Source organism: Aquarana catesbeiana, linkage group LG03, assembly GCF_042186555.1.
Source record: "Aquarana catesbeiana isolate 2022-GZ linkage group LG03, ASM4218655v1, whole genome shotgun sequence".
NCBI classification, from domain to species: Eukaryota; Metazoa; Chordata; class Amphibia; order Anura; family Ranidae; genus Aquarana; species Aquarana catesbeiana.
This window is the reverse complement of record NC_133326.1, coordinates 71,082,810-71,154,898: the sequence shown is the minus strand read 5'-3', so window position 1 is coordinate 71,154,898 and position 72,089 is coordinate 71,082,810.

Here is a 72,089-nt window from a genome sequence, read left to right as displayed (position 1 = left end):
TTAAGGATTCAGATTTCTCTGCTCAAAGAATTTTGGAAAATTGGTTTCAATGAGTCTATTTTAAACTTATATTTCATCCTGATTGAGGTTAATAATGGCAATGGAATCATTGAAGTGACATGCATGGCAATTACATTCAGCCGATTGGGTGCTTTAAGAGCTTCTTATAATTTACAAGACAGCTAAATACAGTCATGTCAGTCAGAAAAAGTCATTTTAATGTTGATTTATAAATAGGTACTTCTTACAGTTTATACGTATAACACAGAGCATGCATTGCTTCTGTATTTTAGCCTGTAGTAATTTCCTTATTTAAGATATGGTTTTAGCACAAACCTCAGTTTTATTGGTGGTCATGGTGATGAAGTTTCAGAGTTCAGAAGATCTTTCCATCCACTCATCTATATCCACCAAAATACTGCATATTATATCTTGTCTCTGCGCTAACACATTTGTTATGAACTCCACTACAAACTGCTGGTATAGTGTTGAGTGTTATATAAACCCCCACCATGTGCTATGGTGTCCCTTTAGCCAGTAGGCTGGATTTTGAGTAGATGTCCTAGTGGCAAACTTCATAGGCAAGCAGTGAAGACTCCAAATTAACCTTCTGCCCACTACTATGCACTCACGTATGTCCAACTAAGTTTTGGATAAAAACAGATTTTTGGCTCACATACATGGCAATACATGTTCAAGCTGCTGAACTGCATCAAAGTGATCCCTCTTTGGCCAGCCACTACTCTACTGTGCAAAATGACAAATACTTACTTGCTTATAGCCTACATTAAGGAGGAGCTGGAAGTGACAGACTGGACCAGGCCATGGCACCGGGGGTGTTCCGGCTGAAAAAAAAAATCCAAAGGGAGCAGCCAGGGCTCTCGCAGCTCTCAGGATGGTGTCACCTCTGGCGGGTGTCATTCGACCTGGGTGTGGACCGCACCCCCATAGTGATGCCACTGATACCCCCATGTTTTGGCACCCGGGGTGGACCGCCCCCCCTTTGCTCCCCCTTGGTACGGCCCTGCCAGGATGCACCTTACATCTTGTCCGGAGGGGGGGTTGGTCAGTATTTCCCAAGTTTTTTTGGGGGGAAAAGTACGTCTTATGGAGCGCAAAATATGGTAGATCCAATATTCCAATTAAGTTGAAGGGAATCCTTCCAGTGATATTCACACCATCCAATCTATTTTGGATGGTGTGGATATCACTGGAAGGATTTTCTTCAACATAATTGGAATATTGGATCTATTTCGTTTTCACTATCCCTGCAATGGTGGTTTAGCGTAGCCCTTTATTATTGTCCATTAGGGACGGCAGTAGTGTATTTAAGTTTTGTGCTGCCCTAGGCCTGACTGAACTCGTGCACCTCCTAATTTAAATATGACCCACCCCTTCCTGTCAAGGCCACACCCCTTGCTGTTTAAGACCCGCCCTGAAATTTTCAAGTGGGGACACTAGTTCTGGGGGCCTGGGGGGGGCAAAGATTTCCCTTAATTTGCATGGATTTCCTCTCACTTCCTGTTTGGCTATGGGGCAGGAAGTGAAGGGAAATCTCTGCAATGGGACAGGGATGGTAAAAAATAAACTGACAGGGATTATAACCCTCCATTACTTTATACAAAATGAAAAAATATATATATAGTTCTACTTTAAGCACAAATTTCTGATAATTTTATGGAGAGGACTAAGAAGATATAACCATGTCAATGGTGCAGCAGAAAACATATAGCACAGCGAGGAAGGTTTGTGGTCCAGGATGAGAAGACAGTCAAAATTAGAATGTAGCACCCACCCCCCACCCACCCACAGTTGCGGAATGCCAGCCGCCCGCATACTGGAAGCAGTGAGGCCGCTTTATGAGGAAGCTAGACTAATTTGCCTCTCAGCCCAGTCCGCCCCATAAGACTGGTGCTACACTTACAGTGTAGCACAAGCCGGCAGGGCTATTTCCGTGCTGCCCCCTGCAAAGTGCTGCCCTAGGCCTGGGCCTTGTCAGCCTAGGCCAGGATACAGCATTGAGGGACGGTTATATTATACAGCAAGACTTTGATCTTTCTTCACAATTTGGAGTATATATTTGATTTGTTTTATTTTTATTTTTCAATGTTTTTCACTAAATTTTAGCGCAGCTCTATATATGATTGAGAAATTGAGATGTGCCTGTGTCTAAATCCAAAAACCTTACATAGATATAACACATCAGGTGTTAAAGGGATGTGATCATATGTTAACACTGAAGGTGCTGCTTTACATATTTCAAGTAAACTTTTACATAAAAACAATTATTGGTTCCCATGTAGAGCCAATTGTCTAGTAATATGCAATCTGACCAACTGTGTCAAAGTGATAATTTTATTTGGTTTTCAAAATGTACATCAAACAGCTTACATGGCTATGAACATGTACCTAATAGGTATTTTGAAAATGATCACAGAAGTAGGTAATTCCAATCAAATTACTATGACTTGTGCCCTCTCAAGCATCATTACCACAAAAAAATTTTCTGGTGCAGGCAGAAACACTATAAGAGGTACCTCATTTCTGTCATTATCCAGAAAAATAACCAATACATTGGATACCAACCTAATCAGTTTGGTCTATGTCAGCAGCAGTCAACATTAGGTAGGTAATATTGGGAACAAGGGAATAACTGCTTCTGTAAGTATGAATCGGTGGACAATGAGCACTGGAATGTGAGAGATGTAGGGGAGGGGATACAATGATAATGATTCTGCTTTATTAGAGCTCAGATTGACTGCTTGTCCATTGACTTGCATTTGAGTTTGGATGGAATGAGGATGGGGAAGATGAAAGAATGTTGGGTTGGCTAGTGGCTGAGAATGGGTCTGGCTGATGAAACATCATAGTACAATGGTAGTAATAGATGTCCTAATGAGGACAAGAAGGCAGTGTTCCTATTAAAGTCAACACAGGATTAATCAACTAAAATGGTGGAGGTGGGAAGGAAGGGGAGGAGGTGATGCTTGTGAATGAAGAGGAATTGTTTACAGGATCATAGGCATGTAGAATGAGAAATCTTGTGATACCTTTGGTCACTAAAAAGGCTAAACTGGTAAATTCTCTTCTACATATAGGCAAAATGAAGACAGAAAAGATGCAACAATATATTTCTGCCTTTGTTATCTAAGTCATGAGTCATTTAAGCCAATGTGTCCCCAGTAGGGACACATACAGCAAAAAAAGTTCTAACCCTTTCCCCTTAACTTCAAAGATTTCTGTTTGTTGTCGGGAAATGTATTTTTTTAATAGGTTCCAAGTACAAATGACTGTAACTCAAACCAAAGCGCTTTGCCTCTGGGCAGCACTCTGGACACCTGATGTTTTAAAAATACTCTTTTATTTATTTTATTTCTAGTTACACATTTGTAGAACTTCAAAGTAAACTAGGAATCATGCATCATGAGTATAATTAAAGAAAGCTGATGCTCTTGGCCATAAAAGAGGAATGGTTTTAACAAGAATTAGTTATAGCAAATTTAAATAAATCATTTTGTAAAAATGTATGATATAGTGCAGGGATCTTCAAACTATGGCCCTCCAGCAGTTGCAGAACTACACATCCCATGAGGCATTGTAAAACTCTGACAATTGTAGTTTCTGAACAACTGGAGGGCCATAGTTTGAAGACCCCTGATGTAGTGTATATATAGTGCAGCAGGAGAGTGTCTCAGAGGGAGCTTGGAAAAGTCCTGTTCCTGGTTTACACAAATCCCAGGCTCCTCTCATACACTTTAAGGGATCGCTGATCCTTGGTCCAGCTCGGGTTTTTTTCCCCTCCCCATGGGCAATTTATACTCACCTGAGACATGCAGGCTGTGTTCTCATACCTGGGGACCAGACAAGTCCTGTCTGGCAGAGCTGCAAGGTTTGTAAAAAGCAAACAAGCTGTGTATTTGGTGGATGACAAGTGTTAGGCTTGCTCTGCCTGATATTAAGGACTCGTAGTTTGTGTAGTTTGTGCCGGGACACAGCTAGGATTTCCTTTTGTAGTTTTTGCCATGTTTATTTTCTGGAACGCTGTACAGCACCTGTAAATAGGCATGAAAATAGCATGAATAAACACTGCACTGTTTGTCACTACCTCACGGGACTGGTATCTGTGCCGAAAAGTGTTGTTACCCCAGGGAGCTGTTATACCTACTACTTATCCCCAGCTCACTATATATATATATATATATATATATATATATGTATATGTATATGTATATTATATATATATATATATATATATATATATATATATATATATATATATATGTGTGTGTGTATATATATATATATATATATATATATATATATATATATATATATATATATATATATATATATATATATATATATATATACAGCTCACAATTAAATAATAAGTCACTAATTGCATACTGTACACATTTTTATGTAATTTATCTTCTACAAAGCAAATAAAACATCCTATATTTTATTGCAGAGTGTTATGCTTTGGGTGTTGTGACTTGCAAATCTGAAACATGATAAATGAGTAAACTGCTACATTTATGTTGCTATGCATTTTATATATTTAAAACTATGAATGGTGCATTCAGGTGTTGTCAGTTTTATGACATGAGCATGAGATAATAAATAATGTGTTTTTCCTTCACAATAGCATATATAACATAACCTAACATATATAACCTTTTGTGTTTATGTTTCTCCAGAGACCATAAAAGATGTTGTAAATGTGCAAAGTAACTGGAGACAGTGGGAAAGAAAATAATTGTACTCCCCCCCTCCAAAATTGTTCTTTATGAAAAAAACTGGGAGGGTTGTAAATGTATGACTCACTCTAGATATTATAGCAATCAATACAGAGCCTACTTTTCTGAGTAGGTAAAAGTTAAATCCTTTGTCAGTAGCTTTCTGAATCCCCACTGGGAAATAGAGGTGAGGCTGAGGATCATCGTGAACATGGATTTATGATGAATCCCAAATTTTTGGCTGAAAACTTAACATGCTCACCACCAGAAACAGGAAATAACCTATAAAGTTGTACATAACCTCGGCCGATGGTCAGCTGAGTCACTGAGCCAATAATTTGAAAAAGCGTATAGCCCATTCCTCTTACTGTGAAAGGTTAAGCCTAACAGCAGCCATATTGTATGTGTTTAGGAGTCACTAGGTAGAACTAACAATTCAGCGTAAGGAGAGATACTGAGTTTTCTTTTCCATTGCTGAATGTCTCCCAAGGCAGTTGCCAAACATTGGCAAAGTCCACAGACTTTGAGCGTGATTCACAAACCTGTTCAAACCTGGGCAAGTTTGCCCATGCTTACTGAGGAGAGTCCCTATTTCTATTTGCCCTTGTGCCCACTGTAGTCAGGACATAATGTGATGGAATATTCTAAATGTTACAGGTGAGGAAAAATCTTCCACCGGGGACACCTGTTTTAGTCGCAAGAATGTTTTTTCTACCAAGATTTCTTTTCATTTGATATTGTGTCTCAGGGACAGGAAATAAATAGAAATCTCTGCCACAGGATGCAGGAAGTAAAACATACTAACAGTTCTTTCCTGAGTCTAACAAAGAACAAAAATAGTGTTGTAAATATTAATAATAATAATTTGAATTCTATCCCAGAAACACATTTTTGGTGGAAACATATTCTGGAATAAATGAAATAGGATTGTGACCTGTCCACACCAATAATTGCATTGACATGTCTCCATTCCAGTAATTTATGGCAAAAAAAGGGGGGGGATGGTGGTGGGACTTTAGTTGAGACATGTGAATGGATACGAAGACTAGTTGTTCCAGATCAAAGGAGGTTGATCTCAAACAAGTGTTACATCTATAGTTGGTAAAATGTTGTAATAACCATAAATGTACATATAACCTGGGATACCATAATCTCCAAAGATATTCAAAGTATAAAATGATACAAAATATTTTAATAGGGTTTGCGTAAAACATACTTCATGGAATGCATTGTACAACATGGTTAGACATATACAGGCAGTAAGGCAAAAGGTATAATTCATGTAATTGAGGCAGTTACAGAAAGAAAGAGGATATTGTTATTCTTATATAATAAAACAGTATGTGCATCCATAAGTTGGTAACTCTACGCGTTTCTTGGCTTTCTACCAATCATCAGGAGTCAGATGCAAATTAACTAAAAATTAAAACAATAGAAACATCTATTAATATATAATCAGTCAAGGATAGATGGAAAGTAAGTACAGAAGAAACATATGTTTCAGTAATACTTACAATACAATTCATTGGTCAATGACAACCAATGGGCCGGGATATGTAAGTGGTCTGGGTCGACAAAGTCTCACCCGGGGCTGAGGCCAAGCACATGCCCCCTGAGGTCCTTCCCCAGCCATGGCAATGCCTGGAGTGAGACGGTCCAGGACAGCCGCTATATGCCGCAGGCCGGGGGCGTGCTCACGCCAACGTCATGTGAGGGCATAATGACGACATCGAAGGGGGAGGGAGCACTCCCTCCACGATGCAAGTATCGCGGTGACCTCCCGCCCCCATGCCGCCAAAGCCTGTGTGGAAACTCCTACTGGCTCCCGCACTGCGGTGTCACAGGGCATCGCGTGCAGGACATGGAAACATGATGTCGATGCGCCAAGGTCGTGGCCCGCCCCATCAAAGCGTGGGATGGGTCACAGGTCCAGCACTGGGTGCATCGCAACCCCGGAAGTGAGACAAAGAAGGACACCAGCACCACCTACCGGCAACAAAATAATGCAGATAACGCAGTAAAATGGTCATGTTGGTAGTATAAGGAAGGGGGATGAGAATGGAAAAGTGCACTGAATTAAATCAATATGCACTGGGGAAGGGGTATTTGCACTGAATTAAAACAATATGCAATCGGGAAAGGGGTGTTTGCACTGAATTAAATCAATATGCAACAAGGGTAAGGATTTAATGCACTGAATTAAATCAATATGCCTATAGGCTATAATAAATATATAATTGTATAATTAACCACTTAACAACCGGCCCATAGCCGAATGACGGCTGCAGGGCGGTTGCTTAACTCTGGGAGGACGTCATATGACGTCCTCTCAGAATTCCCCTCTCGTGCGCCCCCTGGGGCGCGCACCCGAACACATCCGTGACCGCCGGGTCCTCAGGACCCGGCGCATCACGGATCCCGGTAAATGGCCGCTGATCGCGGCCATTTACCATGTGATCGCGCCGTCAAATGACGGCGCGATCACATGTAAACAGACCGGCGGCGTCTGATGACGCCGGTTCCTCTCCTCCCCTCCTGTGTACCGATCGGTACACTGTGGAGGAGAGGGAGATGGATGGATGGCTGCAGCGCTGTGGGCTGGTTGTGTAGTGCCCACAGCGCTGCACAGAGACATCCAACCATCCATTCATCCATGCTCAGCCATCCCCACTACTCTGCAATACTCTGCTATGCCCCACCTTACTCTGCAATACCCCAATATTACTCTGCAATACCCCCACATTACTCTGCAATACCCCCACATTACTCTGCAATACCCCACAATACTCTGCAATACCCCGCAATACTCTGCAATACCCCGCAATACTCTGCAATACCCCGCAATACCCCACAATACTCTGCAATACCCCACAATACTCTGCAATACCCCACAGTACTCTGCAATACCCCACAGTACTCTGCAATACCCCGCAGTACTCTGCAATACCCCGCAGTACTCTGCAATACCCCGCAATACTCTGCAATACTCTACAATACCCCGCAATACTCTGCAATACCCCGCAGTACTCTGCAATACCCCGCAGTACTCTGCAATACACTGCAGTACTCTGCAATACCCCGCAATACTCTGCAATACCCCGCAGTACTCTGCAATACCCCGCAGTACTCTGCAATACCCCGCAGTACTCTGCAATACCCTGCAGTACTCTGCAATACCCTGCAGTACTCTGCAATACCCCGCAATACCCCGCAGTACACTGCAATACCCGGCAATACTCTGCAATACCCCGCAATACCCCGCAATACTCTGCAATACCCCGCAATACCCCGCAATACTCCGCAATACCCCGCAATACTCCGCAATACCCCGCAATACTCTGCAATACCCCCCATACTCTGCAATACCCCGCCATACTCTGCAATACCCCGCCATACTCTGCAATACCCCGCCATACTCTGCAATACCCCGCCATACCCTGCCATGCTGAGCCACGCTCGGCTGTACTCGGCCTCTGTATGTGGCCAGGCTGTGGAAGTCTCACACATGTGGTATCGCCGTACTCAGGAGGAGCAGGAGAATCTATTTTGGGGTGTCATTTTTGGTATGTACATGCTATGTGTTAGAAATATTGTATAAATGGACAACTTTGTGTTAAAAAAAAAAAATACGTTTTAACCACTTCCCGCCCGCCGACTGTCATACAACGTCCTTGACTTTGTGCGGGGATATCTGAATAAAGCCTGCAGCTACAGGCATCATTCAGATATCAGCTTTTTCAGCCGGCGATTCCCTACACCATAAGAATGATCATAGCGGCTGTTCCACTGCTTGATCGTTCTTACGGGAGGCGAGAGGGGATGTCCCCCCTCCCGCCGCACTCCGCTGCTTCTACCGACTCACCGCTACGATCGAAGCCAGGATCGTTTTTTTTTTTTTTTTTTTTTTTTTATTTCAGGCTTCCTAGCCTAGAGGTGAGATGTGGGGTCTTATTGACCCCATATCTCATTGTAAAGAGGACCTGTCATGCCATATTCCAATTACAAGGGATGTTTACATTCCTTGTAATAGGAATAAAAGTGGTCAAAATTTTTTTTTTGTAAAAAAGCATCAAACAAAAATAAATAAAGTAAAATGAACAATAAAAAAAAAAAAAAAAAATTTAAAGCACCCATGTCCCTGTGTGCTTGCATGCAGAAGCGAACGCATATGTAAGTCCCGCCCACATATGAAAACGGTGTTCAAACCACACATGTGAGGTATCACTGCGATCGGTAGAGCGAGCGCAAAAATTTTGACCCTAGACCTCCTCTGTAACTCAAAACATGTAACCAGTAAAAAATGTTAAAGCGTCGCCTATGGGGATTTTTGAGTAGCAAAGTTTGGCGCCATTCCACAAGCGCGTGCAATTTTGAAAGGTGACATGTTGGGTATCTATTTACTCGGCGTAACTTCATCTTTCACATTATGCAAAAACATTGGGCTAAATTTACTGTTTTGGTTTTTGTAAAGCACAAAACTGTTTTTTTTTCCAAAAAAAAGCATTAAAAAAATTGCTGCGCAAATACCGTGTGAGATAAAAAGTTGCAACGACCGCCATTGTATTCTCTAGGGTCTTTGCTAAAAAAAACATATATATAATGTTTTGGGGTTCTATGTAATTTTCTAGCTAATAAATGATGATTTTTACATGTAGGAGAGAAATGTCAGAATTGGCCTGGGCACTCCAGAATGCCTGAAGGTGCTCCCCTGCATGTTGGGCCTCTGTATGTGGCCACGCTGTGTAAAAGTCTCACACATGTGGTATAGTCGTACTCGGGAGTAATAGCAGAATGTGTTTTGGGGTGTAATTTGTGGTATGCATATGTGGAGTGTAAGAAATAACCTGCTAATATGACAATTTTGTGAAAAAAAAAAAAGTAAAAAAAAAAAACTTGATTTGCAAAGAATTGTGGGAAAAAATGACAACTTCAAAAAACTCACCATGCATCTTTCTAAATACCTTGGAATGTCTTCTTTCCAAAAAGGGGTCATTTGGGGGGTATTTGTACTTTTCTGGCATGTTAGGGTCTCAAGAAATTAGATAGGCCGTCAGTACTTCAGGTGTGATCAATTTTCAGATATTCGCACCATAGCTTGTGGACGCTATAACTTTCACAAAGACCAAATAATATCCACCGATTTGGGTTATTTTTACCAAAGATATGTAGCGGTATAAATTTTGGCCAAAATATATGAAGAAAAATTACTAATTTGCAAAATTTTATAACAGAAATGAAGAAAAATTTATTTTTTTACAGAATTTTCGGTCTTTTTTCTTTTATAGCGCAAAAAATAAAGAACCCAGTGGTGATTAAATACCACCAAAATAAAGCTCTATTTGTGTGAAAAAAAGGACAAAAATTTCATATGGGTACAGTGTTGCATGACTGAGTAATTGTCATTCAAAATGTGAGAGCACCAAAAGCTGAAAATTGGTCTGGTTAGGAAGGGGGTTTAAGTGCCCAGTGGTCAAGTGGTTAATGTAAGGGAAAAAATATGAAAAAAGGAAAGGGGTATGCAATATAAATAGGTGGAAGTGAGTAAATCAGGTCACGGAAGGCGGGTGTCTTCCACCCAATATAACACAAATGAAATAGGATTGTGACCTGTCCAATTACATGAATGCTGCGGTTCCTCGACAGCTGTGGTCCGTGGCTCAGGGGGCATGTGCTCGGCCTCAGCCCCGGGTGAGACTTTGTCGACCCAGACCACTTACATATCCCGGCCCATTGGTTGTCATTGACCAATGAATTGTATTGTAAGTATTACTGAAACATATGTTTCTTCTGTACTTACTTTCCATCTATCCTTGACTGATTATATATTAATAGATGTTTCTATTGTTTTAATTTTTAGTTAATTTGCATCTGACTCCTGATGATTGGTAGAAAGCCAAGAAACGCGTAGAGTTACCAACTTATGGATGCACATATTGTTTTATTATATAAGAATAACAATATCCTCTTTCTTTCTGTAACTGCCTCAATTACATGAATTATACCTTTTGCCTTACTTCCTGTATATGTCTAACCATGTTGTACAATGCATTCCATGAAGTATGTTTTACGCAAACCCTATTAAAATATTTTGTATCATTTTATACTTTGAATACCTTTGGAGATTATGGTATCCCAGGTTATATGTACATTTATTACAACATTTTACCAACTATAGATATAGCACTTGTTTCAGATCAACCCCCTTTGATCTGGAACAACTAGTCTTTGTATCCATTGACATGTCTCAACTAAAGTCCCGCCACCATCCCCCCCTCCCTTTTTTTGCCATATCCTGGAATAAGATGTCCATTGTACATGCCAAAGACAGGGAAGATTTCAAGTATAAGAGTAGAACCAAAAAAGAACAACTTTGTAGATGGCTTTGGAAAACTTACAGTTGGAGTAAGGATAAACAAATCAATCAGTCAATCAATAGAAGCTATGGGCAGCTACAAATATATGCAAATCTGAACTTCTGTATAAACCATGCTTGATTGTAACACTCCTTGCCTCCTGAGCCCTCTTATAGTCCTTTATTGCATTGACTTCTCTATCAGTCCTTTAATGTAATGGGCTTGTTCACTGATTAATAAGGTAGGTTTGCAGGTGGGTAATCTCAGGAGATTTGAGATTTGCAGAGGACTTCAGCAACCTATACCTGTATCTCTGGATCTACCAATCACTTCACATGAAGTGTTTGCCCCATGCCCCATGATATCTCACTCCAATAACATTCTGCTGCTGTAGCCTTCATTCTATTGACTAGCTAAAGCTGTGAAAAGCCACTTCCTAGGTTTGACTGGATGCTAGACCTCAGCTGCATTTGCTGCAACACATTGCTGAAGAATTGTAAGAATTGTAAACAATTAGAGGTTAGTTTATAAAGAAGCAGTATGGCCATAAGCTGAAAAGCCTGGTCATGTGACCTGTCAAAGTCATGTGACCAGTTCTCCTCTAATTACATGGTGCTCACTGATGTGTAAAGAGTTCCATGGGATACTGCATTTTCCACATAATAGCTTGTATTTTATGAATGGACTGCAAAATGCAGCCAGTAATAAAGAATAACACTGTGGGGTATAACAAAGAACAGTTAGCTATATCCACTTTACATTATAAATGAATATTCATCATGGCAAATATGTTTGCTTACCCCACACGTTTAGCTACATAGGTATGGGAGAAAGGGATAGTTCCAAACAAACAAGGAAATGGAAGTCATGCACATACATTGTGTGCACAATTATTAAGAAAGTGAGTATTTTAACCAAATCATCATTTTTTATGCATTTTGTGCAACTCAAAGCTATATTAATGTGAATGCTTATGGGATTAGAGCATATTAGTTAATGTGCATTTGTGTAATGAGGGAGGGGTTTTTACATACTGTCCCTGGTTTTACTGAGGCTGGCAACCCTGATAGGGCCCCCTAGTGGCCCGGGCCCTCGGCAGTGCCCGAGTGGCTGAATGGTCAGTCCACCCCTGAGCACCACTAAACTCTGCAATACTTACCTCCACTCTGATGATCTGACGTCTGCAAGTCCTACATTGGCATCCTCTCCCAGGCTTCTTTTGTGTGCCAGTTCTGCAGCTGTCGCTCATGAAGGGCTGGCTTCGGATGATGTAACTCCCATGCACGCACAGGAGTTCATTCACACCTGCACCAAAATAATTTTGCTGTGAATGTGCCCTGAGCTGTGCATGTGCAGCTCATTGTATATGCTACAGGAGACTGGAAACGGGCAAGTACATTTCATTTATTGCCGAAGAGACATATTATATTTCTTCTGCAATAATAAAAGCCTCACCAATGCTGCAGACCAGCAGGTTTGTAAAAAAATCTGAAATTCACTGATATATATTTTTTTTAAGCTGTAGGGGATAGCATGTAGATCAAATGAAAAAAAAAGAAAATGTACATATCTCAATTATAGGACCCAAGGGAGGATTGTTTTCTATAAATTGTCAGGGACACTATTGAGAGCCATCTTTTATGGACCATTCTTGACAGCAGCCACATACTATATATAGACTGAAGGACTGTACCTGAATGCAAGCATGCAGTAAAAGTGTTTGTATAGGATTTTATAATTAGTGTAGCAGGGGGACCCCGTGCTACTCTGTAAAAGGGTGGTTTACACCAGATTTTGGGAGAAGCAAGCAAACTGATTGCTCAGGTGTGTACTGGCTTCATAATAGAGTTAGAGCTCAGGGCCTCACCCTCCTAGAGGAGGTCAGTGTGTCTGACCTTAATGATAATGATAACTTCAAGCGCATATACAGTATACAATATTCAGTATTAATCAGATTGGCCAGGCATATAGTCCATGGCTAAAGAGTTAGCAGCCCAGGGGTTAATGAGGGTCTGGCAGTTAGAAGCATATGGATATGGGATTACATGATTAAAAAGGGTTTGGCAGTCCAAGGGTTAAAAAGGTGTAGCAGTTCACAATGTGTGAAGTAGGTTGATGAAGCAATGGATCTAGAAGGCGGCTGCTATCCCCAGAGATGCTGGCTCTGTGATATGTAAGAGAGGGTAAAGAAGGGAAGCGCCACCTGAGTGCAGTATTAGTGAATACTTTTAATGACACAAAGTTTAAAAACACTTACAAAAGACATAATTAAAAAGGGCTCATCTGTAGATGGATGATCCTGGTGGGTTCCTGGTGGGGATGGTCCTGGTGAGTTCCTCGAGCTCCAGTCTGGGTGTTGTATCAGTGATGTAAGGCTGTTAGAGAAGCTTTTCAGCAGATGGTTCGTCCTGTGGCCATCAGGGGGAGGCTGGGGCCGGCGTGGAGCGCACAGAAGGTGTGCGTGACGTCACGGGCTGTTCAGCGGCTTCCGGCTTCTGGGTACATTCCAAGGGGAGGGCTCGCATGGAGGGAGGATACTAGCTGTGAGGGAGTCTGTGGATAGGCTACGCGCTCGGAGCAGCTGCTCCTTCAAGAGGCCTATTGTGTGTCATTAAAAGTATTCACTAATACTGCACTCAGGTGGCGCTTCCCTTCTTTACCCTGTCTGACCTTAATGCTGTTGTGCATTAAGGTCAGATTGGGACAGAGGAAGGTCCAAGGCTGAGAGGAAGGCTATTTTTTTTATTCTACACATTCTATTTTTATTCTACACACCCAAATATCTCTAAAACATTTTCTTGGCTGTATTTCTACATTTAAGTCTGGGATATGGTGAGACGTATATGTGATATTTCCTCCAAGCTCATTGGTTTCATTTTTATTGTAAAAAGATAATTTAGACATGACCAAGATCCCCCCTGTGTTTATACTCATTACAAGGGTCATTAAAAATATGTACCACTCCTAAGTGGGCTGTGTAGCACCCTTCTACCATGGGTTGCTAAGCAAATTTAGCTCCTTTTGTAGTCAAGGGAGCAGTGATTGTTTATTCTGTCTTTTCAGGGATTCACAGGCTGGAAGTTTGATAGCTTCCCCCTGCCTATGGAAGAAATTTCCAGAATATGGGTGGGGGGGTACTCTGACAACCAGTCTGCATATTTTTTTATAGCCTGGCCAATCCCTGAAGAGATTATTAGATTATTCTCTCTCCCCAGAAGGGTTCCAAGCCTTGGTTTAGAGGTAGTCTGTGGATTGTGTAGCTGTTCTTAAGGTCTCAGCGATTTCAAGGCTGAGGCATGGAGTGAACTACTGGCTGTGGGACTTCACCATAGGAAATGAGTCTGGAGAAGGATTGTCTCCCTTATTGTACAATGCCCGAAGGAAGCTGGAGTGTGTGCAGCTGTCCTTGGGACTTGTGAGTACTGACACTTGTTGTAGATTCCTGGTGAATGTCTGAATTTTTGGGATATAAGTGCCAGAGGTAGCTTTGACTCAGACAGCTCTCTCAGGGTCTCTAAGTACTGGCCAGTCCCCTGGAATCCTGAAGTGGGAGCCTAGAGAAGAGTGTCCTCCTGTTTACTGTGCAATCTTTTGGAGTATCTCATGCACTAACCCTTCTCCTGTTTAAAGTTATTCAAGCAATACAATTCAAAAAGATATCCCCTAAACCAGGGGGGTCAAACTCAATTTCATTGTGGACCACATCAGCATTATGGTTGTCCTCCAAGGGCTGATTGTACCTGTAAGAGGGGAAGAAACTGGGGGCAGAGCTGGGAAGTGGAAAGTGCCAGGTCTGGAGGAGGACCAGAGGAGAGTGGGAGTCAGCTGCCAGAGTCTGCTGAATGCTGAGACCAGGGAAGGTGGATACGAGGGGGTGCTGCTGCTGCACTGAGAGGCACAAGATCTGTAGGGGGGGCAAAGACGTGCCTCTCTGTGGCATGCACAGAGAAGCACATGATTTTGTGAAGGAGTTCTATCCTCCTGTCTGCTGCCAACTGCTGAGACAAGGTGGGGGCTGAGACAAGGGGGTTGCCATAGCTGCGAGGGCCACGTGAAATGACCTGGCGGGCCGAATTCAGCTTGCTGGCTTTCTGTTTGACACATGTGCCCTATATAGAGTCATGGGAGCCAGATTGTATGGAATTGTGTTTGTGGTGGTGGGCAGCCTCTATGCTATTTGAGAAGAATCAATTATTACCAGAGGTCCCTCCAGGGGTGAAGCTAAAGCTGTAATATGCTCCCAGTCCCGCATGCATGTAAAAAATTGTAAGTAGAGATTGGGATTTTATTGGAAAAGACATCTACTAGCTTCATGAGGCTTTCCTGGTGTAATCATTGATTCTCAGAGACAACACTAATATTGTTGCTACCATCAGAATTCATAACTTGCATATTCAAGACCTGTACAAATGTGTTTGTCTAAATGTGTTGATCTCATCCATCAAAAACTTATCCTGTGGTCAAATCATGCTTACTGGGTATGTCAAGCTATCATCCAATGTCTAAGGTCAGGTTTAACTATGACATACAAAATGTACATAGTTTCTGGAAGGCTGTCTCAACATATATATATATATATATATATATATATATATATATATATATATCACTGGTAATTTGATTGATCTCACTCCTGCCATGGCACTTTTAGGAATAAACCTTGACACTTACCCTTTTGTCATGGCCGAGATACATTAAAATATTATATTTTTCATGGAGCTTTCAGTTTAGGAGTCATTACTCCAGGAGAACGTTTCCCCCTCCCAACAGAAATGGCTGATTAAGTTATACCAGGAGTCTTCAAACTAGGGACCTCCAGTTGTTCAGGAACTACAATTCCCATCATGCCTAGTCATGTCTGTGAATGTCAGAGTTTTACAATGCCTCATGGGATGTGTAGTTCCGCAACAACTGGAGGGCGGTAGTTTGAAGATTCCTGAGTTATACGATCCATTGGAGGCTAAAGCCAGGAGACAAAACTTATGGTGAAACTGAGTAAACATGAACGATAGTGCCATCTTACACAAAACCAGCTGACAATGGTCAAATTTGTGTTTTCAGACCCAAATTACAAAGCCTATAATTAAAGGAAAAGCTTGGGTAAATACCGGTAACCCCATTGTTTCAAAGGATGAGATCGACTCCAGCGTAAGAGCCTCATGTTGACTCAGCTTCCCCTCAGACAATGAATGAGATACGAGGTTAATGATACCTCAAAATGTCAAACAGGCACAAAAATCTGAACAGTTAATAATCAATATGTATTTAAATTGTCCAAAAGGAGAGATTGCTTGGACAGCTAAAACCCTGATTTAAATCTTCATTGAGCCTGTCCAAGATTCATTTCAAATGCTCTAGGAGGACATTTAAAACCTGTTTACATGTGATATTGTAAATATATGTGATAATAAGTAAATCAAATGCCATTTTAGACTCCAGGTCACAGTTACGACAATACTTTTAATATCCAATGACCACATGAGTAATCTTCCATAACGTAGAAATACAAATTTTATATAGAACAAATTAAGATTTGTGTTTAGATACCCATCATTGTTGTAAAGACATAGAAACCGTGACCGCATCTACATAAAAATATCCATATAATATGTGTTGTCCCAAGACAAATAGGTTCATAGGATATGCAGGAGTCATGCATTTATCCATATAAACATCCATTTTGTGTGATAGTGATTAATCAGATTTATACTAAGTATATTGTATTTTGTACCAGTTTCCGGGGTCCCTGAACAATATAGATATATATTCATAAGCCCCAATATATTGGTAGATGCCAATTATGAAAGAAAACTTATTTTCTTTTAACAAATAGTTTAGAATACATTTTCTGTCCTCAGACACACCTAGTGGATGAAGATGATATTACCTGAATTTACCAGGTAAATCATTAGAGTTCTCCAACCAATAGAGAATAAGTCAAACCTTCTGGGCTGAGCTTATGATATTTTTATGAGCTTGTTGTCCCAGACCCACACACCGGATACACCCCTAGATGATCAAGAAGCCTGCTGATATTTGATATATCTTCCCCTTTGAAACTGTTGGTAAGATACAGATCAGACGAATATTAATTATCTTAATTATCACCCGGTGACCCCGCCCTCCGTTATTTAAGAACCGTCAGAAGACGAGAAGCGTCACACAGCGGTACCCTCCCATCATGGATGCGGAGCGACCCGAGGAGATGAAGGGAAGAAGACGTCGCGGAGGAAGATGCCGGACGAGAACACTGGAGGAAGAACCAGAAGAAGATGGATTAAGAAAGCGAAGGAAAATAGAAGATAGAAGAAAGAAGAAGCATTTAAATAAAGGAATTGTCAAAAACTGTCTCTTGTAATTTTTAACATTTTTGACACTTTTTTTGTGAAATGGTAGGGGTACCTTTGTACCCCCTTACCATTTCACATGGGGGGGCGGGATCTGGGGGTCCCCTTGTTAAAGGGGGCTTCCAGATTCCAATAAGGCCCCCGCCCGCAGACCCCCACAACCACCGGGCAAGGGTTGTGGGGATGAGGCCCTTGTCCCCATCAACATGGGGACAAGGTGTTTTGGGGGGCTACCCTAAAGCACCCTCCCAATGTTGAGGGCATGTGGCCTGGTATGGTTCAGGAGGGGGGGTGCTCTCTCGTCCCCCCTCTTTTCCTGCGGCCTGCCAGGTTGCGTGCTCGGATAAGGGTCTGGTATGGATTTTTGGGGGGACCCCATGCCATTTTTTGTTTAATTTTGGCGCGGGGTTCCCCTTAAAATCCATACCAGACCTGAAGGGTCTGGTATAGATTTTGAGGGGGACCCCATGCCATTTTTTTTTTTTTGGCTGGGGGTCCCCCCAAATTCCATACCAGGTCCTTCAGGTCTGGTATGGATATAAGGGGAACCCCCGCATTTTTTTTTTATTTTGGTTTGGGGTTCCCTTTAAATATTCATACCAGACCCAAAGGGCCAGATAATGGACTGTGGGTGAATCCCGGGCCATTTTTATCAATGACCTTTTATGTGTATTGTCAGGACTGACAATTCATTAATAGCCAGTGTCTTGCCGAGAAAGTTCCCCAGGCGGATAAGGACCCCCCTGTACTGCGCATGCCCTGCGCTTGCACAGTATGAACGACTACGGAGCCGCCTAAAGTCTCTGAAGTTGAACAGCTGATCATCAGCTCTACACGGCGCCTGCGCACTACATTCTGCCTTGAGTCCAGGTTCAAGCCCCACCATCCAAGTGGACATAGTGTTAGACTAAAAATATGCCGAACGAAGTGAGGCCGTGCCCGAAACGTGGCGAGCGAAGTGAGCCTGCGAGGGGCCCTGTTACAGGCACCCTGTACAGCTGACTCACAGGTGTTCAGCTTCGGCTATTTTCGGCGGCTCGTACTGCGCAAGCGCTGCGCCTGCGCAGTACAGGGGAGTCCTTATCTGCCGGGGGGAACTTTCTTTGAAGAACACCAACACTAGCGCTAGCACTTTTAAATGACTTTTTTCTTCCTTTAGAAATGTAATTTTGCTGTCAGACTGTTCTAAACATGGGAAAAAAGTGCCACTTTACAGACATACTATAGACACCCCCCCAGGTACGAAATTTAAAGGAATATTACACTTTTATTGTTTCACTTTAAGCATTATTAAAATCACTGCTCCCAAAAAAACAGCCATTTTTAAAACTTTTTTGCCATTGATACATGTCCCCTGGGGCGGGACCCGGGTCCCCAAACACTTTTTATGACAATAACTTGCATATTAACCTTTAAAATTAGCACTTTTGATTATTCATGTTCGTGTCCCATGGACTTTAACCGTGTTCACACAAATTTTTTGTCTGTTCGCATGTTCTGCTTGGAACCGAACAGGGGGGATGTTCGGCCCATTCCTAGTTATCATTGAGAATCATGGGGTACAACATGTCAAGCAACTCAGAGGTCCAAAGTCGCCCAACTGTGAAACAAGTCATATATATTTTAATAGAAAGGAGCTCTCATTTACATCAGCAGAACAAATGCAGGAAGTGATGTGAGCACATGGGCCAGAAGCAAATGTGTGGGGATGCCAAACAAATCAATTAACCCCGCCCACACCAAATCTAACTACCACATCCACCCCACATTGATTAAGCACAAGTACATATCATACCCTTATCCGGAAAATGAGCAGCACCTCCTCTTTGCTAAAGAGGGACCTCGCCATGTCCATCAAGATGGAGATCCTGACCAGCACAGGAACTTCCGGGTGATTACAATGACTTATTTCTGGGTCAGAATGCAAAACCACACTCTTTTGATCGCTGCTGCGAATATTTGATCGCAACCACTATTAGAATTTTATTATTTTTGTTTATTGCAGATATGCAAATTTGTATTTCTACTTATGATATTTAAAGGCATTCGATAAGAAATGGTGTCCCTGGGTTAGCAGCAAGTGAATGACAAAAACAAAAGGCCCAGTTTGAGCCCTGGTTCACACTGACAGAGGGAGGAAATCGTTCAGCTGAAATCACACACTTTCATTCCCGCATGTCAGTCCCGACTGCAGGGGGAATTTCAGAGACATCTGTGCAGGTTTCTGCACTGATATCAATACAAATTGCACCCCAAAGTCGCACCAATTAAAACAGTGCAATTGTCACCGCTTTGACATGTCAAATCGCACCAATGTGAACTAAAGCTGACACATACAACACTGCCTATCCACCAGCTGAATTCATTACCTGCAATTCTCCACAGCTGTTATATATAAAGATTCCACCTTTATCATTAACTTGCAGGTGTGCAGAAGCCTAGGTTTACATTGGAGTGATTTGTCATGCGATTTGAGAGATCAATTTGCATGACTACTGGCAGCAATGGCACTGTTCCAATCGATGCTACAAATTTTTTTTGTGGCACCGCACCAATTTGTTAAAGTAGTTCTTACTTTTGCCAATTTCAGGTGCAACTTCAATAGAAATTTGTGTATGAAGCCACACGGATGTCTATCAAGTAGCACCTGAAATCACGCTGACCTTGCTACTTTGAAATCGTGCTACTTCAAGTGAAGTAGCACGATTTCAATGTAGCATCAATGTGAACCAGGGCAAAGAGATTAGTTTTTTGGTGCACAAATACATATTGAAATAAAATATAAGAGATATTGCACTTTCCCAAAACCACCACCCACAAAGACTAAAGAGAAAGAAAAGTAGAAGAAAAAAAAAAACCCACCACAACAAAGCTCAATAATGTACTATTATTTTACCAGCAGAAAAAAAAATGTACATTCATTTACTAGCTTCAAAAAAATTTGGACAGGATATATGGTGCCACATTTAGGAATGGAATTTTAAGGGCCCTGCTCATAGGAGCTTACAATCTAAAATTTGACAAAACCTTAAAGTGGACACAGCTTTAATTTCAGTGTATAATGGGCAACACATCACATTTTTACCTGCAAGATTATAGAAACATACTTAACAGTCATTCTTACAAAGCATTCCAACATAATATTACAAAAAAGACTTATTCGAAACACCCACCACCAGCCCACAATCCACACATACATACATTGGTGGCCATGTTCTGCTGGAAGCTGCATTTCGGTGTACACGATTAAACAACGAGATCAAAAATAGTAGGTCAGCAGATGCTTCTAAACAATGTTTGCATGATCAGACAGGAACAATACAAACACAACATTGACAGCATGGCCACATAAACCCACTTTTGATTGAAAAAATGCACAAGAATTTCATCAAATCTCCCTAGTTGGGCATTTGCCAATATGCACAATACCATTGCTTCTCCCCCACAAATCACTGCAAAAAACCTGCCCTTCTCAGGCTAAACGAACCCCACTACTGCAGGCCTTTATATAAGAGAGATTGTATTGTTAGCACACTGACACACTCAATAGAAGTACACGCCCACCAGTATCTTTCAATCTGTCTCTTCATGTATGTCTAAAGTGATTGCACATGATGAGCAGGAACACATAATACTATTCGCAACTGTGTTAGCCCTTGGCTATGTGTATCACATCTCCAACTACAGGACAAAGATCAAAGTCCATTTGCATCCACATAAACAAAGCAACAGTTTTCTAAGCATATGTACCCGTGCAGTGTAAACCCTAAAATTTGAAATGTCCAAGTCCCTGGGCATGATTAGTGCTAATAAACATTAACATCAGTCCCTGGCTGCAATGAGCTTCCAATATAAAGTCCCAAATTAACTTTCTTACATTAGAACCTATTTCGACAGGAGACAAATAAAATGCCAGCATGTCTTTGGATTGTGGTGAGAACATATAAACTTCAACACAAGGATTAGCATGTTGGGGAATTGAACCACCATCCCAGGTGCTGCTAGACAGAACTGCTACCCACTTAGTCACCAGGCAGCCCCACACATGTTTTCTGCATCTCTGTGGTGTGAACCAGCCCTAAGTCCATAGCCATGCTCAGTGTCACAAGCAATATACAATATATTGGCCTAAGTATTGGGACGCCTGCCTTTAAACGCACATGAACTGTAATGGCATCCCAGTATTAGTATTGGGTTCAAAACTCATTTGGCCCACCCTTTGCAGCTACAACAGCTTTAACTCTTCTGGGAAGGCTGTCCACAAGGTTTAGGAGTGTGTCTATGGGAATGTCTGAATAAATTATAATATTTGAAGCGCTTCACAGTGTGATAAAAAGATAAATACAAATATATGCTCAAATAAATCCAACAGTGAGTAAGAAATCTTAAAAAAAGTCCAGCAATAAAAATATGTGAAATAAAGAATAAGTGACACCAAATGTGTAAAAAGTCCACATAAAAATAAATAGGAATATATTCAAAAAGTTCAAACTATAAAATGTATGATGCGATTGACATAGAGCTTTGATCAGGTTCCACTAGCAAAGCTGTTTAGAAAAACACACTTTCTTAATTAAGGTGCTCATTGAAACTTCTGGCAACAATGTTTCTGTTGCTTCTGTTCACATCAGATGTGATAATCACAAACCGATCTCATTAACACAGCAGATAAGAGAAAAAAAAAAGATCAATGTACAATAGTTAAGATACCAAGGTACACAGGCAAACTTCAGTCCACTCACGTGTGCCTTATAATGATAAGGCATATGCAGGTTTCACTATAGCAGTCAGCCGCCTCAGACAGGAGCAGAATCGCTGCAGTATACTGTGTAACACTGCCTCTGTGCAGACAGGCAGTGTTACACAGTATATTGCAGCGATTCTGCTCCTGTCTGAGGCGGCTGACTGCTATAGTGAAACCTGCATATGCCTTATCATTATAAGGCACACGTGAGTGGACTGAAGTTTGCCTGTGTACCTTGGTATCTTAACTTTTAACTTTTAAGGCATTATAAGGCACACGTGAGTGGACTGAAGTTTGCCTGTGTACCTTGGTATCTTAACTATTGTACAGTACATTGATCGTTTTTTGTTTTTTTTCTCTTATCTGCTGTGTTAATGAGATCGGTTTGTGATTATCACATCTGATGTGAACAGAAGCAACAGAAACATTGTTGCCAGAAGTTTCAATGAGCACCTTAATTAAGAAAGTGTGTTTTTCTAAACAGCTTTGCTAGTGGAACCTGATCAAAGCTCTATGTCAATCGCATCATACATTTTATAGTTTGAACTTTTTGAATATATTCCTATTTATTTTTATGTGGACTTTTTACACATTTGGTGTCACTTATTCTTTATTTCACATATTTTTATTGATGGACTTTTTTTAAGATTTCTTACTCACTGTTGGATTTATTTGAGCATATATTTGTATTTATCTTTTTATCACACTGTGAAGCGCTTCAAATATTATAATTTATTCCTTTTTTAGTGATTCTGAAAACACTCCCTTTTGATAGCAGCCTCACTTGGTTTTATGTGTAATTATCAGTTATTTAGCATCACAGCGCTTTGTGTTTTATATATACTATGGGAATGTCTGACCATTCTTCAAAGTGCATTTGTGAGGTCAGGCACTGATGTTGGACAAGAAGGCCTGACCTACAGTCTCCTCTCTAATTCATCCCAAAGGTGTTCTGTTGTGTTGAGGTCAGGACTCTGTCCAGGCCAGTCAAGTTCCTCCACCCCAAAATCACTCATCCATGTTTTTATGGACCTTGTTTTGTGCACTGGTCCAAATGATTTGGTGGAGGGGGGATTATGATGTGGGGTGATGTGGGGTATGATGTGGGGTATGACACCCTGAATTAGATTAGAGACTGCAAGCCAGGCCTTCTCATCCAACATCAATACCTGGCCTCACAAATGCACTTCTGGAAGAATGATCAAACATTCCCATAGGCACACTAAACCTTGTGGACAGCCTTCCCAGAAGCTGTTCTAGCTGCAAAGGGTGGGCCAAATCAAATTTTAACCCTACGGACTAAGACTGAGCTGCCATTAAAGTTCATGTGTGTGTAAAGGCAGGCGTCCCAATACTTTTGGCTAAATAGTGTATCTGGAAAAGACTTACAATGGTGGTGGAACCCTCCTACACATAAATACTACATTTAGACATAGTTATAGCACCTGGGAGATGAGACAACTTCTCTACATGAAGCAACATGGTTGGGATTTGAACCCAGACCCTCAGGGATACTAAGCAGAAGTTCTAACCTTTAAGCCACAGAGCTGCCACATGTGACAGCCTCCTACACATAACTACACATAAATACACATAAATACTGCATTTCTTTGGACATACAAGTGATGGAATTACATTACTCAAGAGTTATTCTTCTTGATTTATTCTGTGATACTTGGTGTTTTTTTTGTGGGTGAGAGTAGAATATTACCCTCAAATTTTTGGGAATTACATTTTGCTTTCTGATGTTGGTACACATATCACATTTTTTGGGCTCAAATTATGAATATTTGGAAATAATAAAAAGCACAAAAAATTGTGATTCATTTTAAATTTGCATCAGCAATGGTATTGTTTGTGGATTGTAAAGACACCTGTGTGAGTTTGGGGTAAAGATGGTTGTGAGATGGAGAGTAACAAGTGAAAGTGATAGAGAAAAATATATTTTACCAAAACATCAAAACATTCCACATTTCATCTCAACATTAAAAGGTTTTTTTGTGAAAGTTAGAATTGTTCCATTAGAATCAATGTCTGAAACTTGATTTGGACTAAAATAGAGCAGATTTTCACTTCAAAAAAATGCTCTCTAATTACCTCTCATTTTGGTATTTACTATAGCACTGGCTAAAAAGGACACTTGAGTTAAAATGAGAGTTATTTTCAGGTCTGAGCATGCTCAGTTGTGTTGGCACCTAGTTGTCCAAAACGGGGAATTTTTCACTTCTCAGACTTTTAAAGATATTTCAGTGTAGAAATGACTTTTTCACACAGTTTAAAAGCAGATAATCTTTAAATAATATACTGCATATTTCAGTACCATTTAGGTAATTATATCATGCTCTAAACATTATTTCCATGTGCAATTCTCCAGGTTTTAGCAGAGTAAGGGTTTGGGCGCTATTTGGTTTCAGGGAACTATAGTAAATTCGATTTTGGGAGTATTTTCTCACCAGTGCTATAGTGAATACCGGTTTGGTGCTAATTAGCCCTAATTAGCACTAATTAGCTCTAATTAGTGCTAATTGGCGGGAATTAGCGCAAATTAGCGCCACAGCTCTATAGTAAATGACCCCCATTATGTTCTTGAATGCAAAGCGCATTTACCGCACATATTTTTCTAACAGAACAATTTGGGCTCCCCTGAGTTATTTGTAATATATTAAGAAATATCATTTGATTGCCGTGTTGATGTTTTGATAATGTGTGTGTGAAATAGCAATCACCAGAAATTCCAGGTCTGTATGAAATTGTATAAATATTCTTGTTAATTAATAAAGTCAAATTATTTACTTATTAATTTTGTTGGGAGATATTTATACATTGGTAAGAAATCCCCATAAATTAACAAACTCAGGAAAGTATTTTGGTATTTACTGATTATCTGAACCAAGTTCACAAATTTACTGTAAGGTTGGAGGCACTGAAAAACAAAACACTGAGATCTTAATTAAGATTCCATACCACACTCACAACACTTTAATATTTAGAACGATAGTAGCCCATATACTCATATCAGCTAGAATTACAATATCTAGTTTATGGAAATCCTCTGAGGTTCCGAACTTATCCAATGTTATTATTAGATTGAATATTCAAGCACAATATGAGCTGATGTTGGCATATAAAAAATTACTCTATGTCTAACTTTTTAAAAAAAATGGCAAGCTTGGATGGACCACCCTAGAGCTTCTAACTACCTAAAAAACTGTAACTTGTAGTTTTTTAGTTAATTACCTCTAATTAAAGATTAAGAAGAAACTATATCCTCCATAATGAATATAACAGCGAGATAACTGATCTACGCTTACAGCTTGAACCCAATTGGGGTAGGCGAGACCTGCTATCTTGAACTTGATATCAACTTGTTAATTTGTTACCTTTATACTTTTGTTAATTACCTATGGATATACGTATTTCTATAACGTATGATAATAAGGAACTAAGTGATGTATGGATTACTGTCATGGGCGGATGCTCCTGTTGTTGAAGAAATATATAAATAAAAAAGTTTTAAAAATTATGATATACAAATATCAGTTTTCGCAAATCTCACTTTTTGGTATTTCTTACTATGCTACACTTTTCAGTTTTACTATTAAACTTGACATAATTTGCACCTGGTCATTAAACTGAAGACTCTTCCTTTCTACTTTGTCTCACTGGTCTGTTTGAAATGACTGTCTAACCTCTGTACTTTAAAAAGGTGCAATTTATCAGAAGATTAGACTATTATTTACCATCCTACCATGCTTGTAGACACTTTGTTCAAAACTTGATCTTTCTCATGTGAACTTCAAGCAACCTAATGTACTTCATGCTATAATTATTACGGATAATTTCATCACCTTTGCTGAAAAAGCTACAGTACTTAATAAACGGATTCAAAGGCAATTAGATACAGTATATGTGAATCATTAAAGCATTTTCAGATTTCTGAAATCTCTAAAGATCACTGCAGTTGAAAAATAACGTTTAGTAAAAGTACATTATGCTACCTGTTTTCAGTGGATTTTTATTGCATTAGTGGTGTCCCTAATAAAATACTGGTAAAATAGTACAGCATAGTAAAGCGAAAAGAAACTTGCTGCTGCAATTAGGTTTTACTATAACTTCTTAGGCAGAGACCAACATCAAAGAAATTGCCTTCAAAGTAACTCTGAAGTAAGTACAAATGGTATCAACGAAATATACTTTAACATCTTAATTCAGCAGACAAAGTGTAACAAGAACAAAACAGAAAAAGCACAAAAAACAATTTCATTGAACCAGAGCAACACAGGACGGGATGTAATGATAGATCTCTCTGACAAACCAAAGATTTTACTCACAGCTTTAATGTTTAGCGAAAGTCATATTTTCATGTGTACCAAGGCCCTAGAATAAAAGAACACCAAAAGACTTATTTCACAACATAATGCAAAGGGCAATGGTGTGCTGTAACCCACAGGGAATAGAAATCAACTTTTAGAATTTAGACTACAGAAATATGATCAGTAGCTAGCTAGCTGCACTAGGTTGCTGCCTGGCGTTGCACGTTGTACATGTTAAATATAGAGTTACACAAGTTGATATAAAAAGGTAAATAATGGCAGAGTATGAAATTGCTCCTTTCACAGTCTGGCAATGCACCTAATTATAACTAGGATAATTACAGTTAAAGTACATTTAAGTCTTAACTCGATGACATTCAATTTGCTAGAACACAGTGTTTTTTCTTTAGATCATATATTTTTTTAAGCTTTTAGGGTTCATTCACAACATGTGCAACAACTTGTTTTTCCACTCCAGATCAACATAGGTCACTGCAAGGGCCCATAGAAAACAATGATTTACTGAATGGTATATACATGCATTCCTTGACCAATAAAAAATCAGTTCTTGATGTGAAAGATACTCTCACGCATTCTCTCACAGATATCTTTTATTGAGATCCAACTGCCTTCCTGGGTGGATCATCTGGAAAGTCACACAGACAGGCTTCCAGAGAGACAGACTTGTAGCTATGTAGGGAAGGGAAATAAGTGCAGGACCTACATGACTGGATGGAAGAAGAGCCAGAGAACGTGGATTTAATTGGTTTATTTAAAAAAAAAGAAATTGTAAAGCATTTACTCTTACTGGAATGGTCAGAAGAAGCTGGCTGATGGGGAAAAGATCGGAATGGTAGGCTGTGGGGAAGAGTAGGGAAGCTCTTGTTGAAGATCTGCAGTCACCAAGTGGGCTTCCAACAATCCTGCCCTATTTATTGATTCTGGGCAGTTTAGATTTATCAGATGGTGGCGGTTTGGGGTCCTTTACAGCGGTGTAAATCTGTTGTTTTTTAGGAATATTTTATGGAAACCATCTGCAGTGTGGTGTCCTTTAGTAGGTCTTGTCAGCTTATAGTGAACAGGTATTTGTAGACCTAAGAATTAGGAAATAATGGCGCAACTGGTACCCTAGGGAAAAAAAAATTAAGTCATGCAGAATGAAGGCAACACCTCCCCTAGTTAGGTCCTGAAATAACCTAATACACTTATGCAAAGAAAAGAAAGGGGAGGGGGCTCACCATCTATGTGTAACCTGTATTAATAATTGGATTAGATCAGGATAAATGCATTCACTTTTAAGTCAGGATCAGCGTGTGAATGTAGTCTGGAATATGCAGAGATCAGCAGGTAAGCAGCTGGTGAATGCAGAGGTCAGCAGGTAAGCGGCTGTATTGGCCGAGCTTGGCTAAGAAGCAGCTGGATGGTAGATGGAAAGGATGCTACTGTATTTAGAGCGCAAGCTGTCACACAGTGCTTCCAGCTTCCTGAGGTCCTCGGCTGGCTCGGTTTGGAAAGGCTTATCGAGCATATTGCTTGATTAAACTTTAGAAGATACTAAAATGACTGGTGCCCAACTGTTTGTTTTACCCTACAATCGGCCAAGAACCCAGCCTCAGATGTTAAATGCTTGCCTGCCTCGCCATCTTGGGGGTCATCTTACACTGTCCATGTGGGAGGAGAGCTACATTTTTTATGTTCACCCTTATTCCCTTTGTTGCAAAAGCTCACATTAAAGTCAAGCTGTCCATACATGGATCATAATGGTTCAGCGAGGACCAGATGAATTTCAATCCATGTATGGCCACTGTGGTTGAACAGAAGTCAATCTACCAATTGACTTCTGTTCAACTTCCCTTTTGGAAAAAAGCCACTAAATCAGTGCTGCAGGCTATAGTCTGCAGTGCTGAGCTGTGTATTCTGACAGCAAGGAAGTCCCCCCCACTGTCAGAAGACAGCAACACAGCGGGGAGGATTCCTCCATCCACCTTGAATGTGTTGATGGGGGAATTGGGTCATTTTTTTTGTTCAACCAACTGGGTGAATGAACAAAAATTGACCAAACTGACCCATGTATGGCCAGGGAGAGGCAGAAGTTCTACACATGGAAGTAGTAGGTGGGTAGTAAGTCCTACATCACAATGCTTTGGTTAGGCTGGCCCTGGAGAGGTAGGACAGGAGTGGACTTGCTGTTAATATTGAGCCAAAGATACCTAGGTTTGGTTAGGGGAAGGTTTAGCAAACACAACTAAAGTGTGAGTGCCAAATCTGAACCTCATTGTAGTCAATGGCATTGAAACCAATTGCATGGGGGCTGGGCACTGCTGAACATGTATCAAAGCAAAAAAAAATGTTTGTAAATTCTGTTTGTTGGGAAACAATAGAACACTTAAATAATGCCCCCTATGTGAATGAGTAAGGGGTACAGAGAAAGTTTTTGACATGTCCTGTAAATAAAAAAGACATGCCCCACAATGTACATCTATTATCAATTAAGTTGTTTTGTGGTGTCAATCCAGGTCAGTCACTATACTGACATCTGCTGAAGGTAAAAAAAAGCCTCCTGAAAACACACTCCTGTTTTGCTTGCTTCAATCCCACCAAATGACAGATCCGGTGTATGACAGCTGTTACAAACAAAGGAGATGGATCTCCCAGATGATGTAAATAATTATAAATGGACATGACTATATATGATCAATAACATCACTGGGATCCAGTGATTTTAATGACCAAATATGGTCATGCCCATATATATTCAAAATGGTCAATGATGTCACCAGGAGACCCTGCCCTTTGTCTATAACAGCAATCACCACCTGGGAAGGTGAGAGTTTTTTTTTCAAGCATATAAACTAAAAAAATAAAAAAAATGAGAAAGAAGAGATGGTTCACTTTTCTTGGACTATAAAGAGTTTTTGGACACCACTCACAATCACCTGCATCTTTTTTCCCAACAGTTCTCTTGTTAAATTTAGCCAAAAATGTCCAAAGGTCGCAAGAAAGGGAACACAAAACAAGGAATGACGAATTGTATATTTACTCAAGTACCCATGCTGTCCCTTTATTTCTGCTTTGTATTTGAAAAGACCTTACAGGTGACAAGTACCCATGGAGTATGGGCTGGTCAAGGCAGTGAAGACATGCAGAGGTCTTGAGAGGAATATTTCTCTATTAAAAATTACAGAAACAAATCCCACATAAATAAACATATATTTAGAAATTAAAACTGTATTCACTCCTGATGAAAATAAATGGATGGCATTTGGTGGAACAGGAGCCCTGTAATGGCTTTGCTTTGAGTTCCAAATGCTGGCACTTACACCCTTGAACAGACCACTTATTGAGCTCATTATGTTTTACTTTTTGTGCCAGTTATGATCAACAATATCTGTCAGGGTGTGAATGGCTTAAAGTGGAACTAAAACCATCAATTTAACAGTTTCCAAAAGAAAGTAAAAAATGATCAACAAATTGTATTAAATCCTTAAAACTGAACTTAGGCCAAAAAAAATTGCATTGTAAAAATAAATGAACATTAATCACTGGTAAGGGCATGCAATGTGTGGCCACTGCTTTTTATGTATAACTTATACTTGCATTTCCTCATACACTACAGTCAGCACAAAATGTCCGACACTGAAACTTTCAGTTTCGGCTACAATCCACAGATTACAGTAGATTGCTTGCTCTGCAGATTGTCCATTTTGTAAACCTTTTGCACGCTTTTTAACCACTTCACCTCCGGAATATTTACCCCCTTCCTAACCATGCCATTTTTTTGCGATATGGCACTGTTACTTTAACTGACAATTGCATGGTCGTGCGACGCTGTACCCAAATAAAATGTATGTTCTTTTTTCCCCACAAATAGAGCTTTCTTTTGGTAGTATTTTATGAACTCTGCTCTTTTTATTTTTTGTGCTATAAAAAAAAAAATTACCAAAAATTTTGAAAAAAAAAAAAAAAAAAAAATATATATATATATATATATATATATATATATATATATATATATATATATATATATATATATATATATATATATTTTTTTTTTTTTTTTTTTTTCAAAATTTTTGGTAATTTTTTGTTTTGTGTATATATATATATATATATATATATATATTTTACTTATTGCTCTAAAACACATCCAATATTTTTTTTTTTAAATCTAGTTTCTTCATCAATTAAGGCCAACATGTATTCTGCTACATATTTTTGGTAAAAAAAATCCCAATAAGCGTATATTGATTTGGTTGCGCAAAAGTTACAGCATCTACAAACTATGGGATATATTTATAGAATTGTTATTTTTTTATTTATTTTACTAGTAATGGCAGCGATCAGCGACACCTGAGTGACAAATTTGACACTTTTTTGGGGATCAGTGACATTATTACAGTGATCAGTGCTAAAAATATGCACAGTCAGTGTACTAATGACACTGGCAGGAAAGGGGTTAACATCAGGGGCGATCAAAGGGTTAAATGTGTGCATAGCTGGTGATTCAGTGTAGTGGGGGAGGTGCTTTTACCAGTGGAAGGCATGGATCTGTGTTCTTGCTTTACAGAAACACAGAATCCATGCCTTCTGTACTGACAGAATGGCAATCTGCCTTGTTTACAAAGGCAGACTGTCGTTATGCCTGTGTACCGAGTGATCAGTGGGTGCTGGTGGAAATCTGGTCTGCAGGACCCAATGATCAGCTTCCGCTGTGTAAAATGCACCCAATACTCGGAAGTGTATATATATATATATATATATATATATATATATACACGTACGTGACAAAAAAGTGGCCACTGCCCCCCACCTATGACTGGCTTTTGTAGCAAGGTTCACTTGAAGGGCAACGTATGTAAAAAAAATAAAGAAATTTCCAAGCTCATTGAGCTTGGAAATCTCTTTATATTTGCTGTGTATATATATATATATATATATATATATATATATATATATATATATATACGTGATCCTGTGCAATGTGGCTGCCCTGTAGCAGTAAATGTGCTATGGGGGCGGTTGGAAAGTCGTTAATGAATACCTGGCTTTTTGTGATTGGAGGAGGTGCAGTAAAAAGATGTTTTTGGAATGGACAAGCTGCAGAGCACCATACTGCCCTAAATGACAGCTTACAAGCCACCTGCAGGCTTGTTTCAAATTGTAAAAAAAGCCAGTAGGTAATTAGGGTAATGTCATTGACCAAGTATGCTTATGACCATATTTGATCAATGACTTTGGTCAGCATCACTGACCAGTTTGTTTACATTCAGTGACCCAATGGGAAGCTGTCATTTGCGAGTAGTGACTGGGGAGCATCACTGTGGTCGTCATTGAGCAGATCATCTTGCTTGTGTTGGCAGGTTGTCAGGGTATCACTATCTGTTAAAAGAAGTAGGAAGAATAGAAAGAAACTGCCAAAAGGACTATATAGAAGAGTTTTAGGGGTATACAAGACCTAATGCGCAAAAAATGAATGTACTGCAGAAAGCAATTAGAGAAAAATATCAAAATATTTTATTAAGTAATTCAAAAATTTAACATATGCAAAAACAGAAACCACCTTCCATCCCCATAAAAAAGACAACATTGTCTATATACCAGAAAGTGCGTCTAGATGTCATAGTCACATTCATACAGTCCATTCAAGCATGAGAGCCCACATGGGTAAAGTAACAACAAACAGGGCTGTATAATCACTCCACCTCAATGTCCTGTGAGTAATACTGCAAGTATAGGAAGGGCTAATCTATCGAAAAAAAGGTAATAAGAATAGTCTGCACGGTATACTCATAAAAAGCAGGACAACCAAGTATAATACACAGATAACTGTCAGGGAAGCAAGCAAGGCTGAGGTGAAGAATAATTACAGAATAGAAGGCAATACTAATAAATCAGTAGCTTGGCAGAGTTCATGCTGAGGAAAAATCTGTCATGAAGGTAGCCAGTCAAGCAAAAGCAACTAAGTGCAGTAAAGTAAAGGCAAAGTCATGTATAGCATTAGACCGATCACACAGGTATCTTAGCAAGTTCAAACACTCAGCAATACACGTTTAGCGGCATGGCGGTCTAAATGCCATGGAGGGCAGTGAACAGTCCAGGTGACAATAGATGCACAGCACTAGTCCTTAATGCAGGATCCAACAGAGAAACAGTATATAGTAGGTATGTAGAAGGAGAGATGACCACTGATGTGGCTGTTGAGCACTAAAGTTAGACTTCCATAAAGTGCCTCTTGACCGCCACGCACGAATAGTGCCAGGATGTCGCTAATCTTTTTGACAACAGATTTATAATGTATGACAACATGATTGCCTTTGGATTTACATTGTATGACATTTTTTGTATTTTTTTAGGAGCTAAAAAAAACTTGTTACATAGTGTGGGTGTTATTTCGTATTTACTTTTTTAGTGAATAAGTAGCAAGAGGTACTATATACCAGATATCATAAGATATAAGGGTCCGGAGTGGATTTTGAAGGGGTTACATCCATTTTTTTTGGTTTTTGCATAGGGTCCCACTCAAAATCCATATGAAACCCTTATGCAGGCATGCAACCAGGTTGGCCAGGAAAGGGGGGCAGCAAAGGTGTGCTCCCTCAACTCATAAACCATACAAAAAAAAGGCACAAATCCCTCCCCTGCAAGGCACCTTGCCCCCATGTTGATGGGGACAAGGGCCTTATCCCTACATTCTTGGCCCAGTGGATGCAGGAGTTCTGTAGGGTTTCTGTAAGAGAGGACTTAATGAAATCTAGAAGCCTCTTTAAAGTAAGGAACTGAACAAGTAAAAAAGGCGCGATGCAACAATACCTCAATAGGTGTTACTAATAGTCCAAGGGGGCATAAATAGGTATATATATATAAATATACATGGATGAGTCTGTCAGGGCTGCCACCGAGAAGACCAGAAGCAAGACCAGAAAAAAAAGAGCTAACAAAAAAGAGCTAAGAGGCACCCCTATCCTTGTTTTTTCTTTAGAGTAAGGGGGTACCTAGAAATCTGACCCCCTGGGTAAATGTTTACAGTTTATAAAGTACATTCAAAGAAAGAAGGTTCCCCTGAGTGGATTTTTCCGGCACTTGCACAAAAAGTTATATAGAGTGGGAGAGTACACATTCATGTATAGAGTAAAACAATGTTTATATTTATTCAAAAAGTTCTTATATTAAAAACAATGCAAACATTTGCAAACAACGAAAACATATTATATAGTGGACATAGTTCAAAAGAATTTTGTGTCTATTTTTGTTAACAGATAACACTTATATGATGGAGTTCTTTTCCTTGTCAAAAGAAGTTTATTGAGTATACAATGTTATAAAGATACATAAAGTAAGTTTACAAGGATCTATAAAGTAAGCTCATTGTTTTACAGTAGGGTTTATATAGGTAAATATCATGAAATTTCAAATATTAAACATTGGGTTCACGTAAACCTAAATTAACCACTTGAGCCCCGGACCATTATGCTGCCTAAGGACCAGAGGTCTTTTTCCAATTTGGCACTGCGTCGCTTTAACTGCTAATTGCGCGGTCATGCAATGCTGTACCCAAACGAAATTTGCGTCCTTTTCTTCCCACAAATAGAGCTTTCTTTTGATGGTATTTGATCACCTCTGTGGTTTTTATTTTTTGCGCTATAAACGGAAAAAGACCGAAAATTTTGAAAAAAAATGATATTTTCTACTTTTTGTTATAAAAAAAATCCAATAAACTAAATTTTAGTCATACATTTAGGCCAAAATGTATTCGGCCACATGTCTTTGGTAAAAAAAATGTCAATAAGCGTATATTTATTGGTTTACGCAAAAGTTATAGCGTCTACAAACTAGGGTACATTTTCTGTAATTTACACAGCTTTTAGTTTATGACTGCCTATGTCATTTCTTGAGGTGCTAAAATGGCAGGGCAGTACAAAACCCCCCCAAGTGACCCCATTTTGGAAAGTAGACACCCCAAGGAAATTGCTGAGAGGCATGTTGAACCCATTGAATATTTATTTTTTTTGTCCCAAGTGATTGAATAATGACAAAAAAAAAAAAAAAAAAAATATTTACAAAAAGTTGTCACTAAATGATATATTGCTCACACAGGCCATGGGCCTATGTGGAATTGCACCCCAAAATACATTCAGCTGCTTCTCCTGAGTATGGAGATACCACATGTGTGGGACTTTTTGGGAGCCTAGCCGCGTACGGGGCCCCGAAAACCAATCACCACCTTCAGGATTTCTAAGGGTGTAAATTTTTGATTTTACTCCTCACTACCTATCACAGTTTCGGAGGCCATGGAATGCCCAGGTGGCACAAAACCCCCCAAAATGACCCCATTTTGGAAAGTAGACACCCCAAGCTATTTGCTGAGAGGCATATTGAGTCCATGGAATATTTTATATTTTGACACAAGTTGTGGGAAAGTGACACTTTTTTTTTTTTTTTTTTTTTTTTTGCATAAAGTTGTCACTAAATGATATATTGCTCACACAGACCATGGGCATATGTGGAATTGCACCCCAAAATACATTTAGCTGCTTCTCCTGAGTATGGGGATACCACATGTGTGGGACTTTTTGGGAGCCTAGCCGCGTACGGGACCCCGAAAACCAATCACCGCCTTCAGGATTTCTAAGGGTGAAAATTTTTGATTTCACTCTTCACTGCCTATCACAGTTTCGGAGGCCATGGAATGCCCAGGTGGCACAAAACCCCCCCAAATGACCCCATTTTGGAAAATAGACACCCCAAGCTATTTGCTGAGAGGCATGGTGAGTATTTTGCAGCTCTCATTTGTTTTTGAAAATGAAGAAAGACAAGAAAAAACATTTTTTTTTTTCTTTTTTCAATTTTCAAAACTTTGTGACAAAAAGTGAGGTCTGCAAAATACTCACTATACCTCTCAGCAAATAGCTTGGGGTGTCTACTTTCCAAAATGGGGTCATTTGGGGGGGGGTTTGTGCCACCTGGGCTTTCCATGGCCTCCGAAACTGTGATAGGCAGTGAAGAGTGAAATCAAAAATTCACGCCCTTAGAAAGCCTGAAGGCGGTGATTGGTTTTCGGAGCCCCGTACGCGGCTAGGCTCCCAAAAAGTCTCACACATGTGGTATCCCCGTACTCAGGAGAAGCAGCAGAATGTATTTTGGGGTGTAATTTCACATATTTCCATGGCATGTTTGAGCAATATAACATTTAGTGACAACTTTGTGCAAAAAAAAAAAAAAAAAAAAAAAATGTGTCTCTTTCCCGCAACTTGTGTCGCAATATAAAATATTCCATGGACTCGACATGCCTCTCAGCAAATAGCTTGGGGTGTCTACTTTCCAAAATGGGGTCATTTGGGGGGGTTTTGAACTGTCCTGGCATTTTATGCACAACATTTAGAAGCTTATGTCACACATCACCCACTCTTCTAACCACTTGAAGACAAAGCCCTTTCTGACACTTATTGTTTACATGAAAAAGTTATTTTTTTTTTGCAAAAAAATTACTTTGAACCCCCAAACATTATATATTTTTTTAAAGCAAATGCCCTACAGATTAAAATGGTGGGTGTTTCATTTTTTTTTTTCACACAGTATTTGCGCAGCGATTTTTCAAACACATTTTTTGGGGAAAAAACACACTTTTTTAAATTTTAATGCACTAAAACACACTATATTGCCCAAATGTTTGATGAAATAAAAAAGATGATCTTAGGCCGAGTACATGGATACCAAACATGACATGCTTTAAAATTGCGCACAAACGTGCAGTGGCAACAAAATAAATACATTTTTAAAAGCCTTTAAAAGCCTTTACAGGTTACCACTTTAGATCTACAGAGGAGGTCTACTGCAAAAATTACTGCCCTCGATCTGACCTTCGCGGTGATACCTCACATGCATGGTGCAATTGCGGTTTACGTTTGACGACAGACCGCCGATTGCGTTCGCCTTAGCGCGAGAGCAGGGGGCGACAGGGGTGTTTTTTTTTTTTTTTTTTTTTTTTCTTTATTATTTTTCTGCTTTTTTTATCTTATTTTTAAACTGTTCCTTTCATATTTTTTTTTTTTAATCATTTTTATTGTTATCTCGGGGAATGTAAATATCCCCTATGATAGCAATAGGTAGTGACAGGTACTCTTTTTTGAAAAAATTGGGGTCTATTAGACCCTAGATCTCTCCTCTGCCCTCAAAGCATCTGACCACACCAAGATCGGTATGATAAAATGCTTCCCCAATTTCCCAATGGCGCTATTTACATCCGGCGAAATCTAAGTCATAAAATGCTCGTAGCTTCCGGTTTCTTAGGCCATAGAGATGTTTGGAGCCACTCTGGTCTCTGATCAGCTCTATGGTCAGCTGGCTGAATCACCGGCTGCATTCTCAGGTTCCCTGTTGAGACAGGAGAGCCAGAGAAAAACACGGAAGACGGTGGGGGGGGGGGCATTCCCTCCCACGGCTTGTAAAAGCAGTCTAGAGGCTAATTAGCCGCTAGGATTGCTTTTACATGAAAGCCGACCGCTGGCTGAAAAGAATGATACCAAGATGATACCTAAACCTGCAGGCATCATTCTGGTATAACCACTCAAAGTCGTGAATGGCGTACCTGAAGACAAAAAAATGGTTAACAATAAAGCACAGTAAACGGTAAAGTATAAAAAATTGCATACCTGAAAAAGCAAACATGATAAAACATAATATCAATAAAAATAAAACATTGCAGAATAGAATACAGTAAAAAAGAGCAGAACAATAGAGAGAGAATAGAGAGAGAGAGAACAATAAAACGACAACTATTTTTTTTTATTTTATATATATATTTTTTTTTTTACACTTTTTTTGTAACTAAGTTTTATAACTGTAACCGGTTCCAGGTTCGGGTCTCTCAAAATGCGATGGCATCTTGGGAGACCCTGTGAAAGTGTGCCTAGTCTGTGCAATGCTGTACCCTACGCTAATACTCAACTAGTGTATGGTAGCGTTCAAAACATTCACCAATGCAAAGACCAGGATTGTCAGGACAGGAGGGACAATAATAGCGGGTGTCACGCCTATATCCGCGCTTGCTGCAGACACAACATCTTTTTTGGGGGTTTGTTGGGTAGGGGTACTCGGTAGGACATAAAGAAAATGCCTCTCATGCAGCCGACTGCATTTGGTTGGGGATGTGAATGGGGGAAGTACGGGTGCTGCAGAAGTGGTGGGTTCCCAATTAAGATTGGCGAATGCAGCAGGAAGGGCACTATGGGCACGACGGGCCTGTTTGTCCTCTTCTTGGTGGCAGCGGGACACTACTTGTGCTTGCCACCTCACCAGCTTGAACTGCACTTATGGGACTCGCCACGACATCAAGTGTTACTGCAGTGCTGGTTTGACTATGACCGGGGTGTACTAGGCCGCTGGTGCTTGCCAGTTCACCAAAACGCTACCAAAAAAACTGTTAGCGATCGCAGGGATCAGGCCTGACTCTGCGAACGCTGCAGTTATGCGTTTAGTGTTTTGTAAGTGTCAGTGATCGATCGATACTGCACTTGGGTGGGCTGGGCTGGGCCGGGCGGAGGGGCAAAACACAGGTGCTAGCAGGTATCTGGGCTGATCCCGCTAACACTGCGTTTTTGGGAACCCTAAACTGCTGGGGACGCTAGTATAGATCTGATCGGATCAGATATTGATCCGTTCAGATACTATACCACTAAGGGAGGTGTATGCTGCGTGCGTGGGTGTTAGCGGTACTGGCGCTAACCTGATGCTGCCTGGGGCTGGTGCTTGCCAGTTCACCAAAACGCCACCAAAAAAACTGTTAGCGATCGCAGGGATCAGGCCTGACTCTGCGAACGCTGCAGTTATGCGTTTAGTGTTTTGTAAGGGACAGTGATCGATCGATACTGCACTTGGGTGGGCCGGGCCGGGCGGAGGGGCAAAACGCAGGTGCTAGCAGGTATCTGGGCTGATCCCGCTAACACTGCGTTTTTGGGAACCCTAAACTGCTGGGGACGCTAGTATAGATCTGATCGGATCAGATATTGATCCGTACAGATACTATACCACTAAGGGAGGTGTACGGTGCGTGCGTGGGTGTTAGCGCTACTGGCGCTAACCTGACGCTGCCTGGTGCTTGCTTGCCAGTTCACCAAAATGCTACCAAAAAAACTGTTAGCGATCGCAGGGATCAGGCCTGACTCTGCGAACGCTGCAGTTATGCGTTTAGTGTTTTGTAAGTGACAGCGATCGATCGATACTGCACTTGGGTGGGCCGGGCGGAGGGGCAAAACGCAGGTGCTAGCGGGTATCTGGGCTGATCCCGCTAACACTGCGTTTTTGGGAACCCTAAACTGCTGGGGACACTAGTATAGATCTGATCGGATCAGATATTGATCTGTACAGATACTATACCACTAAGGGAGGCGTATGCTGCGTGCGTGGGTGTTAGCGGTACTGGCGCTAATCTGACACTGCCTGGGGCGACGCATATCACCGCCGGGCGATCAGGGGGCTAAACCTTTATTCGGTAATAAACTGCGGGTGCCCTGACACTATAAAAAATAAACAAACTAACCAGCGTCAACCGTAACGTTTATACGGTGATCAGTGGTGAAAGGGTTAACTAGGGGGCAATCAAGGGGTTAAAACATTTATTAGATAGTATATGGGGGTCCCTGACACTATAAAACGCTGACGGCGAACCTAAATATTTACGTCCCTAACTAGCGTCACCAGCGACACTAATACAGCGATCAGAAAAATGATCGCTTAGCAACACTGGTGACAGGGGGTGATCAAGGGGTTAAAACTTTATTAGGGGGGGTTAGGGGGGTATCCTAGACCTAAAGGGGGGTAATACTCACTGTCCCAACACTGTAACTGTCACAAACTGACACTATGCAGTAATCAGAAAAAAAAAAAAAAAAAAAAAAAACCTGCTGGTGTCAGTTTGTGACAGGGGGGGGGGGTGATTGGGGGGGGATCGGGGGGCGATCGGGGGGGGGATCGGGGTGTTTTGTATGCCTGGCATGTTCTACTGTGTGTGTAGTGTGTTGTGCACTTACATTGATGTCTTCTCCCCTCGGCGCTGGAACGGAATACCGAGCTGAGGGGAGATGACATCATTTCCTTTGCTGCTGTTTAGCATACAGCAGCAAAGGAGTGTTCCCATTGGCCGGCGGCGATCGCGAGGGGGGGGCCACGAACGGATGGTCTCCCCCTCATCTCGGATCGCCGGGGAACAGAACGGGACCGCCTCGGGCGGCGGGGGGGGTCCGATCGGACCCCCCACCCGCGGAAGGCAAATCACGTACATGTACGTGATTTTGCCTGCCCGTGCCGCTTTGCCGACGTAAATCGGCGTTAGGCGGTCCTTAAGTGGTTAAAGATATATATCATTTCCTTAGTTACTTTTGTAGGTATTTAAATGATTTATACCTACTATACATATTGTTTACAAGTAGAGTGTATATAGGTCAAATACATTCTGATAATGAGCTTTAATCGTAAGGTGGAGAAAAGGAAAGAGAAATAAGAAAAAGGGTTGAAAGGTAGAGGTATGGTCCACAAGGTTGTCCCGCTCGTCAGTTTATTATTCTTTTTAGTTCTCTTTGAAGCCTTAGAATGGGTGTCTCTGTAAGTCATTTAATCTGTTACCATGGCAACAGGACAGAGTCATTGAAGTTTGACAGGAACTGTTGTTTTATCCAAGGATGCCAAAGTTTTTCAAATTTTGGAATTTGATTTTGATCGATGGCTACCATCTTAGCATGGGACATTGTATTATTCATTCTGTGAATTGTTTCTGCTAGTACCAATGTGATGGAGTTCTTTTCAAGCCAACGAACAAATTGATTCTTTGTTTATACATGAACTGTGAACTAAGAATTGTTTATCTGCCTTACATTTACTGAAACTACTAGCTCACATGTCAGTACTAACATTGAGACATGTTATATGTTCATTGATATGAATTGATACAACTAACGAATTTAATTATGGTTAGAGTTTGCTATAATATACACCGTGAAGCTAGATGAGCCATGTCACATATTTCATTGACAAAAATATTATAATGTACTTATAACAGCCTGTATTATGTATGTCACTTTTTAGCCCTTGAAAGAGAGTTATATAAAGAACCAGTCTTTTTTGTCGATCTACAAGTAACCATCCATATAAAGTACTTGTGAGTATACAATAACTCACAATTTTGCGTTATGCCTGCTGTCCTCTGCTTACCCTCTTATACACATGACTTACAAATTTCATTATACATCTCCTTTTTCTATGCTATTATAAAATCCTCAATAGATTTTCTAAGTATTAACACCTTTCTTCTGCTTGCCTCTCTCGGGCCCCCCCCGGGTGCGTCTGCCACTAGCGGTTGCCCGGCACGGAAAGCAGCCCAGCACTCCTAGCTGGGCGGCACTCCAGGAGGTTACCAGGGCAACACAACAACTATGCCCACTACCTCCATATTGCCACTCCGGCGGACATGCGCAGTCCGCCGGTGAGGCATTCCGTGCCGGTGGGACGGGTGTGCGTGACGCCGCCCCAACGTAACTGCGCTCGCGCATGCGCGGTGGGGACGGCGCCACGCATCCCAGTCTCAGGGAGCAACATTGAGGCTCTCCAGCTGATGAGTATTACCAGTCAGCTGAGCGCGATCATCGCGCCGGCTGATTGGAACTCGTCCTATATATAGACTGGCTCCACTCATTCCCAGCTCAGGCGCTGTACCTGCCGGATGCTGGGATGTGTGGCTGGCCAAACGTGAATACTGTCTGAGTCAAGGTAAAAGAATCTTTCCTCCTAGCCACCTAAATGTTGGACTTCCCCTTTTACTCTATAAACCTATTTATTATTTGTGAAACACTCTCTTTGCTTGCCATTATTTTTTTGTTATCTTTTAAACTTAAAATGCAATATTAGAGTCACTACCATAGGTACCTGTGATCTCCCATTCATATGTATGTGTATGTATGTGTATGTGTGTGTGTATATATGTGTGTATGTATATGTGTATGTACATATATATATATATATATATATATATATATATATATATATATATATATAACTTTTTCTGATTTTGATGTTTTGATATTTTACACATCCCTTGCTTTAAGTCCTTAAGCATAGTGATGGCACTATATTACAACTGTCATTGCGCCTAAACATAAATTATATTAATGGATGCGATGGGAGCTTACAGTACAAAATAAACATAATCCTCATGAACTTACTTTCTCTATCTAGAATGATATATCAGGAGTGTTTCACAATAAATATACTTTGAAGTGGACCATGCCTAGGAATTACTAATATAATTAATAATACATACCAACTAAAAATTACTTTTGCTCTCTTTGCCAAGCGAGAACTCATTACTCATTTAAATTATGTGGATTTTTATCTATAGGATTGTTCCTCTTCGCTCCAGTATACCGTTGTGGCCTGCACGCATCCGTGGGAGGCAGGGGTAGGTGAAGCTTTATGTACATAACAGGAAACAAACCCCCCCCTCCCCTTTCTTTGGGGAAGTACTGTATATGTGATAGGAGTACCCAGAGAACAGCATCCCTCATCCACGAACACTAAATTAAGTGCCACCTCTTCTGCAAGCATTCCTTGCTCCTTGTTGTAATTGTCACCATCTTTTTGCATAGAAACCAATGGTAACACAACAGGTAAGTGATCAATGGATCATTTAACCTACAAATGGTTATTGGCATATAGATATATATGGCAATTGATCAATTATATCTCTTTAATTAATTTAGATGAACCTTTCTTTTCAACCATGCCCCTGAAGAAGGACTGAAATAGAATGCACCCCGAAACGGGCTTGAAAAGAACTCCATCATATAAGTGTTATCTGTTAACAAAAATAGACACAAAATTCTTTTGAACTATGTCCACTATATAATATGTTTTCGTTGTTTGCAAATGTTTGCATTGTTTTTAATATAAGAACTTTTTGAATAAATATAAACATTGTTTTACTCTATACATGAATGTGTACTCTCCCACTCTATATAACTTTTTGTGCAAGTGCCGGAAAAATCCACTCAGGGGAACCTTCTTTCTTTGAATAAGCTTTTTGGATGTGGCACGGCCTTTTTCTTTTCTAACCTAGGAGAACTAGTCACTCCCCTTTATGACAGTTTATAAAGTATCCCTTGTTAGTAATTCACAGAAAAATTTGACTTCAGGCTGAATTTGCAGATCCTGCAGCGAGTCAAACCCAGACCAGTTCTCTGCCTAAAAGTTAAAATAGCACCATTCTCAGCAGATCACAGGGTTTAATTCTGCTTTAACTTGTAGTGTATAGAGAATATATGAGATAAAAATCTGGAAAAAAAACTAGCATGCAGCATATTGCAGCTCAAGCAGGGTTATATATTGTTACTATATAACAGATTTCATTTCCTACTAAAATGAGAAACTGGTTAGCATATCAGCAAAGTAATTTCAATGCTATTACTTCCATATCTTAGATATGCATAGCGAATGAAGGAAATAATGTTTTGTTCCCATCCATCAGGGAAAGTTCAGGATCTATCAGCATTGTAATAACAGATGTTGCAGCCTTGTTGCATTATTATAATTTCATTTATTCATTTATTTTATTTGTTCTGCTTACAGATGTAAAAGATTGCTGGTCTAAAAAATGAATTAATCATATACTGTCTTAAGCAAAGTCAGTACAATCAGAAGTAATCTGGATGTAATAGAAAGGAGAGGGTGTTAGGGATATTTATATCAGTATCTGTCTTTCGCAGTTTGCAACACAATGGCTGCAGATTGTCATCAATCAATTAATCAAACTTTATTTAAATAACAACTACTGAGCTTAATGAGCTGCAATTGAAAAGCAACTTGGTTTGAGAAGGAGAGGACATTGTACAGTGTGCTTACTACAATCATTTAACCTGCTAGTCATCCTTTGGTCTATTAATGCACACAGCTCTATGACGCGGTAGCATGCTTCTTTACCCTAAGCAATGGAGCAGAACAGCATAGTTCAGAACACTGCCAATTAGAATTAATGTAGATTAGTTCTTCCTGTCCAGACATGGCCGTCTGTAATCTAATTGCTTCCTAGGATTCTGGTAACAGCATTTCTGAATAAAAGAGTCTTAGCCATACAGGTCTAATACTTGTTCTGTGCCACCTGCAATGTTTTTGTATTAAGAAAATGAAATGAATTTCATGGGAATACTGCTAATCTAAACGTAAGATTTTTATCGAGCTGTTCACCCTGCCCTATTTTACGTTGATTAGTAGAAAGTGGCTACATTTCTAAAACCAATATACTAAGATTGTTTTTACATTAATTGTATTGCCCTAAATTACTTAAAAGGTCAGATCACCAAAAATGGATATTTCCATTATAGGTGAGGTCTGACGGGCTGTATTACTCTCTAGCTTCTTATATTTGTTGAAGACCATGGCAGTAAGAACAGTAAGATCTCCCCACAATTGATCCTACCACTGTTCACAATGTATACCTGTCATGTAGTTTTAAAGGAGAAGTGCAGGAATATTAAAAAAAAGTAAACATACATGCTACAAGCTGCCCCCGCTCATCACTCAGTTCTCAATCTTTACTTAGGAGAGAGCGGTTATTGTCAGTCACCGGCTATCTGCTCTGCTCCTCCTGCACTCACTAGAGCACCGGGCAGGAGCAGGGGTGGGAGCAACCAGCTCAGGCTCTCAGCAGCATGCTAGAAGCTGAGCCAGCTTCCTGTAAGGCATCTGAGTGGATGCTGACATTATTTTGGGATACATCCAGAGTCTGGAAGGGCTCTGAGATGTTAGCCCGCTGTCAGATGATTCTGGGTCACAGGAAAGCACAAGTGCGTGCACTTTGGGCATACTTTTCTTTTAAGTATTGTGGACCACCTAAGGGTAATTCCATGCCTCCTGTTGCATGCTTCATAATGTACAATAAATTAAATAACCTAACAGGGAGAGTGGAATCACTTCATAAGGGCCAAAGAAGCAAATCATACAATATGCAAGGGTATTTATTATTTTAATATCGTATAACTGAATAATATAGCCTTTTCCACATTTACTTGTATACAAATGTTCTTTCACAAGTGAATACTATCATTCCTTACTGCATGTAGAGTAAATGTATCCCTAATGGGGCATGGCAGCAAGTGCAAATTGCAGATCTAAACTAATCAATCCTCACTATACTGACTATGTTAAAGTGGTTGTAAACCCTAGGACAAAAAAAAAAAACCTGCAAGACAAAGGCATAATGAGCTAGTATGCATAGCATACTAGCTCATTATGAATTGCTTACCTGAGATCAAAGCCCCTGCAGCCATCCTCGTACACTGCTCTGGCATCGCTCTTGGAGTTACTTCCGGGTATCGCGTGCTCTGGCACTGTTATTGGCCGGAGCCGCGATGACGTCACGGCACACTCACTGAAGCAACGGCACGTATGTGCCATTGCTTCAGTCTGCTTCAGTGTGCATGTGCCGATGACGTCGGCACATACAAATAAAGGGGATATCTCCTAAACCATTCAGGTTTAGAAGATATCCAAGGTAGCTACTGTACAGGTAAGCCTTATTATAGGCTTACTTGTAGCAAAAAGTGTGTTGTAAGGGTTTACAACCACTTTAAACTCTATTTTGACTACTTGCTATAGGTAATGCATAGCTCATCATTTATGTTTATGTTTGTAACCAAATTTTTGTCACTCTTTCCCCCTCTGTTGTCCCTATTTTTTTGGTTTGCTGTATAGACCTCTATAAAAATGTACTATTTACAATTATCAGAAGTGTTATACAGTACCAAATCTTTAATTTATCCTTTAAATTTTTGCATTTGTTTGAATACATTTTTACCAAATCCAGAAGAAAGGAAAGGTAGGGGTGAAAATTGTTTAATTTTTTATGGTCTATGTAATGTGGGGTGTGTCCTTGGCCTTCATACATTGATGCAATATGCTATAATGTGTCCCTCTTTCCAAACATAAAAGTTGGAAGACACGGTTTAAGTCGAACTCTAGACAAACAGCAAAATACAGTAACTAGTTAATATACATATAAGGAAGATGTTTTACCTGCCAAATGATTTGTATTTCTGTCCCACCAGTTGTGAGATTTACACAGCCCTGCCACACAGCAAAACTCTGTCTAGAAGGGGAGAAGACCCAATTCTTCTCTGCTGTAGATCAGGTACCCTGACAGGTCTCTTTCTCCCCACCATCACCCTGTGATTAAACAGTGAATGGAGAAGCAGCAGACTGGTGAGCTCATCTCTTTGTCTCTCTGCCCTCTCCTCCTTTCATGTTTTTTGCACTGTAATGCCCCGTACACACGGTCAGACTTTGTTCGGACATTCCGACAACAAAATCCTAGGATTTTTTCCGACGGATGTTGGCTCAAACTTGTCTTGCATACACACGGTCACACAAAGTTGTCGGAAAATCCGATCGTTCTAAAGGCGGTGACATAAATCACGTACGTCGGGACTATAAACGGGGCAGTGGCCAATAGCTTTCATCTCTTTATTTATTCTGAGCATGCGTGGCACTTTGTCCGTCGGATTTGTGTACACACGATCGGAATTTCCGACAACGGATTTTGTTGTCGGAAAATTTTATCTCCTGCTCTCCAACTTTGTGTGTCGGAAAATCCGATGGAAAATGTCCGATGGAGCCCACACACGGTTGGAATTTCCGACAACACGCTCCGATCGGACATTTTCCATCGGAAAATCCGACCGTGTGTACGGGGCATAATACAATTGACTGGCTCTTTGTGCTGCTCCTCCCTCTTCCAACTTGAATTCTGATGTACAAAGAGTGCAAGAGTCAAGATCGGGTACTTACACAGTTTGCATTCAAAAAGTCAAATTTAATTATGCATTCATAGATACAAAACTGCACTATTTGTTATATAGTTAGATAGTTACATAGTAGGTGAGGTTGAAAAAAGACACAAGTCCAACCTATGTGTGTGATTATATGTCATTATTATCTTGTATATCCCTGTATGTTGCAATCATTCAGGTGCTTATCTAATAGTTTCTTGAAACTATCGATGCTCCCCGCTGAGACCAACGCCTGTGGAAGGGAGTTCCACATCCTTGCCGCTCTTACAGTAAAGAACACTCTCAGTAGTTTAAGGTTAAAGCTCTTTTCTTCTAATTTTAATGAGTGGGCACGTGTCTTGTTAAACTCCCTTCAGCGAAAAAGTTTTATCCATATTGTGGGGTCACCAGTATGGTATTTGTAAATTGAAATCATATCCCCTCTCAAGCGTCTCTTCTCCAGAGAGAATAAGTTCAGTGCTCACAACTTTTCTTCATAACCAATATCCTCCAGACACTTTATTAGCTTTGTTGCCCTTCTTTGTACTCGCTCCATTTCCAGTACATCCTTCCTGAGGACTGGTGCCCAGAACTGGACAGCATACTCTAGGTGCGGCCAGACCAGAGTCTTGTAGAGCGTGAGAATTATCGCTTTATCCCTGGAGTTGATCCCCTTTTTAATGCATGCCGATATTCTGTTTGCTTTGTTAGCAGCAGCTTGGCATTGCATGCCATTGCTGAGCCTATCATCTAACAGGACCCCCAGGTCCTTTTCCATCCTGGATTCCCCCAGAGGTTCATCCCCTAGTGAATAGATTACATTCATATTTTTGCCACCCAAATGCATTATTTTACATTTTTCTACATTAAAGGGGTTGTAAATCCTTGTTTTTTTTTAAATAACAAACATATTATACTTACCTCCACTGTGCAGTTTGTTTTTGCACAGAGTGGCCCGGTCCTCCTCTTCTGGGGTCCCTCAGTGGCACTGGTAGCTCCTCCCCGCATAAAGAGTCCATGTTGGAGAAGCACTCTCTTTGGTGGACACCGTGCTGGCGCTCTCCTGAGTCCCGCATCTGTGCCCATTCACAGGGAATGCAGGACTCAGCCCCGCCCCCCAGCACCACATCATTGGATTTGATTGACAGCAGCGGGAGCCAAGGGCTGCGCTGCTATCAATCTATCCAATCAGGACATGAGACACCAGCTAGAGATGGTGTGCTCGTTGCCGGACGGGGGATCCCAGCACCACACTTTGTGTCAAGTTTTCATTTTGTTCAACCCACTGTAGAGATTAGTAAATATGGTGAAAATTCACTTTGCAAAGGATACTCAATCATATGTAAGAAAAAACTTAAAAAATAAATAAAATTTTGCTTGCACATAAGTTGATGATGGAATTTAGCAGAGCTTCAGCTCATTCAATAGGTTCTCTAGAAAATTCCCCTGCAAAGTACATTTCCATTGCAAAGTGAATGTTCTATTTGCCTTTAATAAATCAATCCCCTTGCATCAATAGTTAAAGTGATATTTAACAGACAATGGGGTTTATTTACTAAAGGCAAAACCACTGTGCACTACAAGTGCACTACAAGTGCACTGGGAAGTGCAGTCGCTGTAGACCTGAAGGGAAGATCTAAAATGAGGGGAAGCTCTGCTGACTTCTATCATCCAATGATGTACAAGCAAAAATGCTGTTATTTATTTTTCTTGCATGTCCCCCTCAGATCTACAGCAACTGCACTTTCAAGTGCACTTCCAAGTGCACTTGTAGTGCACAATGGATTTGCCTTTAAACCCCAACGCTTCAAAGATATTCATGTACAAACATCACATACCTCCCATCTTTCTTAAATTGTAAAAAGGGACACATATTCAAAAAAATTCATATTCAAAAAAAGGCAAAGGACACCCTCCTGCCATACACCAGTTACATGGAGAATTAATACACAAAAATGATTGGTAAAACCACCAGTATCACTTTTATCACTACTATTTGTTTTCATTGGTTTTAAAATTTACAAATGCAACAATTTAAAAATTGGCTAAAAGGTTTAGCGCAGAAAAACATATTTTGTAGTTAAATAGTACATTTTTTAGCGAGGTCTATACAATAGACCAAAATGGCGGACAAATGAAGAAAGAGGGACAGAGGAACTTTGTTCCAAAAGAGAGACAGCCCCTCCAAATCAAAACAGTTGAGATCATGTCATCATTCCGCAGTCTATTGCCCCGTACACACAATCGGACTTTCCGACAACAAAACAGTGGATTTTTGTTCGAAGGGTGTTGGCTCCAACTTGTCTTGAATACACATAGTCACACAAATGTTGGCCAACAATTGTGAACGTAGTGATGTACAAGACGTACGTGATATCTCCATTATGAACGCTAGTTTTACAAGACAGAGCGCTTCCGGCTCGTCCTTGATTCCGAACATGCGTGGACTTTTGTGCGACGGACTTAGGCACATGATCAGAAAGTCTGACAACAAAAATTTGTTGGCTGAAAATTTGAGAACCTGCTAGCCAACATTTGTTGGCAGAAAGTCCGACAACAAATGTTGGATGGAGCACACACACGGTCGGACTTTCCGCCAACAAGCTCACATCCAACATTTGTTGTCGGAAAATCCGATCGTGTGAACGTGGCATAAGATCCACATTATCATGGAATACCTGCTTTGTTATAATATAATAGAAAAAAAATAATAATAATAGTAATAGTCCTGTTTTTATACAATAATAATTAGACACAAATATTCAGTGAATTTTTCCTGCAGTAGCCCCAAAAATTAATTATCAAAACCACAGGGTTAGATGCTGCTGAGTAATAAAAGATGAGTTATGCCGCATACACACAGGCGAAGGTAATAGCCAGTAGCCAATAGCTGCCTTAGCGACGGTTTTCGTCCGTCAGACTAGCATACAGATGAGCGGATTTCTCGATAGGAACTAGATCTGACGGAGTTCCGGTGGAAAGATTTGAAACATGTTCCAAATCTAAAGTCCATCTGATTTTCGACCAAAAAAGTCCGCTGCGGGTCCGATGAAGCCCACACATGGTCGGATTGTCCGATGGATTAGTTCCGTCTGACCAGTCTAGTCGAAAAGTCCGCCCATGTGTACACGGCATCACATTTTGATAAAACTATTTATTGTGTTAGAATTAGCTTAGTGGTAACAGATAGGTAAGTGATTGTGAAATGTGATTGTAATGTAATGTAATTGTACTACTGAGAAAAAGGCACCAACTTTTTTTGAAGCTACTAGTCCCATATGTAAATAATAATCTAACAAATAGTTAGGAAAGCTTAGAATTTACATTAGAAAACAAGTTGCTATGTCACTTAACACTTATTATACTTCTTTATATTATAGTGTTACTAAGTAAAAAAGTCCCTAAATAAAATAATAACAGTGGTGATCTGCATTCATTTTGCCTTCTTGTCAAGTTGAGGCATGACTTTAAAGCTGATGGAGCCTTAAATGCCAGCCTTTAAAGGTCTTATCAACAAGGAGATGCACTGAAACTGGGAAGCTGAATGACAAGGGGAACATTTCCATATGCACAGTAACACAATTCAACAGATGCCTTCATTCCTATTGTGTTCCATTCCATGCTAGTTCCTCTGCCTCCGCTGAGTGATAACGTGTTATTATTCGTACTCCCTGGGCCACCCCAGCTTCCATTTCTGCAATAGTCCCACCGTTCTTTTAACATGTGCGCTGAGGAAGATATGAAGCCGATAGAATGTTGAGCCGAACACTTTCATGTCAAGGTTTTCATTATATTTCCAGGCTTCCCCGTAGGATGGAGATATATAAAAAGGACATGGATTTTACGCTTTGAGCAGTTTCCCAGGTACTAACAAAACACTTGTATAGTCACTGATTAGTTCCTGCTCAGGTAATTGAATTTGGATTTGTAGAAAATTTAGATGGCTTTTATGAAAGGTGGTTGGTATTAAATTACTTTGCACTTTAGGAGTCCAACACAGGCTGCTGCAGCTGTCCATTCTTCATTATGAAAAAGCCGCGTGAGCAGCAGCAGCAGCAGAATCTGAGGAGTGCTATTTTCATGAAAGCCATTAGAGGAAACAGATTCTCTCATGCAATTTCCCCTAATTCCTTAGCTGCTAGACTGAAAAATAACTGCTACAAATTATTACACTTCTATACCCAACATCTGAAGTCAACAGCTACCAGAGAGAATCCATGGAAAATATTTATGCACTTCATTTTATTCCACAAAACACCAGGGTCTCAGGAGGGACGAATAACCATGACACTGTCCATCTAAGAATGTGTGTTTGTGAAACAGATAAAAAAGGACTGGAAAACAAGACTTTGATAGATGAGAAGATCAATGTCTTCAGAGCGATTTAAAGGGAACAACAGCTCTTGTCATCTGTTCTTTTATGAACTTTAAAAAGAATAAAGAGTTTTTTTCCATTTTTTAAAGATATACATACAATATAATATATTAGCTTGATGTAAATAATCTTTAAGGTATCTTGTGTCTACGAAGAATTTGTAACTATATACAGTATGTATATGAAGGCAGCCATATTTACTGATCACATAAGCAAGCTCTGCTTCCTGCTTCATAGTACTAAATATAGTTTTTTCTTTATTGCTATCACAACATAAACTTAAGAGTTGTCAGACTCACTACAAACAATGCTCTCCTTATGCGTCTTTTATTTCTTTAATTTTCCCCATAAAAATAAAGCTTCCAGGAACTTTAATGGCAATATTGAGTTGGCCAACCCTTTGCAGCTATAACAGCTTCAACTCTTCTGGGAAGGCTGTCCACAAGGTTTAGGAGTGTGTCTATGGGAATGTTTGACCATTCTTTCAGAAGTGCATTTGTGAGGTCAGGCACTGATCTAATTCATCCCAAAGGTGTTCTATCGGTTGAAGTCAGGACTCTGTGTAGGTCAGTTAAGTTCCTCCACCCCAAACTCACTCATCCATGTCTTTATGGACCTTGCTTTATGCACTGGTCCAAATCATTTGGTGGAGGGGGGATTATGGTGTGGGGTTGTTTTTTCCAGTGAAGGGAACTCTTAAGGTGACAGCATACCAAGACATTTTGGACAATTTCATGATCCCAACTTTGTGGGAACAGTTTAGGGATGGCCCCTTCCTGTTCGAACATGACTGTGCACCAGTGCACAAAGCAAGGTCCATAAAGACATGGATGAGCAAGTTTGGGGTAGAGGAACTTGACTTGCCTGCACAGGGTCCTGACTTCAACCGATAGAACGCCTTTGGAATGAATTAGATCAGTGCCTGACCTCACAAATGCACTTCTGGAAGAATGGTCAAACATTCCCAGAGATACACTCCTAAACCTTGTGGACAGCCTTCCCAGAAGAGTTGAAGCTGTTATAGCTGCAAAGGGTGGGCCAATTCAATATTGCGTCCCCAATACTTTTGGCAATATAGTGTATATATATATATATATATATATATATATATATATATATAAAACTATTTCATCTACTCTCACTGGGAAATTATAATCCAAAATAAAATATTATGTTATACTTGATTATACTTCAGAAATAGAGTGATTGGTCCAAAAAGCCTAGTTTATGCTTGCAGTTGGGGGGGGGGGTTAAAACAGAAAGTGGAGCCCCACTTTTACTGCCTCCCAACTGCCCCCTCAAGCTGCAAAGGAAGCTGTACAGAGGTATGCACATGTCACAGCCGCAATGCTTTGCAAAACCTATCCTCCCTGTCACATTCTAAAGGCAGTATGACTCACCGAACATGATCTATTTAAGTCAATGCCGTTGCACCACAACCTCCCCACAACCACGTGCAATGTAAAAGGTTGTTGTGTGGAGGTGCAGGCTTTTAGGGGTTAAAACAGGTAGTGAGGAGGTGAGGAGGTGATATAATGCTTCCCCACAACCTTTCAAATGCCCTCAGTAGGGATGAGCTGAACACCCCCCCGGTTCGGTCCGCACCACTACATGCGAACAAGCAAAAGATTTGTGCGAATATGCAAACCCTATTAAAGTCTTTGGGGCACGAACATGAAAAAAGTGCTCATTTTAAAGGCTTATATGCAAGTTATTCCCATAAAAAGTGTTTGGGGACCCGAGTACTGCCCCAGGGGATATGTATCAATGCAAAAATAAAGCTTTTAAAACAACCGTTTTTTCAGGAGCAGTGATTTTAATAATGCTTAAAGTGAAACAATAAAAATGAAATATTCCTTTAAATATCGTGTTTGGGGGTCCCCTTAGTCTGCCTCTAAAGTGGCACATCTGTGTGATGTGTACAACAGTGCTGCAGCAACATTTCTAAAGCAAAAACGTTTAACCTTGCTCGCAGCTGTAATGTATTGCCTGCTCCCGGCAATATAGATAAAAACTATTGAGGAAAAAATTGGCGTGGGTTTAAGTGGAGCTCCGTGCCAAAATTTAAAAAGGGCCTCATTCCCACAACCTTTGCCAGGTGGTTGTGGGGGTCTATGGGTGGGGGCTTATCAGACTCTGGAAGCCTCCTTTAACAAGGGGGCCCCCAGATCCCGCCCCCCCATGTGAATGGGTATGGTGTACATTGTACCCCTACCTATTTACCAAAAAAAGTGTAAAAAAGTAAAAACCAAAATAGACAGTTTTTGACAATTCATTTATTAAAAAAAAGTGTCCCGCCATCGCCAATCACGCCGCCCGATGGACCCAAAAAACAGAAAGAACAAACAATAATAAAATTCTGTCTCCATGGAGTTCTCCCGGCAACTGCTGTCTTTTGGATGTGACAGCTGTTATATAGGCAAGGGCGAGGACACCCACTGATGTAACCGGATGACCCCACCCCAGCTGACGTCGCATGACATCACATGTGACGTCAGGGGCAGGGTCACTCTGTTATGTCACCGGGTTGCCCCGCTCTTTTCATCTAACTCTAATCACTCTAACAGCTGTCACAGCCAAGAGACAGCAGTTGGCAGGAGGACTTACATCGAGACGGAGCTTTTTTTTTTTCGGGTCCATCGGGCGGCATGATTGAAGATGGATGGACATCGCAGGACACTTGCTTTTAATAGAAGGAATTTTCAAAAACTGTCTATTGTGGTTTTTACTTTTTGCCACTTTTTTTGGTGAATGGGTAGGAGTAAAATGTAGCCCATACCTATTCCCATAGGGGGGCCAGGATCTGGGGGCCCCCTTGTTAAAGGGGGCTTCCAGATTCAGATAAGATCCCAAAGCACCCTTCCCATGTTGAGGGCAAGTGGCCTGGTATGGTTCAGGATATGGTTGGTTCGCTCGCCCCTCCCTTTCCTGGTCAGGCTGCTTGCCCAGACAAGGGTCTGGTATGGATTTTGGGGGGGACCCCACGCCAATTTTTTTGGTGTGGATTTCCCCTTAAAATCCATGCCTGACCCAAAGGGCCTGGTATAGATTTTGGGGGGACCCCATGCTGTTTTTTTCTTAATTCTGTTATAGAGTTCCCCTTAACTACTTCAATAGATTGTATTATATACTCTGCACTGACTGCACTGTATATATATACAGGGGCAGGGTCACTCTGTTATGTCACCGGGTGGCCCCGCCCTTTTCATCTAACTCTAACCGCCCTAACAGCTGTCACAGCCAAGAGACAGCAGTTGGCAGAAGGACTTACATCGAGGTGGAGCTTTTTTTTTCGGGTCCATCGGGCGGCATGATTGAAGATGGATGGACATCGCAGGACTCTTTCTTTTAATAAAGGAATTTTCAAAAACTGTCTATTGTGGTTTTTGTCACTTTTTTTGGTGAATGGGTAGGAGTAAAATGTAGCCCATACCTATTCCCATAGGGGGGCCAGGATCTGGGGGCCCCCTTGTTAAAGGGGGCTTCCAGATTTCGATAAGACCCCAAAGCACCATTCCCATGTTGAGGGCAAGTGGCCTGGTTTGGTTCAGGATATGGTTGGTTCGCTCGCCCCCCCCCTTTCCTGGTCAGGCTGCTTGCCCAGACAAGGGTCTGGTATGGATTTTGGGGGGGGCCCCACGCCAATTTTTTTTTAAATTTTGGTGTGGAGTTCCCCTTAAAATTCATGCCAAACCCAAAGGGCCTGGTATAGATTTTGGGGGGGACCCCATGCTGTTTTTTTTCTTAATTCTGTCATAGGGTTCCCCTTAACCACTTCAATACACTGTATTATATACTCTGCACTGACTGCACTGTATATACAGTATATATATACACATACACATATACTAGACTGCCTACACTGTATATATAGTCTACACTGAATGCACTGTATATATATATATATATATATATATATATATATATATATATATATATATATATATAATATACACACCGTATATATATTTTAATACATTGCCTGCACTGTATATTCTACACTGGCTACACCGTATATATATATATATATATATATATATATATATATATATATATATATATATATACGCATACACTAAACTGCCTGCACGCCATTAACTAACCTGCCTAATCTAGTTCTCCTCTCCAAGTTATTATCAAACTATACACGGCTGCCACGTAAGCAACCTTATATAGTGTGGGGCGTGGACTTAGCCCACTGAGCCATGATTGGCCAACCATGGCTCTCACAGCAAATCGCATTGTGATTGGCCAAAGCATGCAATCTCGCAGTGCATTATGGGGCGCTCCGCGGTGCTTGAATTTGCTGCAAACGCTCCATATGTTCCGTTGATTTGTGAACAAACAACCGATGTTCGAGTCGAACTTACATTCGACTCGAGCATCGGGACCATCCCTAGCCCTCAGTAATTTGGTGTTGATAACTCTTCAGGTTCACACGGTGACGCTAGTGAAAACAAATCCCAAAAGAGTAATCTGTATATTATCCTGCTAAGCATTAAACTGGGCATAGACAGACTGAATTTTGTCAGGTTCAGCAGGGACCTGTCGATTTTCAGTCTGTGTGTGACCCTCCCTGTTCCACAGAAGTCAAATGTTAGAATGATGTCTGTTGAACAGACATGCTGGGAAAACTTTTGTCAATCGTCTGAAACCACCAATCAGGGTTTTCTGACAGCAGCAGGAGGGATTCCTCCATCTACTTTGTTTGCGTGGATGGAGGAATCTATTGGTCTGTTAGTAGCCCAAAAGACCACTTACTATTTGTTTCTTAGCTTAAGGTTTCAAGTTTTTTTTAATTTACTATCAGCTAATAGGGATGAGCACCGATGTTGGAGTCGAGCGTAAGTTTGACTCAAACATCGGGTGTTCGCCCGTTCACCAAACAGTGAACAATATGGATTTTGGGGGGACCCCCACGCAATTTTTTATTAAAATGTGGGTGCGGGTTTCCCCTTAATATCCATACCAGACCCAAAGGGCCTGGTAATGGACTGGAGGGGAGGGACCCATGCCATTTTTTTCAATGATTTTTATCTATATTGCCAGGACCCGACAATTCATTACAGCCGCAAGCAGTTTTGAATGACAATTTTTGCTTTAGAAATGTAATTTTGCTGTGGTACTGTTATAAACACTTGAAAAATGCGCTACTTTACAGGCATACTAAGGACAGGCATGATATTTAAAAGGAATATTTCATTTTTATTGTTTCACTTTAAGGATTATTAAAATCACTGCTCCTGAAAAAACATCAGTTTTTCAAACTTTTTTTTGCATTGATACATGTCCCCTGGGGCAGCACCAGGGTCCCCAAACACTTTTTATGACAATACCATGCATATAAGCCTTTAAAATGAGCACTTTTGATTTTTCATGTTCGTGTCCCATAGACTTTAACGTTGTTCCAGTGTTCGTCCGAATTTTTTGCCTGTTCGCAAGTTCTGGTGCAAACCGAACAGAAGGGGGGGGGGGGGGGAGGGGGGTGTTGCCGGTCATCCCTATCAGCTAAGTGTGCAAACATTTTCTTTTTTTTTCAAATATGAGTTTTTATTAATGCCCAACATGGGCGAAGACAATAGGTACAACCTACATAGAAACATTCAAAAGAAGGGGGGGATAACATAATCAACCTCAACGCAGGGTTCATATATATTTCCGAAACGTTATTATATTTCCAGTAACAAGTACCACTTAAATTGACATTGTGGGGCCTAGGGCCCTCTCCATCAGTAAATCTCTAGTTTGAGGTGGTGAAGTTGGAAAACCTTGGTCCTCTTTCGTCTCTTCTCCCTGTACCGGTACAGTGCTCCGTGCAATGGCTATAGAACTTGCGCCCATGTTTCGTCGCCGGAGCCGATGCACGTGGCCAGCGGCCGCAATGTCCACGGCCACCCATGATCGCTCCACAGAGAGCCAGAACAGGGATATGCCAGTGTAAACTAAGCGGATTCACCGTTCTGACAGAGAAGTAGAGAGAGATTTCTGTTCCTAGTGATCAGGAACAGCGATCTTTCTCTACTCCCAGTTAATCCACTCCCTCACAGTTAGAAACACCTCCCTAAGACACACTTAACCCCTTGATCGCCCCCTAGAGTTAACCTTTTCCCTGCCAGTGTCATTTTTTACAGTGATCAGTGGCTATTTTTAGCTCTGACCAATGCAATAATGTCACTGGTCTCAAAAAAGTGTCAAAAGTGTCAGATCTGTCCGCCGCAATGTCACAGTCCCCCTAAAAATCGCTGATCACCACCATTACTAGTAAAAAATAAAATTTATAATAAAAACGCCATAAATCTATCCCACATTTTGCAGACGCTATAATTTTTGCGCAAACCAATCAATATACGCTTATTGTGTTTTTTTTTTACTAAAAATATGTAGAAGAATACATATTGGCCTAGACTGATGAAGACTTTTTTTATTATCTTTTTTGGATATTTATTATAACAAAGTGTAAAAAATATAGTTTTTTCAAAATGTTCTTTTTTTTGTTTATAGCACAAAAAATAAAAAATTGCAGAGGTAATCAAATACCACCAAAAGAAATCTCTATTTGTGGGGAAAAAAAGGACATCAATTTTGTTTGAGTACTACGTCGCACGACTGCGCAATTGTCAGTTAACCACTTGAGCCCCGGACCATTATGCTGCCTAAGGACCAGAGGTCTTTTTCCAATTTGGCACTGCGTCGCTTTAACTGCTAATTGCGCGGTCATGCAATGCTGTACCCAAACGAAATTTGCGTCCTTTTCTTCCCACAAATAGAGCTTTCTTTTGATGGTATTTGATCACCTCTGCGGTTTTTATTTTTTGCGCTATAAACGGAAAAAGACCGAAAATTTTGAAAAAAAAATGATATTTTCTACTTTTTGTTATAAAAAAAATCCAATAAACTCAATTTTAGTCATACATTTAGGCCAAAATGTATTCGGCCACATGTCTTTGGTAAAAAAAAATGTCAATAAGCGTATATTTATTGGTTTGCGCAAAAGTTATAGCGTCTACAAACTAGGGTACATTTTCTGGAATTTACACAGCTTTTAGTTTATGACTGCCTATGTCATTTCTTGAGGTGCTAAAATGGCAGGGCAGTACAAAACCCCCCCAAATGACCCCATTTTGGAAAGTAGACACCCCAAGGAAATTGCTGAGAGGCATGTTGAACCCATTGAATATTTATTTTTTTTGTCCCAAGTGATTGAAAAATGACAAAAAAAAAAAAAAATATTTACAAAAAGTCGTCACTAAATGATATATTGCTCACACAGGCCATGGGCCTATGTGGAATTGCACCCCAAAATACATTTAGCTGCTTCTCCTGAGTATGGGGATACCACATGTGTGGGACTTTTTGGGAGCTTAGCCGCGTACGGGGCCCCGAAAACCAATCACCGCCTTCAGGATTTCTAAGGGTGTAAATTTTTGCTTTCACTCTTCACTGCCTATCACAGTTTCGGAGGCCATGGAATGCCCAGGTGGCACAAAACCCCCCAAAATGACCCCATTTTGGAAAGTAGACACCCCAAGCTATTTGCTGAGAGGCATATTGAGTCCATGGAATATTTTATATTTTGACACAAGTTGCGGGAAAGTGACACTTTTTTTTTTTTTTTTTTTTTTTTTTCATAAAGTTGTCACTAAATGATATATTGCTCACACAGGCCATGGGCATATGTGGAATTGCACCCCAAAATACATTTAGCTGCTTCTCCTGAGTATGGGGATACCACATGTGTGGGACTTTTTGGGAGCCTAGCCGCGTACTGGACCCCGAAAACCAATCACTGCCTTCAGGATTTCTAAGGGTGAAAATTTTTGATTTCACTCTTTACTGCCTATCACAGTTTCGGAGGCCATGGAATGCCCAGGTGGCACAAAACCCCCCCAAATGACCCCATTTTGGAAAGTAGACACCCCAAGCTATTTGCTGAAAGGCATGGTGAGTATTTTGCAGCTCTCATTTGTTTTTGAAAATGAAGAAAGACAAGAAAAAACATTTTTTTTTTTCTTTTTTCAATTTTCAAAACTTTGTGACAAAAAGTGAGGTCTGCAAAATACTCACTATACCTCTCAGCAAATAGCTTGGGGTGTCTACTTTCCAAAATGGGGTCATTTGGGGGGGTTTTGTGCCACCTGGGCATTCCATGGCCTCCGAAACTGTGATAGGCAGTGAAGAGTGAAATCAAAAATTCACGCCCTTAGAAAGCCTGAAGGCGGTGATTGGTTTTCGGGGTCCCGTACGCGGCTAGGCTCCCAAAAAGTCTCACACATGTGGTATCCCCGTACTCAGGAGAAGCAGCAGAATGTATTTTGGGGTGTAATTTCACATATTTCCATGGCATGTTTGAGCAATATATCATTTAGTGACAACTTTGTGCAAAAAAAAAAAAAAAAAAAAAAAAATTTGTCTCTTTCCCGCAACTTGTGTCGCAATATAAAATATTCCATGGACTCGACATGCCTCTCAGCAAATAGCTTGGGGTGTCTACTTTCCAAAATGGGGTCATTTGGGGGGGTTTTGAACTGTCCTGGCATTTTATGCACAACATTTAGAAGCTTATGTCACACATCACCCACTCTTCTAACCACTTGAAGACAAAGCCCTTTCTGACACTTATTGTTTACATGAAAAAGTTTTTTTTTTTTGCAAAAAAATTACTTTGAACCTCCAAACATTATATATTTTTTTTAAAGCAAATGCCCTACAGATTAAAATGGTGGGTGTTTCATTTTTTTTTTTTCACACAGTAATTGCGCAGCGATTTTTCAAACGCATTTTTTAGGGAAAAAACACACTTTTTTTAATTTTAATGCACTAAAACACGCTATATTGCCCAAATGTTTGATGAAATAAAAAAGATGATCTTAGGCCGAGTACATGGATACCAAACATGACATGCTTTAAAATTGCGCACAAACGTGCAGTGGCAACAAAATAAATACATGTTTAAAAGCCTTCAAAAGCCTTTACAGGTTACCACTTTAGATTTACAGAGGAGGTCTACTGGAAAAATTACTGCACTCGATCTGGCCTTCGCGGTGATACCTCACATGCATGGTGCAATTGCTGTTTATGTTTGACGACAGACCGCCGCTTGCGTTCGCCTTAGCGCGAGAGCAGGGGGCGACAGGGGTGTTTTTTTTTTTTGTTTTTTTTTTCTTTATTATTTTTTTGCTTTTTTAATCTTACTTTTAAACTGTTCCTTTCATATTTTTTTTTTTAATCATTTTTATTGTTATCTCGGGGAATGTAAATATCCCCTATGATAGCAATAGGTAGTGACAGGTACTCTTTTTTGAAAAAATTGTGGTCTATTAGACCCTAGATCTCTCCTCTGCCCTCAAAGCATCTGACCACACCAAGATCGGTGTGATAAAATGCTTCCCCAATTTCCCAATGGCGCTATTTACATCCGGCGAAATCTAAGTCATGAAATACTTGTAGCTTCCGGTTTCTTAGGCCATAGAGATGTTTGGAGCCACTCTGGTCTCTGATCAGCTCTATGGTCAGCTGGCTGAATCACCGGCTGCATTCTCAGGTTCCCTGTTGAGACAGGAGAGCCAGAGAAAAACACGGAAGACGGTGGGGGGGGGGGGCATTCCCTCCCACGGCTTGTAAAAGCAGTCTAGAGGCTAATTAGCCGCTAGGATTGCTTTTACATGAAAGCCGACCGCTGGCTGAAAAGAATGATACCAAGATGATACCTAAACCTGCAGGCATCATTCTGGTATAACCACTCAAAGTCGTGAATGGCGTACCTGAAGACAAAAAAATGGTTAACAATGGTTAACAATAAAGCACAGTAAAGTGTAAATAATTACACACCTGAAAAACAAACATGATAAAACATAATAACAATAACAATAACAATAAAACATTGCAGAATAGAATACAGTAAAAAAGAGCAGAACAATAGAGAGAGAGAATAGAGAGAGAGAGAACAATAAAACAACAACTATTTTTTTTTATTTCATATTTTTTTTTTTTTTTACACTTTTTTTGTAACTAACTTTTATAACGGTAACCGGTTCCAGGTTCGGGTCTCTCAAAATGCGATGGCATCTTGGGAGACCCTGTGAAAGTGTGCCTAGTCTGTGCAATGCTGTACCCTACGCTAATACTCAACTAGTGAATGGTAGCGTTCAAAACATTCACCAATGCAAGACCAGGATTGTCAGGACAGGAGGGACAATAATAGCGGGTGTCACGCCTATATCCGCGCTCTTACTGCAGACACAACATCTTTTTTGGGGGTTCGTTGGGTAGGGGTACTCGGGAGGACATAAAAATGCCTCTCATGCAGCCGACTGCATTTGGTTGGGGATGTGAATGGGGGAAGTACGGGCGCTGCAGAAGCGGTGGGTTCCCAATTAGGATTGGCGAATGCAGCAGGAAGGGCACTATGGGCACGATGGGCCTGTGTTTGTCTTTTTGGTGGCAGCGGGACACTACTTGTGCTTGCCACCTCACCAGCTTCAACTGCACTTATGGGACTCGCCACGTCACCACGTGTTACTGCAGTGCTGGTTTGACTACGACCGGGGTGTACTAGGCCGCTGGCGCTTGCCAGTTCACCAAAACGCTACCAAAAAACGTTAGCGATCGCAGGGATCAGGCCTGACTCTGCGAACGCTGCAGTTATGCGTTTAGTGTTTTGTAAGTGTCAGTGATCGATCGATACTGCACTTGGGTGGGCTGTGCCGGGCCGGGCGGAGGGGCAAAACGCAGGTGCTAGCAGGTATCTGGGCTGATCCCGCTAACACTGCGTTTTTGGGAACCCTAAACTGCTGGTGACGCTAGTATAGATCTGATCGGATCAGATATTGATGCGATCAGATACTATACCACTAAGGGAGGTGTACGGTGCGTGCGTGGGTGTTAGCGGTACTGGCGCTAATCTGACGCTGCCTGGGGCTGGTGCTTGCCAGTTCACCAAAACGCTACAAAAAAAACTGTTAGCGATCGCAGGGATAAGGCCTGACTCTGCGAACGCTGCAGTTATGCGTTTAGTGTTTTGTAAGTGTCAGTGATCGATCGATACTGCACTTGGGTGGGCTGGACTGGGCCGGGCGGAGGGGCAAAACGCAGGTGCTAGCAGGTATCTGGGCTGATTCCGCTAACACTGCGTTTTTGGGAACCCTAAACTGCTGGGGACGCTAGTATAGATCTGATCGGATCAGATATTGATCCGTTCAGATACTATACCACTAAGGGAGGCGTATGCTGCGTGCGTGGGTGTTAGCGGTACTGGCGCTAACCTGACGCCTGGGGCTGGTGCTTGCCAGTTCACCAAAATGCTACCAAAAAAACTGTTAGCGATCGCAGGGATCAGGCCTGACTCTGCGAACGCTGCAGTTATGCGTTTAGTGTTTTGTAAGTGACAGTGATCGATCGATACTGCACTTGGGTGGGCTGGGCGGAGGCACAAAACGCAGGTGCTAGCAGGTATCTGGGCTGATCCCGCTAACACTGCGTTTTTGGGAACCCTAAACTGCTGGGGACGCTAGTATAGATCTGATCGGATCAGATATTGATCCGTACAGATACTATACCACTAAGGGAGGCGTATGCTGCATGCGTGGGTGTTAGCGGTACTGGCGCTAATCTGACGCTGCCTGGGGCGACGCATATCACCGCCGGGCGATCAGGGGGCTAAACCTTTATTCGGTAATAAACGGCGGGTGCCCTGACACTATAAAAAATAAACGAACTAACCAGCGTCATCCGTAACGGTTATACGGTGATCAGTGGTGAAAGGGTTAACTAGGGGGCAATCAAGGGGTTAAAACATTTATTAGGTAGTATATGGGGGTCCCTGACGCTATAAAACGCTGACGGCGAACCTAAATATTTACCTCACTAACTAGCGTCACCAGCGACACTAATACAGCGATCAGAAAAATGATCGCTTAGTGACACTGGTGACAGGGGGTGATCAAGGGGTTAAAACTTTATTAGGGGGGGTTAGGGGGGTACCCTAGACCTAAAGGGGGGTAATACTCACTGTCCCAACACTGTAACTGTCACAAACTGACACTATGCAGTAATCAGAAAAAAAAAAAAAAAAAAAAAAAAAAAAAACTGCTGGTGTCAGTTTGTGACAGGGGGGGGGGTGATTGGGGGGGGATCGGGGGGCGATCGGGGGGGGGATCGGGGTGTTTTGTGTGCCTGGCATGTTCTACTGTGTGTGTGTGTGTTGTGCACTCACATAGATGTCTTCTCTCCTCGGGCCGGAACGGAAAATACCGACCCGAGGGGAGATGACATCACTTCCTTTGCTGCTGTTTAGCATACAGCAGCAAAGGAGTGTTCTCATTGGCCGGCGGCGATCGCGAGGGGGGGGCCACGAACGGATGGTCTCCCCCTCATCACGGATCGCCGCTGGACAAAAGACGACCGCCTCGGGCACCGGGGGGGGGTCCGATCGGACCCCCCACCCGCGGAAGGCAAATCACGTACATGTACGTGATTTTGCCTGTCCGTGCCACTTTGCCGACGTACATCGGCGTGAGGCGGTCGTCAAGTGGTTAAAGCGATGCAGTGCCGTATTGCAAAAAATTGCCAGGTCAGGAAGGGGGTAAATCCTTCCAGGATACATATTTTCACTCATACATATTTTTACACATGGGAGTGCTTTGGCGCAGGCCAAATTCCTGATTCTTCCTTCCTGAATTTGTGGGTGTACATGTGTGGGTGGTGAGTGGGGATCCACTTTGGGTTAAATGCTGGAAAATCCCTTGTCTGGGCTACATCATGGGCTGGCCTTGGTGGGTTTGTTTTAGCTCCTGGGGCTGGTCCCTCCTCTTTCCTTGTGGCACAGGATGTTTTGGCCAGGGGTGAGGGGGCAGAACCCGGAGGTGTTCCACCGCCGCCAACGTTTTTGATTGGTTGGCGGGCGGGTGGTGTGGGCCTTGCCCCTGTAGTGCACTTATTAGCTGTGAGCTCTCTGAAGCTATGACCGTGAGGCGGCCCACCACTGATGATGCAGTGCCCGCACATGCATAGTATGTAATTCATGGTGCAATGCCGCCAAACTTGATTCCTCCAGCTGTGAGCTCTCTGATGCTGTGACGGCGATGATGCAATGCCCGCGCATGTGTGGGGCATTGTTTAATTCTCCCAGCTGGAAATGCTAGCTGAAATCCCAGCATGTTCATGGGTTGGCCCTACCCCTCACCCTATTTAGAATTCCTCATTACATAGGGGGCTGAGCAGTCATTCTGGCCCTAGGGAATGTCACGCTGGGGCTTTCCTCTTTGCCACCTCAGGCTATACCTCTCACATCTAATCTCATCTACTATGTAGCTAGTGGATTCCATATCATAAAATTTTGGGTACGTGTCTGTTATTGGATGCACCTATAGGTGCATTCTATTCTGGGACATGTTTTACCTTTTATAGTGGGGCGGGACAAGGATTGTGGGTAATCTCCCTGCTACTGCTAACAATCATATACAGTAAGATTAACCTTAGTAGATGTATTTCTCAAACTGGGGAGTAGGGGTGTAGTTTGTGATGTTAAAGTGTTATATTATCCTCTCACCTAATTCATTTTACGTATAATGTTGTTTATATATGTTTTGCTGCATCTTATCAGCTACAAATGGTATGAGGATCTCTATATGATATTCTTTCAGACATTCACTTGCAATTGTGAATGGGAGCTTAGTATCCCTAAAGAATTATATGAGGACTATCCCATGTTACCGGAGGGTTGGCCGCAGCTGGCTGTAGGAGGACCATGAATTGCAACTCCATTTATATGAACTCTGAGGTATGTGGCAACAAAAATTGAGCCATTACATTTATTGAGTAATAGAGATTGAAATTGATGTTTACAATATTTACTATTTTAGTGTTTGGCTGCAATTTTCCTGAAGAAGCGGTCTATGCCCCGTAAAGCGCAACTGCATCGAAACTGCAGCAAATCTCTTATCCCTCTACTGCAGTGGGGTCGATGAGAATCAACACAAAGAGGAGCATTACATTGCTTGTTGTTTTTCATGTTTGTGGTACATGTGTACTGTATATCTCAATATTTTAAATTTGTATAAATAAATCGTTTGGTACTTTTTTAATCCTATTGGTACCGTCAAAGTCCTTCCAATTTAGGGTTGTTTGTGTAGTATATTTTCCAGGATGAGGTACATACACTGTCCATCTTTTGAGGGCTCTCTATTGAGACCCTCCTCCCAATCCTTCTTTCAATCTGAAAATATAGCTGGTAAAAATAAGTAATCCCTTAGGCTTGGTTCACATATATGCGAATTGGTCACGTTTTGAACTGCATCAAATTTGCATGACATGTGAACCGAACCGGCTTTCTATGGAGTCAGTTCTCATATGTCTGGGACAGCCACAGTCTGTTTTTCAAGAGTCCTGTATGATTTTAGATCTGGTTCAGGTGCGATTTCAAGTGCCACACACTTTTCAAATTCATTCCTAAATCGCACCTGAAACAGTGAACAAAACCACACAGGATTCCTTTTAAAAATGGCATTGAATGAATGCCCAGACATATGTGAACTGAGCCTTAAAGAGACTGCATTGCAATGGTGCTTTCCTGACACTTGAGCAAGTCCCATCACTATATGTTCAGGTAAACTGACCAATGCATGCTACCAAATGGTAAAGTAATCCAAATGACCGCTTAAGCCTGCCATGCATGGACTGAAATTTGATCGGTTCAGCAGGGACCATCCTAATTTCAATTCATATATGGGCACCCTGGTTGTACAGAAATCAGTCTACTGATTGACTTCTTTACAACCAGCTTGTCGGGTTTTTCACAAGCAATCAGTGATGCCTGTTATGGTCAGCAGCACTGATCAGTGTGTTCTGACAGCGGGGAAATCTAATTATTTATTAAAGTAGTAGCAAGGTAAAGACATAATGTGATAGTATGCATCGAATTCTAGTATATTATGAAAGACTTACCTTGAAAAGATGCCTGAATGGCTTGATACCGCCACTTGAATGGCCTAGCCAAGATGACATCGCATGCGTGGGAGTCACGGCCGCTGCACTGAGCTATGAAGGAACAGAACATGTACCAGTATGTCATTTCATCAGAGCCATGAGCCGGGCTGCTGCTCACTAGAATATCTCCTAAACGGCACATGTTTAGGAGATATTAATTTAACCTACAGTTAAGCTTTATTATAAGCTTACCTGTAGGTAAAAAAAAAAAAAATTGAGTTTCACTACCACTTTAATGTATGGACTGCTTTACTGGATCTCTTCCAGCAAAGTGGCAGCAAACCCCCACTTAAGAAATGTGAGCATAAACTGTCCACCTCTAGTTGACTATGGTCACCAGGCTAGATTCAGCAGTAATACTACTTTCAAGTTGCAGCAAATTATGAGATGAGAATCCCATGTGACCCAAGTGCTCAAATGAGGAAGGGGTACACTTTCCTATTAGACACTATCCAATTATTGAAGTGTATTAATTCCTTATTGGGGCAGTGAGGTTACACAAGGGCAGCAAGTTTAAAACAATTACCTTAGGGGGCTATTTATAAAAAAAAGTCACTTTGCGAAGGTCTTATCATTTACACAAACAAAATGAATAATACCCATTATGCTTGAAATATGTGTGTAATGTTAGTTTGTTTGTTGCCTTTCATTGGGTGACATGCACCATTTCCCAACATTCAATCCTAAGAGAAAAATAGTCATGAGAACATTTGACCATAAGAGGTAAGGGGGTCAATTCACTAAAGTTTACTGCATGCAATAATGCAGTCACGTGCCTAATTTTCATTAACGATTGCATGTGGTAAATTAAGTCCAATTCATAAAAAAAAACAGAAACTTTACCGTGAAATGAAAAATGTGCTGGTAAATATCGTTTAAAAATCTCTTAAGTCCAATTCACAAATGGACCAGAGAGTAAAAAACATGTGATATTTACCACCAGGGTTTTGCTGGTGGTATCACATGCAATATTTGTCAAAGTTGCTAAGAAATGGGCTGGGAAGCCGGCCGCCGCGTCCTTAACAACTAATGACTCATCATGAATGTAAAAAAATGCTGACAATTAAAAATTATGAAGAAAAAAAACAGTGTGGGGTCCCCCACCCCTTAGTTCATACCAGGCCCTTCGGGTCTGGTATGGATTTTAAGGGGAACCACATTTTTTTTCTTTTTTTAAATGGCAAAATCCATACCAGACCCTTATCCGAGCGTGCAGCCTGGCAGGTCAGGAAAGGGGGGGGACAAAGCACCTTGTCCCCATGTTTTGGCTTAGGGTTCCCCTTAAAAATCCATACAAGACCCGAAGAGCCTGGTATGGACTGGGGGGGGGAACCCATGCTGGGGTTTTTTTTCAGAATTTTTAATTGTCAGCGTGTTTTTTTTTTTACATTCCCTGCTGACAGCTGATGAGTCATGCATTGTTAAGAACCCAGCGGCCGGCTTCCTGGTCCATTCATTAGCAACCAGCTGATTGCGGTAACTTACCGCATTAAAAAATTAGTTATTTAACTCTTTGTGAATTGACCCCAAAGTATTTTTAGAGTCTAAATTTTTTTTACCTTAAAGCACTCTCTGCGTTAACATAAAAAATCTTCCACTGTTTTTTCCACCTCCTTAACACTTACCTGAATCCCATATTGATCCAGTGTTGCAGGGGTCTTCTCTCCCCTCTTCCATATCTCACAGGCTTTACTGAGAACAATGAGAGCCATTGTCTCCTGCTGCTGTCATTCAAATCTAGTGTTCAGAGAACAGGGGGGCGGATTGAGCCACACTGTGTGCGTCTATGGAAACAAACAGCCCGACTCAGGAGTGAGCTCACATGCCTGCTTCCATAGTAAGTGGCTTGCTATGGGGCAGACATTGAAGAGGAGGAGTCAAGATTGCCAGTGGGGACCCAAGAAGAGGATTTTCTGAGCGGCTATGTGCACCAGTTCTGGAGACCTTAGCGCCAACCAGAGATTCCCTTGCTTTGGAGGGATTTCCTCTTACTTCCTGTTTTTGCTATGGGACAGGAAGAGAAGGAAAATTTTCCTAATGGGGCACAGAGGTATAACCCTCCTTTACTCTATCTGAAAGGAAACAAATATTGCCTTTAGTTCTACTTTAAAGAACATTTACCATTGAGAAAATGGCCCATCACCATAGGCTAAGAACATTCAACCATCAGGGGAAACAATATGGGAAGACCTTAGCACTGTGTACAGCAGTGGTTCTCAACTCCTGTCCTCAGGGTCCACTAACAGTTATCTTGTTCAGTTATCTTGCAAACCTGGCCTGTTAGTGGGTCCTGAGGACAGGAGTTGAGAACCACCGATGTACAGTCTATGGAAAATATTGTGTGCATGGCTGAACCTCCAGCTGCACTGTAAAATCAAACATTTAAAAATGTTTTATTGTATTTATAAATAGGCCCCGTAGTATACATGTACATTTATTCTGTGATATCAAGTAAACAATATTTTGCACATTTTGAAAAAAAAATATGATGTCCATTTTAATTCTTCAGTATAAATTCACTAAAATATGTAAAACATATAGGGGTTAATTTACTTAAGGCAAATGGACTGTGCACCTTACAAAGTTCAGGTGCACTCAGCAAGTGCAGTTGCTCCAGAGCTTAGTAAATGAGGTAAAGCCTCACTTTGCAAAGAGTATCCAATCCTGTGCAAGGAAAATAAAAAAAGTTCATTATTTCTTGCACATGATGGAAGTCAACAGAGCTTCTGCTCATTTACTAACATCTGGAGCAACTTTGCAAAGTGCACAGTCTATTTGTCTTTAGTAAATCAACCTCATAAAATTATAATGGCATGCTATACTTGTATATACGGTATAATTTTTATTTTAAATCTTGTTGAATCATCCATAACAAAAAGTGAATTATTAGACAATACAGCCATAAATCCCAGTGAAAAAAATTACAAAAAAGTTTTTTTTTATGTCAGCCAGACAGGCCATGAAAAATACTGATGTTTCTGGAGCTTTTTTATATGGAAAAGATGAGAAAGTTTAGTTTATTAAAAGGTAGCAGTAACTAAAATTCAATTTTTCATTAATGCAACAAGGGGATTGCAGTACACAGCAACACGTTCTCATGGAAACACTCATTGTAATTTATTAAATTGACGTATTAACCAGCAGGACGTATTCGATTTTGTTGTTTCCGTGGAGGGAAATGAAGTTGACCTATTCATAATTCTTCATTCTATACTAAAGCTATTTTCCTCCAAAAAAAAAAACTCTACTGAAATGAGTGAACGTGCCGCAGTTTATTTGTTTCTTTCGAATTTTTCAAAAACTCCAACAAAAAATAGGCCCAGTGGAGTTATTGAACCTGTGCTAGCCAAAATACAAAGTCCATAGATTTAGTACTGATTATGTCATATGCCAAACAGCTGAAATATTGAGCACTTTCTGGAAGCACAAAACTTCAGTCCTTTACAGCGGCACCACATACATCATCGTTATGTACATGACATTACCATAAAACATTTTTCTCCCTATAACAGGGTTTGAACCTTTTGTTGATCTTGCAGCATTGAATGATTTTGACATCTACAAATTTTGCCATCCTCAGTTTTCCTACCTGACATCACTGCAGACCTTTATCAGCTTGTAGGAGTTAGTGATTTTATTAAGTGTTCACTTCCACTTTACTGGTATTTAAAGGAAACTTTTGCAAATTTTTTTTTTATCTATTTTAAGATGATAAGGAGACTATGGTTTCCTAAAACTGTCAAAAATGCAAGTTTTGCTTCCTTGCAATTGTGGCAAGATTTTTTGTGTACAATAAACTTAAAGTGATAAATAAAGGATTTTTTTTTAAACGTCCTCAAATCCAAGCTATAGCCGAATGATGGCTACAGCATGGACCTACATTGCCGGGATGCCATTATACGACATCCTCCCATGCATGAGCTGCCTGTGTGCCACCTTGGGGTCGCGAGCGGCGCGCTCTGTGATCACTGACTCAACGATCCCAGCCCCTTACCACCTGATCAGCTGTCAGCCAATGACAGCTGGTCACGTGATGTAAACAGAAGATCGGCAATCATTTTTTTTTCTCCTCACGCTGACAGCATGAGGAGAAAAAAAGCCGATTACCGGATTCTGTGAAAGGAACATCGGTCCCGAAGAGGAAGAGCCACAGCCACCTCATCTGTGCCCACCAGTGCCACCTGCCAATGCCCACCAGTGCATACCAGTGCCACCAATCAGTGCCCACCAGTGCATATCAGTGCCACCAATCAGTGCCACCTATCAATGCCCACCAGTGGTGCCAATCAGTGCCCAGTGTCACCTACCAGTGCCCATCCCCATCAGTGCCCATCGCTGCCACCCATCAGTGCCACCTCTCAGTGCCCACCAGTGCCACCTATCAGTGCCTACCAGTGCCGCCTCATCAGTGCCCATCAGTGCAGCCTATCAGTGCCCATCAGTGCAGCTTATCAGTGCCCATCAGGGAAGCCTCATCAGCGTAAATCAATGAAGGAGAAAATTTATTTAGCAAAATTCTATAACAAAATATAAAACTGTTTTGGTTTTTATTTTTTTCAAAATTTTTGGCATTTTTTCATTTTTTTTAACAAAAAAAAAACAGCAGTGATTAAATATTACCAAAAGAAAGCTCTATTTGTGTGAAAAAATTATAAAAATTTCATTTGGGTACAGTGTTGTATGACCGCGCAATTGTCATTCAAAGTGTGACAGCGCTGAAAGCTGAAAATTGGTCTGGGCAGGAAGGGGGTTTAAGTGCCCAGTAAGCAAGTGGTTAAATAACAAACATGTCATACTTAAACTGCTCTGTGCAGTGGTTTTGCACAGAGCAGCCCCGATCCTCCTCTTCTCGGGGCTCTCTGTCCTGTCAAGTGCCCTCAATGCAAGCAACTTCTAATGGGGGCACCAAAGCAGGTGCGCTCCCAAGCCGCTGCTCTGCCCCGTCCCCTCTCTCCCCTCATTGGTTCACTGGAGTTGATTGACAGCAGCAGGAGCCAATGGCTCCAGCTACCATCTCAGCTAATGTGGAGGGAGAGTTCCCGGAGAGCTGATGCACATTGCCGGATCAAGAGGGACCTCAGGTAAATGTTGGGGGGGGGGGGTCTGGGGGGTCTGCTGCAAAGAGAAGGTTTTTTTACCTTCGAAGGTAAAGAACCTTCAGCCTTTAGAACTACTTTAAGTTCCTATTCATGTGAATGGTTCCTGCATTTTAAATTTACAATAGGTATTGTGAGGAGCTGCATTGCACATGTATTATAGAAATGCATTGGGATGCCATTTAATCAACAGACATAGATATTTAAAATGAAAGGCACTACACTGCATGTAACATTTAGACCTTAGAGATACATGATGGTACGGGGGAACTGCATGCCATTAATCACTTGACCTCCGAAAGGTTTTACCACCTTCATGACCAGAGCATTTTTTGCTATTCAGCACCACTCTACTTTAACTGGCAATTGTTCAGTCATGCAACACTGTACCCAAATGACATTTATTTATTTTTTTTACACAAATACAGCTTTCTTTTGGTGGTTTTTTATCATCACTGGGTATTTTATTTTCCATTATGTATATGCAAAAAAGACCAAACACTTAAAAAAAACCCCAATATTTTCTACTTTCTGTTATAAAACATATCCAATAAAAAAGTAAAAAATCCCCCCAAAAAATCCCAATAAGTTTATATTAATTGGTTTGTGTGACTGTTATAGCGTCTACAAACAATGTTATAAATACTGGAATTTACGTAGCTATGACACTATACTGGTAATTGTGGTGATCAGTGACTTATAGTGGGACTGTGATAGCACAGTGGGCAATCTGGCACTAACAGACCTTCTCTGGGAGGGACACTAACTGACACTGACATCAATAGTGACACTAACACAGTGATCAGCTAGAACACAATACTATAATATAAATATAGTACTAATGACCAGTGGCGGCTGGTTGTATATTTTTTGGGGGGTTATCAGCCGCCTCGCACTTACCCCATCTATGGCGCGGGCAGCGCTTCCCTCCGAAAGACGGCCTCCCCTGTGCCTCCTCCTCGGCATCAAGGGGGCCATGTGTCTCCTCCTCCTAGGCCAATAGGATCCTTTCTCCTTACGGCCAATTGGGAAACGGGTCTCACGACCCACTTCCTGATTGGCCAGGAGCAGAATCAGTGTGATAATAGCAAATGTTCATTCGCTATTGTCACACAATTGGGTGGGCTCGGTTAGTGGCTTTAATCACGTGATTAAAAACAAAACAAAACATTGGAATCACGCGTCTGGCACCCCTCATGTAGATTAGGGGGCCGAACGCATAATATCATAGGGAAATTAAGGGGTTAATCGTGTGCTTAATAAGTGTAATGTAATTAATATATGCTGCTTTTACTAAGCGATCTGGCTGTATGTACTCCCTGCTTTGCAAAGGGA